Here is a 72,089-nt window from a genome sequence, read left to right as displayed (position 1 = left end):
ATAGCCCATTCATTTATTGCATAAAATTCTACCAACACTGATGATATTATTAAAGAGTACATCAATAACGTGGCAGCTTTCATAACCATATTTCATAACCATATTTCTTGCACAAAGTGCCATGAGGAGACCTTCAAAATTCAATCACTGGACGTCACGTGTAATCACTGAATGAGAAAATTCAACTGGACAAGTGAATATAACACATAGCTTTCTTTACAAAAGTTTATTTCTCTTAGGCAGTGTGACAATCTGGTTTTGAAATCAACACACCTTTAAGCCAAACATTATTTAACCTAAAAGTGATTTTAAACACACTTTCAACATTCTAATTCCCTTTTTTAAAATCACGAACATCAGTAAGGAGATGTTGAAAGACATTTTTTTTGTTCATTGGTGTTTTCCTGAAGGTGGCTATAATTTAAGTTTTATTTCTAGATTGAAAGACACATGGAAATATTATTCCATATTATTTCTCCACATATATTTCGAATTTAAGTTTAAAGACAAGTTTAATTTTATAAACTTGTCTTTACAGTTTGCCAAGAGAAGAAAGAACTGCTAAAGGTTTAGTGGTTAGAGGTTGTTGGAACATAAATTATCTATTAGGAAAATTATTTTTTTGAGAAGTAGGTCATCCAATTGAAATTGTTTTAAAATATAATATTTTATAAGTGGGGTTACACAAACACTTTACTGCCTGAGGCACCAGAAAACCCAGAAATTTTTAAGGGATAATAGATTAATTAATGATACATATTCTGAAGAGCAATTCCCAAAATAAACCGCTGTTAAGATTTACATACTAATATATGGGTCCCCAATTTTTTTAAGAAAAATTACTATTTTCTGTAAAATGATACATACTCATTACCAAAAATTCCTACAGATCACAATTACAGAAAGATGAAAATTTTTTAAATTCCATTTCCAAGTTACAGTAATAATTATCATGAACGTCACTCCAGGAAACTTTTTTTTTTTGAGACGGAGTCTCGCTCTGTCGCCCAGGCTGGAGTGCAGCGGCGCAATCTCGGCTCACTGCAAGCTTGGCCTCCCGGGTTCACGCCATTCTCCTGCCTCAGCTTCCCGAGTAGCTGGGACTACAGGTGCCCGATACCACCCCTGACTAATTTTTTGTAGTTTTAGTAGAGATGGGGTTTCACCGTGTTAGCCAGGATGGTCTCGATCCCCTGACCTCGTGATCCGCTCGCCTAGGCCTCCCAAAGTGCTGGGATTACAGGCGTGAGCCAGAGCGCCTGGCCTCCAGGAAACTTTTTATGCCTTTAATGGGGTGCAGGAAATGCTACCTCAAAATATGGCACCTTGGGAATTGAGAAAACAGCAAAAGCAGGAAGTCCACTCTCATCTTTCCCTTGCCCTTCTTACCGGAAGCAGGCAGTAAAAGATACTACTTTAAAAGATACTACTTTTTCTCCCCATGACTTCAAGAGTTAGATGAAAAGATGGAAAAACAAAGAGTAAAAAAAAAACAAATATATATATATATATTTATATGCGTACACACATACACACACGCACCGACACTTTTAGAAAGGAATTATACAACAGATAATACTTTAATTTTTAAATTTGTTTTGGTTTTAATTGACACATAATAATTGTACACATTTGTGGGATACAATGTGATGTTTCAATACATGTATATGCTCTATAATAATCAAATCAGGGTAATTAGCACATTCACTACCTCAAACGTGTAAAAAATTGAAGTGAAATTGAAGAATTACTGAGTTCAAGAATGTTACAGCCTTTATAGATTACGAAGAAAAGTTATTTCCCAGAAGGTCCCTCTGAAGTAAAAAACAAAACAAAACAAACAATTATAAACAATCAACAATTAAGTCAAATGTTTTTGCTCTTCTGTTTCCCAGTCCCCTTTTCTGCCTTTCCGTTTCCTGATCATGACTCCTAAAATCATTGCCAGGTGGGTGGAGCCGAGCAAGGTGGTCTTTATACGTGTGCGCATGTATATGTGGGAGGGGGAGAGGGACGCATGACTACCCCTCAGGAAGTTAGATCCCAGACAGTGTAAAGCGAAGATTGTAGGGGAAGGAGGAGAGAGTAAGGATGTCAGAACGCCAGTGGGTTGAGCAGGGCATCCTAGTGGGGATTGGACTGGCCCAAAGTCTCAAAGCCTGAGCTAGAGTGAGGAAGACACCTCCGCGTGGGGATAGTTGAACAAAGGTGTCTGAGCTGAAGCGGGAGGACTGCCTAGGAGGGCCAGAGGGCACCTGGCGGGGTGAGGTGGATGTTCACACAGGTCATTCAGCACAGGATGGCGAGAGAGAGCCTGAGTGGGTCAGCATACATGTCTTGCAACATGTATTTAAAATTTCGCACAGTTTACTCTTGTGTATCTTAGAATTCTATTGCCATTGTAAGTATAATATTTATTTTCTACATTTTGCAGAGTATTATATTGCTGATTTTTGTATAATAATAATTTATCCAGAAACACTGTTTAACTTTCCTAATTTTTAAAAACATTTTGTCCATACAGTCCCTTTTATTTTCTGTGTAGATAATTATACTGTCTAAAAACTGAGCTATCCGGTACAGTAGGCACCAGCCACAGTAGGCTATTAAGCACTATCCTATTTGAGATATTCTGGAAGTGTAAAATACACACTAGTTTTTTGATAATTTGAAAAACGAACATAAAATATGTCACTAAGAATTTTATATGGATTATATGTTAAAATGATAATATTCTAGATATGTTTACTTAAATAAAATAAGTTGTTAGAATTAATTTCACTGGTTTGGGCTTTTTTTTTTTTTTTTTTTTTGCCTTCTTGATATAATTACTGGAAAATTTAGACATATGCAACTCACATTTTTGCCTTTCACTATATTTCCCTTGGACAGTTCTGGTCTAGACATAATGATAATTGTAGGTTTTTAAAATTCCCTTCCAGTTCTTTTGGTCATATCGAGCTGGCTAGGAATGCCAATATATTGTTGCATAAAACTGCTATAGTTTTGTTCTTAAACTTAAAGAAAATGCTTCTAATGGCTTACTGTTAAATATAATAGTTGCTACAGGTTTGGGGTAGGCACCCTGCAGAAAATTCCTTTCATTTCTCATTTGTTAAATGTTTTAACACTAAGTGGTTTATTGATTTTACTAGATGATGCTTAAGCATCTCCTTTAAAATGTTGATAAGATTAATTACATTAATAGATTTGCACACTATGTACCTATAAGCACATTGTTTAAAAAAGCAAATTCTTCTATAGGATTGTAATTAAAAATAGCTGTTTCCTGCCCACTTCCGATTCCCACACTAGGCGGCAATTGTATTCAACTCTTTAGATGCTTTTCTATTGAGTTCCATGTTTCTATTTCTATCAAATAGTTTATACTATAACTCCTTGAGCTTTTTCAGTTTCAGATAATTTCTATGAGCGCCACACTAATGAAAACAAGAATAGTCTTCTTTCTCTCTCTCTCTTTCCCATCCCCCGCTAACACTATATAATTATTTATTTAAAAACCAATATTCAACATTTGCATTGATATGAATATGTAAATATTATTCATAGCTGAACTATTTACTATATTCTTATTACATATTTTTAATTACATTTTGCTTTTTATGGAGTTAATATTGACATCTTTTCTTTTTTTGGAAACAGGATCTCACTCTGTCACCAGGCCAGGGTACAGTGGCACAATCATGGCTTCATTGGAGCCTCGATCTCCTGGGCTCAAGCTGTCCTCCCATCTCCGCTTCCCAAGTAGTTGTAGTTAGGACTACAGGTGCACACCACCAAACACAGCTAATTTTTTAAATTTTTGGTAGAGACAGGATCTCACTATGTTGCCCAGGCTGGTCTCAAACTGCTGGCCTCAAGTAATCCTTGGCCGCCCGAAGTGCTGGGATTACAGGCTTGAGCCACCACATTGGACCCATTTTTTAAATATTTATCTTGCTTTCTACATACTGACATAATTCATCTTTTAACTCCCCAGAAATGTATATCACCTCTCAATTCATTCAAATGCATTCCATCTATCCCATAATTTTGTAGGGAAAAAATCTTTCTTGGAAAATTTCCTTCCTTTCTCAATCTGAACCGAGATTGCTCTGGTGGTTTGCTTCACAGTCATTATTTTGTTAAGTGTTATTAAAAAAGAAAATATTTTGTAATTTTAAGGTTATTTCAAATTATGATGCAACAATACACTATAAATGCTATTCACTTATAAGAACAACATATAAAACAATCTCCAAACTATATTGTTAAGTAAAAAATGCAAATGTTTAAGAATATGTAGATTATATTTCTAGTCATATTTAAAATATGGATTATATATCTATATATGTTTAGTATATAACATGTATGTAATTATATATGTTTATTATGTATAGCACATAGTTTATATGTAGTATATATTCTTATATACTTTATATGTAGTACATATAGAAATGTAAATAAGAAACTGACAATCATAGTTACTCTGAAGAGGCATTTCAGTAACTAGAGTTCAGGGTAGAAGATTTATTTATCTTACACTTTTACTAATGTTTTTACAGTTTGCCTTTTTAACATACATATATTACTGTTTCAAAAATGAGAACACTGTTTGAAATTTTCAAGAATTTTAAGTTTCTAGGACTACCATAATGTACTAAAATAATTAGAACCTATTTTTATGAGATTACTGTCTTTGTCTTCAAGAGGTTGTGATGAGGTGCCATGAGAGTTCAGAATAGACTGAAAGAGACTATGGATGTGTATTAGTTCATTTTCTGCTGCTTTTAACAGGATATCTGAGGCTAGAAATTCATAAAGAAAAGAAATTTATTTCTTATAGTGATGGAGGCTGAGAAGTACAAGGTCAAAAAGCTGTGTGTGGTGGGGGCCTTCTTGCCAGTAGGGACTCCCTAAAGAGTCTCAACGTGGTACAGGGATCACACAGTGAGGGTGCTGTGTGTGCTAACATGCTAGCTCAGGTCCCTCTTCCTCTTTCTTTAATGCCACCAGTTTTCTGCCTATGATAACCCATTAATACATCAGCCCATAGAACCCTCATGATCCGATCGCCTCTTAAATGCCCCACCTCTCAGGCAGTGGCGTTCTGAGGCTCCCATGGAAAAAAACCGTAAGAAGTGAGTGGATCCTTCACCGGCAACCAAGGTATCCAGGCTGTCTCATCATAATTGATTAGGAGGCTGGTGTGACCCACAGAGAGAAGAAAGAGCAGTGTGGTGCAGCGCCCACCCGAGAGCCACAGGGAGAAGGGGAACCCCCTCCCACCCCCCAGCCAAGGGAGGCAGTCGGCGAGCACCCTACCCAGCCAGGGAAACTGCTTTTTCCACGGAACTGTGTAACTTACGAATTGGAAGAGCCCACTCACAAACCCAGGCCACCGGGGCCTAACATCCCAACCCGGAACACGCTACTCTGACGCGCTCTCAGCTGGAATGTGCAAGGCCAACGGAACTCCGGGGTGGGTGGGGAGGCGCGGGCAGAGGGCGACCAGCACTGGCTGTGGCTGCCTACTGTCTAAGCCGTTTGAGCTCCTTGAGAGAGAGGCAGCAGCCAGCTCTGGGATTCACAGCTGCCTAACATGCAAAGCTTCCTGGGTGGGGGAAGGGAAGCACCCATTTCCGTAGCTTCAGGCTGTGCTTTTCCCCTGCGGAGCCAGGGAGGCTGGAGAGCTTGGTCCCAAGACTTGTCCCCACAACCCAACACACTGGCTGTGGCAGTCTGCGGCCAGAGTGCCTCCTCAGGCCTAACCTTGACCCATCCTTCCTCAGCGGGCAGGGCTTCCCTGCAGGATCTCCAAAAACCAGCCAAAGGCCCAAATCTGCCCAGCCAGAGGCCCAGGGACAGAATTTGGTTTTCCCTGGCCTGGGCCCCTAGGGGCAGGGATGGTTACAGTCTCTGCGGACCAGCAGACTTAGCCTCTCCTCCTGGCAGTTCTGAGGAATCTGGGCAGCCCAGATGAGTGGATTTCCCCCGAGCAAAACACACCCTCTCCACCAAGGGACAAAGTGCTTCATTAATCAGGTCCTACTCCCTGTGCCACCCAACTGGGTGAGACCCTCCAACAGGGGTTGTCAGACACCCTACACAGGAGTGATCCTACTAGCATCAGGTTGGTGCTCCTAACAGTCAGAGGTCCCAGAAGAAAGGGCAGGCACCCATCTTTGCTGCTTTCCAGCCTCCTTGAGTGATATCTCCAGGCACTGGAGTAAATCAGATGAACAGGGCCTGAAGTGAACCCCCAGCAAACTGCAGCAGCCCTACAGAAGAGAGACCTGACCATTGAAAGAAAAACAAACAGTGACAACAACAGCATCAACAACAACAACAAAAGGGCCCCCACAAAAACCCCATCTAAGGGTCAGCAGCCTCAAAGACTGAAACTAGACACATTCACAAAGATGAAAAAGAATCAATGAAAAAATGACAAAAACCCCAAAGACCAGAGTGCCTCTTCTCCTCCAAATGATCACAGCATCTCTCCATCAAGAGTGCAGAACTGGACAGAGGAGGATCAGATGAATGAATTGATATAAGTTAGCTATAGAAGATGGGTGAAAAAAAACTATGATGAGCTAAAGGAGCATGTTCTAACCCAATGCAAAGAAGCTAAGAACCTTGATAAAAGGTTAGATGAATTGCTAATTAGAATAACAAGTTTAGAGAGGAAGATAAACGACCTGATGGGGCTGAAAAACACAGCATGAAAACTTCGTGAAGCATAAAGTATCAATAGCCAAATTGACCAAGCAGAAGAAAGGATATCAGAGTTAGAAGACCACTTTACTGAAATAAGACATGCAGGCAAGAATAGAGAAAAAAGAATGAAAAGGAATAAACAAATCCTCCAAGAAATACGGGACTTCATAAAAAGACCAAACCTATGATTGACTGGGGTACCAGAAATAGATGGGAAGAATGGAAACAAGTTGAAAAGCACACTTCAGGATATTATCCAGGAGAACTTCCCCAACCTAGCAACACAAGCCAACATGCAAATTCAGAAAATACAAAGAACACCACTAAGATACTCCACAAGAAGATCAACTCCAAGACACATAATCATTGGATTCCCCAAGGTCAAAATGAAGGAAAAACTGTTAAGGGCAGCCAGAGAGAAAGGCCAACTCCAAGACACATAATCATTGGATTCCCCAAGGTCAAAATGAAGGAAAAACTGTTAAGGGCAGCCAGAGAGAAAGGCCAGGTGCCTACAAAAAGAAGCCTATCAGATTAACAGCAGACCTCTCAGCAGAAACTCCACCAGCCAAAGAGATTAGGGGCCAATAGTCAACATTCTTAAATAAAGGAATTTTCAACCTGGAATTTCATATCCAGCCAAACTAAGCTTCATAAGTGAAGGAGAAATAAAATCCTTTCCAGACAAGCAAATGCTGAGGGATTTTGTTACCATCAGGCCTGCGCTGCAAGAGCTTCTGTAAGAAGCACTAAATATGGAAAGTAAAAACTGGTACCAGCCACTGCAAAAACAGACCAAAATATAGAAACCAATGACACCATGAAGAAACTGCATCAACTAAAGTGCAAAATAAGCAAATAGCATCATGATGACGGAATCAAATTCACACATAACAATACTAACCTTAAATGTAAATGGGCTAAATACCCCAATTAAAAGACACAGGCTGGCAAATTGGATAAGGAGTCAAGACCCATTGGTGTGCTGTATTCAGGAGACCCATCTTACATACAAAGACACACACAGGCTCAAAATAAAGGGATGGAGGAAAATTTACTAAGCAAATGGAAAGAAAAAAAAAAAGCAGGAGTTGCAATCTTAGTCTGACAAAACAGACTAAATGTTAAAAAAGACAAAGAATGGTATACATAATGGTAAAGGAAACAATTCAACAAGAGATAACTATTCTAAATGTATATGCACCCAATACAGAAGCACCCAGATTCATAAAGCAAGTCCTTAGAGACCTACAAAGAGACTTAGACTCCCACACAATAATAATGGGAGATTTTAACACCCCACTGTCAGTATTAAACAGATCAATGAGACAGAAAATTAACAAGGATATTCAGGACATGAATTCAGCTCTGGATCAAGTGGACCTAGTAGATGTCTACAGAACTCTCTACCCCAAATCAACAGAATATATATTCTTCTCAGTGTCCCATGGCACTTATTCTAAAATTGACCACATAATTGGAAGTAAAACACTTCTCAGCAAATGCAAAATAACTGAAATCATAATAAACAGTCTCTCAGACCACACTGCAATCAAATTAGAACTCAACATTAAGAAACTAACTCAAAAACACACACTTTCATGAAAACTGAACAACCTACTCCTGAACGGCACCTGAGTAAATAACGAAATTAAGGCAGAAATCAAGAAGTTATTTGAAACCAATGAGAACAAAGAGACAATGTACCAGAATCTCTGGGACACAGCTAAAGCAGTATTAAAAGGGAAACTTATATCACTAAATGCCCACATCAGAAAGTTGGAAAGAGCTCAAATTGACACTCTAACATCACAATTAAAAGAACTATAGAAGCAAGAGGAAAGTTATCCAAAAGCTAGCAGAAGACAAGAAATAACTAAGATCAGAGAAGAACTGAAGGAGAATAGAGACATGAAAAACCCTCCAAAAAATCAACGAATCCTGGAGCTGGTTTTTTGAAAAAATTACCAAAGTTGGTAGATGACTGGCTAGACTAATAAAGAAGAGAGAGAAGAATCAAATAGACACAGTAAAAAATGATAAAGATGATATCACCACTGACCCCACAGAAATACAAATCCCCATCAGAGAATACTATAAATACCTCTAAGCAAATAAACTAGAAAATCTACAAGAAATGGATAAATTCCTGGATGCATACACCCTACCAGGACTAAACCAGGAAGAAATTGAATCCCTGAATAGACAATAACAAGCTCTGAAATAGAGGCAGCAATTAATAGACTACCACACACTCAAAAAAAAGCCAAGGACCAGACAGACTCGCAGCTGAATTCTACCAGAAATACAAAGAAGAGCTGGTACCATTCCTTCTGAAACTATTCCAAACAATTGAAAAGGAGGGACTCCTCGCTAACTCATTTTATGAAGCCAGCGTCATCCTGATACTAAAACTGGGAAGAGACACAACCAAAAAAGAAAACTTCAGGCCAGTATCCCTGATGAACATTGATGTGAAAATCCTCAATAAAATACTGGCAAACTGAATCCAGCAGCACATCAAAAACTTGTCCACCACAATCAAGTTGGCTTCATCCCTGGGATGCAAGGCTCATTCAACATATGCAAATCAATAAACATAATCCATCACATAAACAGAACCAAAGACAAAAACCACATGATTATCTCAATAGATGCAGAAAAGGTCTTTGACGAAATTCAACATCCCTTCATGTTAAAAACTCTCAATAAACTAGGTATTGCTGTAATGTATCTCAAATAATAAGAGCTATTTATAATGAATGCACAGCCAATATCATATTGAATGGGCAAAAGCTGGAAGCATTTTCTTTGAAAATCGGTACAAGACAAGGATGCCTTCTCTCACCACTCCTATTCAACATAGTACTGAAAGTTCTCTTCTCAGGGCAATCAGGCAAGAGAAAGAAATAAAGGGTATTCGAATAGGAAGAGAGGAGGTCACATTGTCTCTGTTTGCAGACAACATTATTTTATATTTAGAAAACCCCATCATCTCAGCCCAGAAACTTCTTGAACTGATAAGCAACTTCACCAAAGTCTCAGGATACAAAATCAAGGTGCAAAAGTTGCAAGCATTCCTTTACACCAACAATAGGCAAGCAGAGAGCCAAATTATAAATGAACTCCCGTTCACCATTGCTACAATGAGAATAGAATACCTAGGAACACAGCTAACAAGGGATGTAAAGGACCTCTTCAAGGAAAACTACTAACCACTGCTCAAAGAAATAAGACAGGACACAAATGAAAAAAACATTCCATCTTCATGGATAGGAAGAATGAATATTGTGAAAATGGTCATACTGCCCAAAGTAATTTATAGATTCAATGCTATTCCCATCAAACTACTGTTGACATTCTTCAGAGAATTAGAAAAAACTATTTTAAATTTCATCTGGAATCAAAGAAGACCCTGTATAGCCAAGACAATCCTAAGCAAAAAGAACAAAGCTGGGGGCATCATGCTACCTGACTTCAAACTATACTATAAGGCTACATAACCAAGACAGTGTGGTACTTGTCCCAAAACAGACATATAGACCAATGGAGCAGAACAGAGACTTCAGCAATAATGCCATACATCTACAACCATCTGATCTTCAACAAGTCTGGCAAAAACAAGCAATGGGGAAAGGATCTCCTATTCAGTAAATGGTTCTGGGAAAACCGGCTAGCCATATGCAGAAAACTGAAACTGGGCTCCTTCCTTACACCTTATACAAAAATTAACTCAAGATGGATTAAAGACTTAAATGTAAAACTCAAAACCATCAAAACCTAGAAGAAAACATAGGTAATACCATTCAGGACACAGGCATGGGCAAAAACTTCATAACTTATTGACAACTGAATCTCGACCTATATATAGTTCTCCACAAATTAAAAATGGATAATATTGACTATACAAAGCCCACTAGCGTTTGCATAAAGTTACTTCAACAAGTTTCATAGGTTTCATGCTACATGATTTAATGAATATGGGAAACACAATCAAATTTATTTAGCACCATTTCAGCTAAAAGTATCAGCTTTTAACACAGCTACACACACACATCACCACCAGCACCACCACCACCACACATAATCAAACACCGGTATTTCAAACCCAAAAAGGCAATAGCTAATTTACAAAATAAATCCTGTTTTTGAAGGTAGTAGTAGGAAAGTTAGGTTAAAAAGCCATTGCTTGGAATTTTTCAGCTTAGATCTGAGAAAAATTAGCAAATTGAGAATTTTAAGAAAGACCACCATATTTTATTAAAGTTGGATGTGACTGCCCTTTGAAATTAACTCTATATGCACCAGGAAAAGCATAATTTCTAGTTGTCAAAACAATGACTTCCTTGCTAGTTCAAGCTATAGTTATACAGCTCTAAAGAAACATTAACAATTTATATAAATGGGTTGAAAATGTGATTATTTTCTATTCAAATTAAAAATGCAAACACGAATACAATGTTACTTCAAATAATTAAGAAATTTTGCCGGGCGCGGTGGCTCAAGCCTGTAATCCCAGCACTTTGGGAGGCTGAGACGGGTGGATTACGAGGTCAGGAGATCGAGACCATCCTGGCTAACATGGTGAAACCCCGTCTCTACTAAAAAATACAAAAAACTAGCCGGGCGAGGTGGCGGGCGCCTGTAGTCCCAGCTACTCGGGAGGCTGAGGCAGGAGAATGGCGTAAACCCGGGAGGCGGAGCTTGCAGTGAGCTGAGATCCAGCCACTGCACTCCAGCCTGGGCGACAGAGCGAGACTCCATCTCAAAAAAAAAAAGAAATTTTATCATCATTAGCTAAGTAATGAGGCCAAATCATCCTCAGTAACTTCCTGTGATACCAAAGGGAATGTATTTTATCTCTAAAGAAGCACAGTTGGGTCTGTCGTGAACTAGCAATGTGAAGGTGAGCCCTTTGGCTTCTGGGGGATTTTATTTCCTCTGCTATAGAATTGAAGGACTTTGTTCAAGTGTCTTATAAAGACTTCTTGCTTTGCAAAGACATGTTGGGTAGAGTAAGAAGTAAATTTTTTAAAGGCATTTGGACTTTTTTTCTATCTGTATAATAGCATAATTCAAAACTATTCCACACTGTTGTTCTGGAAAAACTTTCCTCATGGGACGTAAATGTAACGACTGACATTAAAAAGTCTGAAAATGAAGCATCAAACAATAAAAATGTGGTTTAAAATATTTAAAGTGCTTGTAATATTTGGGTGAAAAATGATGCACCACTACCAGTTAGAATATCCCACCTTTGAATTTTAAGAGCTAAGAATCTGAGCAGGAGAAAAATGACAAAAGAGATGCACTATTCGTGCCATTCTTCTAAACATGCATTCAGTGTGCACCAATTGAAAAGTAAACATCTTGAAATACTACAAAGAAAGATTATTCCTTCCCTCAAACACCATACAAAAAACACATTACACACACACACACACACACGTCTCAAATGAATCAAACAAAATAAAAAAGACCATCATGACTAAAAACGCTCTATGGGCCGGGCGCGGTGGCTCAAGCCTGTAATCCCAGCACTTTGGGAGGCCGAGACGGGCGGATCACGAGGTCAGGAGATCGAGACCATCCTGGCTAACACGGTGAAACCCCGTCTCTACTAAAAAAAAGTTCAAAAAACTAGCCGGGCGAGGTGGCGGGCGCCTGTAGTCCCAGCTACTCAGGAGGCTGAGGCAGGAGAATGGCGGGAACCCGGGAGGCGGAGCTTGCAGTGAGCTGAGATCCGGCCACTGCACTCCAGCCTGGGCGGCAGAGCGAGACTCCGTCTCAAAAAAAACAAAAACAAAAACAAAAAACAAAAAACGCTCTATGACCCAGTATGTTTTCTGTGTTCCAATGACGCATGTACCTTCTACCCTATTCTAATTGGTTCTTCTTTTCTCTTTCCATCACAAGAACCACTTTGTGGGTTTCTAGTTCAATGTTGTTCCAGGTATTTTACAAATCTTGCTCGCTTCAAAGTTACAGGGAACATCATTCCATGCCCATTTATCTTGGTTATAAACAAGAACAACACAGTTTTCTCCCTGATAGTTGTTGGGTTCGTTGTCATGCCAGAATCTGAAAGAAAAACAACATAGATAGAGATTTATATGTATATATAGATAATATAGATTATAGGTGTAGATTAGATAATAGATATATTAGGAGACAATTCAGAGAAATGTCCCTAGTGAACAGTTTAGAACTGCACTAATACTATACTCACTAGACACATGTAGCTGCTGAGCACTTGAAATGTGGCTTCTCTGAATTGAAATGTGCTTTCAGTCTTAAGTGCTGTATTTTTAACACTTATTACCAATAAAGAATGTCAAAGATCTCAGTAATAATTTTATAATGATCACATGTTGACATGATAAGATTTGGATATATTGGGTTAAATACATTATTAAAATACATCTCACTTGTTTCTTTTTAGTTTCTTAATATAGCTAACCAAAAATTTTACATTGCATATTTGGCTCTGCATTATATTTTTATTAAACGATATTGGCTTCAAGAAAGAAAATGACAAGGTTTTAATTCTCTTTCAAAGACAATTTTTATCACTTATAAATGTTAAACCTAAAACAATTTTTATATCATCTCCATGTTATTCATTCTTTCATTATTGACACTGTACAAATAAGAATACTGAATATTTCATGGAAATTATAGGACCATTCTGGAACTGGAACATAGCATATAGCGATGACTCAACCTACTGTGGTCTCTCCTAACATTTTTATATCAATGTACTCCACTTCAAAATGAATGCTTCTTGCTACCATCTTCTAACCTTTGCTTATAAATCCCCTTAGCCCACTCAATATACTCACACTGTGCGTGGGTTAAATGGCGTCTGGTCCACCCAGCGCCACTGACCTTTGGCGTTCTCATCTCTCAGTCCAAGGAAATAGGAAAAGCGTCTATCCAGAAATTGAATAATAAAGTTCTGCATAAAAATATAAATTTTAATACATTTGCATGAATCAGATGATGGCTATGACATTGGAAAAAGAGGAAAGATGTCAACTAGATTACTGGTTAAGCACAAAAGCTCTGGCATCAGATAGATCTGTTTTCAAATCCTTCCTGTAATGTTAGTAAGTGCCTCAATCTTACCAAACCTCCAGTGCTCTTGTCTTCAGAACGGACAACTTCACTACTTTATAGAGTTACGGTGAAGGTTAAGTGAGGTCAGACTTGCAACCCTTTTAGCACAATGCTTAATAGGATTAGATTTTTTAGGAGGTTTTGTTTTTAATATCACCTTCTTTAATTGTGTGCATATTTCATTAAATTCCATTTTATTCAGAATCACCAAACCTATAGATTGTAAAGCTATGGAGACAAAATCCTTGAGGAAACTATTAACCAAGAAAAAGTTAGAATCTGAGTCATGGTACATAAATGGAATCATATTACATGAGGAAATAAGTTTTAGCCTGTAAAGAATTTACCCGAAGATTTCTTTACTTATCATTACATCCATACATCTGAATTATTTTTCCTATACTTTATCTTGAGAAGCTAGTTCAGTCCTGATTAATCATTCATTTATTCATCTACTAACCAAACATTTATCAAGACCTATTCAGTGTGCCTCACATTGAATAGGACATTGGAAACGCAAAGGTGAGTAGAGCATGGTTCCAGCTCTCCACGTAGTAAGAGTCACTGGAAGAGATGGAGCGGTGAACAGACAGTTATAGTGGAGTGGAGTAAATGCTATGATCTCATTGTGCACAGAGTCCCACAGAAGTACCTCCCACTTAGCATCGGGAGGGTTAGAATGAGGAAGGTGGTTAGGGTAGCTTTCTGGAGGAAATAACATATGAATCAAATATAGAAAGACCAAAAGAAGTTGGCCATATAACAAAAAGTTGAAGGGGAAGAAAGGGCTTTCCAGGCAGATGGAGCAGATGAAAACAGACAGAGGCATAACAGGACAGAGAAATTCCTCTTTTTCTGGAAAGAGATTCAAACGAGCAGAGAAACTGATGTGATCCTCCCAACACACCTGCTCAGCTTCCGTGCTGATGGTCGTCAGATGGGCCCCCATCCCTGAACAGTTCCTTTCACTCTCAGCCCATGTCTTGTTGTCAGTAAGAGGAAAATAGCAGTTGGACTGCCAGGTTCTCCAGCCAACAGGACAACAGTTCCAGGTGCTCCCTCAAGTGAAAATTAAAATGGAAATTGGTAACAAAAGAGTATTTCATCTGTAACAGATTGCATAACTATTCCACTACCTATATCCAATTAATATTTGTGAGAATAATATCAAGATCACCAAAATTATTCTGTTCTCCTGCCAAAAGATCCTGAAAATTACATTCCGAAATATCTTCTAAACATAAGTACTAGACACCACATAATGACTACAAGAAAATGACAAAATATTATCTTAGAAGGCATGACTATTATTCAATGTTCCTACATCTGTTGACTTTCATATTTAAAGTGTTTCCATTATGAAGCTTTTGCAGAATATTTTACCTAAAGGGGGTAAAGAACCTACTAAAACTCAAGCACTCCCCCATTCTCCCAAATGAGATGACAAATTCCACAATAATAAAAGAAATAAATAGCTTTGCTGAAAGCTATATATTCTAGGAGGAAACTGTCTTTATGATATGTCTGAATCAAGGAAAAGTTGAATTTGATTAATGTTACGTTTTGAATGTCAAAAATAACCCATCCATCTGTTAAGCCATATTCTCTAGTGATTAACTGATTACAGTAATGAGAAATAATTCTATCTTAAGGTATTGTTATTTACTCCCATGCCAGATTCTCATCTTATGCTATTTTAATCTTTCCTGGTTCACTACTGACATTCCTTAAGTCGAATTATGAATTTGAACGAAAATGGAAATTAAAAAAGAAATTATCTTATGCTCTATACCTTCAGCACTTTTCAGTTCTGAGTTCTCTTTGATGCATTTGAGTTTTTCATGGTGCCCTAACTTGTGCCCTCCTGTGCCTCTCTTACAGCAGGAAAAGTTGTGATGAGTCACTGTCAAGGATAAAAGCAAGTTAGGTTTCTTTTGCTATATAACCACTAATTAGGGAAATAGGGGCTGACCTCCCTAACCTTTCTCTGATCCTGATAATTAAGGCCCTCATATTCTCTTTTCTTTCTATGCAGCTCGTTTGCTCCAGCTCCAGGTGAATTAGTGGAAAGCAACTGTTGAAAATTAATATTTTTATTATATTGTTCAATTTGTTCTTTATAGGAGAAGTTTTGCAAACTTTTATGTGCACATGCTTGCAAGCATGTTTTTCTGTCAAAATTTGTGTTAGAATAGGGGTTTTGGTGTGCACTAGGTTGTATGAACCTTACGCATTTCTAATATACTTTCACCTTGAAATATACAAACAAATGTAAAAAAGTGGAAAACCATTTAGCAAATTATTGTAAGGTGAACACTCCAGTTAACAACTACTTAGCTCAAGAAACAGAATATTGCCAAAACCTCAGAGAGCCTTCACATCTCAAACGCAACTCACTCCCTCTCCTTTAAAGGTAACCACTCTTGGCTTTTAAAGTAACCACTGTGCTTTGCTTTACAATTTTATCACTTACTAACATGTCCCCTGTTTTGCCTGTTTTTGAACGGCAAAACAGGGGACATGTTAGTAAGTGATAAATCAGATTTGCCTGTTTTTGAATGACAATCATACAGTATGAATTCTGATTCTGTCTTTTGTTGAGAATTGTTTCTGAAATTTATCTATTTTGTTACGTGCCCTCTATAATTAATGCATTTTCACTGCTGTAAAGTGAACTATTGTCTTCATGAAATAAAATATACTTATCTATTCTACTTCTATTAGATGTGTGCATTGTTTCCAGTGTTTGGCTACTGTGAACTCTGCTCTTCTGAGCATTTTCAACCATGCATTGTGGAGCACATAAGCATGTGTTTCTGTAGGGCACATACGTAGGAGTGGAACTGCAGGCAATAGGGTGTGAATATTGTAAACTATGATAGTGGTCAACTTTTCCAGAGTGATTGTAATGCTTAAACTCCACCAGAGGCAATTCATTAGAGGTCCATTTGCTCCATGGCATCATCAATCTTTGGTAGTGCCAGACTTTTAATTGTTGCCATCCTGTTATGTTGGCAAAGGTGTCTCACTATGAGTTGCATTTGCATTTCCCTGATAATTAATGAGGCTGGCAATTTTGTGTGTTTAGATTTCATTTTTCTCTTTTGTTTTTTTATTACCTATTTAAGACTTTGCCGACTTTTTTATTGTAAGTATTTTTCCTACTGGTTTGAAAAAATTTTTAGATAATCTACACGTGAATTATTTATTAATTATATGCATTACAAGTATCTTCTGTGGCTTTTTATTTTCACTGTTACAGGTATGTTCTGTTGTACCGTAACTCATTTTAATGTAGTGTAATTTGTCAATGTTTATTTTCTAGTGCATTTTGTGACTTGTTTAAGAATCGTTCTCTACCTCAAAGTCATGAGGATATTCTCCCCTGTAGTCCCAGCTACTGGGGAGGCTGAGGCAGGAGAATGGCGTAAACCCGGGAGGCAGAGCTTGCAGTGAGCTGATATCCGGCCACTGCACTCCAGCCCGGGTGCCAGAGTGAGACTCCATCTCAAAAACAAACAAAAAAAAAAAAACTTTATTGATTTACTTTTCACATTTTGGACAATAATCCACTCTAGATTTGTTTTTGTGTACAGTATGATGCAGGAGACCAATTTCATCTTTTAAATAATCAATGGACTCTGCAACATTAATTGAACAAAACTGTCCTTTTCCGATATCTCTGAGATATCTTCTTTTGTTTTATACAAAGAGTCTTATATACATGCGGGATCTGTAACCGAACTCTCCTTCATTTTCCTCTAGTCTATTTGTCTTGCACCTATATCATATCACTTTAATTATAATTATTTTAGGTTTGATATCAGAAAGAATTTTTTAATGGTGGTGATGGTTTCAAGGGTGTATCTTATCCCCCAAATTCAGATGTATACATTAAATATGTACAGGTTATTATATGTCAATTGTACATCAATAAAGAGGTTGAAAGAAAGGGGGAAGTAAGAAAGAAAGAGAGGGAAAGAGAGAGAGAGAGACAGAGAACAATTCTTCCAACCTTTTGCCCATCTATCTGAAAGTTATTTTTCTGCTGCTTACTCTTTACTCATAAAATGTATCCCTTTGTAATCCCAGTCCAAAATGGGGGGAAATTTACTATAGTAACCAACTTTTACATGTACAGAAAATGGTCTAAATTCCATCATTCAATCCCTATCACAAGGTAGCACCATCGAAAGACAGAAAGTCAAGAACGTAGCTCTGAATATTCAGCGCAAGACCCTGAAGATACTATTGATAAGTTATGCTAGGAAAAATCAAGATACCAAAAGGCTTAGAGCAACCTCAGAAAAGTTGTTTGGAAAAAATAATTCAAGAAGAGTTCTACTTTGGCTAATAACTTACCCAAGCAACTTGCAATAAAACAGACACTGAGAAGTGAGATGAAAACTGTAGCAATAACCCAAGGGATCCGCTGGGAATGCACACCTCCTTCCACTAGAACCAAAAGAAAAACAGAGATTAACCTCCTCTTAGCGATCCACTGGGAATGCACACCTCCTTCCACTAGAACCAAAAGAAAAACGGAGATTAACCTCCTCTTAGCGATCCACTGGGAATGCACGCCTCCTTCCACTAGAACCAAAAGAAAAATAGAGATTAACCTTCTCTCAGTTACAAGCCAGGAAAGCTAATTCTACCAAGGAGCAATCTAAAAATGAGAGCAAACAAAATATTTTAGATCTAGAGAAAAGCATAAGTATTTTCTCCAAATAAATCAATTTTAGAGCTTATTGATGAATAAATAAGAAAGAAAAATGTAAAATTTCTTGGTAATTTTGAAATAAAAAGAATTTTATAAGTAAGATACAAAACCCAAAAGCCATTAGAATTGATAATTTGAGTACATAAATATTAAAACTTCTATATAACACAAGCAATGTTAGAGTCAAGGAACATACACAAGGAAAGTCTTGTCATAATAATATCCAGACTGTATAAAGTATTTCAAAATCAACTAGAAAACTGAGCAAAACTCTGAGCAGGAAATTTGCTGAAATTTTAATTTGCTGAAGTTATAAATAGCCCCTAATCAAACAAAAATATGCCCAATCAGGGAACTGTAAACTACAAGACTGTGGTATAACTTTTCACACATCAGATTTTTTAAGTCAATTAAATACATGCAGTGTTGGCAAGGCTGAGGGGAAATAAGCGCTCTTGGTAAGAAAATAAATCCTGCTGCCTCGACTGTAAAATTAGGAATGCCTTTTAGAAGGATCAATTTAGTAACATTTATCCATTTTTAAATGCATTACATTTGCCACAATAATTTCAATTATAGGTATCTATTCTGTAGAAATAATTGAGCTTGTTTATGTTAAAAGATATTCATTGTGGTACTTTTCAAAATAGAAAAAACATACTGTAATCTAATATTCACATGTGTATTATCAATAGTGGAAATTCTAAATTATGGTCACTCCACACAATTATATGCTATATAGTAATTAAATAAGCATGTAATCAGTATATACTGATGCAAAAAATCTCCAAGAAATAATGTTACCTGAAAAGGTAATAATATTTTTAGGTAATTCAATAGGATCACGCTGTGATTACAGTTTGCCATGGTAGGGTGATGAGATAAAATAAAACTTTAATTTTAATTTATACATTTCCACATTTGTTCTATATGTCTATCAAAAATATTATTTAATATTATCACAATACAAATCCACTGGTGTCACTTAAGTCAAACATAAAAATGGGACAATTAGAGCCTCTGATACAGCATAAGCCTAAGTGCGTTTTCTACATCTTCTTTTTTTTTTCTTTAAAAGAATTTTCTCATATTACTCTCTTTCTTTTCATCTTATTTCTCTTTTATATATTTTATCTCCCCTCTTGGTCCAATCGACATTTTATGAAGAAGTTTCTGTTATCCAACTTATTTGACTCTACGTCCTTTCTCTTCATCAATGTCATTTTTATTTCCTTCCACTTCCTCCTCCCCATCACCATCAACAATCTTTAAAATTACCGTCAATCCATATCTTTTAAATTAGTTATAAATCCTTCTGCTTCTTTGAAATTGAAAGGAGAGAAAGTACTCACGTTTACTTTGAGGTTTTTCTAGCCCCATTGTCTAATTGGTCTCTTGTTCAATGGTCAGGAGGGCAAGAACTTGTTCTATTTTTCTCCCCTAGAGTATATTTCTGTGGATAGAGGAATATATTCAGAAATACGTGAGATCGAACACCAATGTTACGTATTCTAGTGAGATTAGAAAGTTCCCAATATAAGAAAGTTAACTCAAAAGAAGTCTTTTTCAGAGACTGGGGTTTCCTTTGATTCATTCCGGGAGATGAGGCAAAAAAAAAAAAAAAAGGAAATTGAGAAAGCAATACCCAAAACAGTACAACAGTTAGTAGAAACCCACAAGTATGTTGAGATCACTAGATCAGTGTGTCATGCGGAATTTCTCAATTTGTTTTTTTTTCATTAAGACAAAAAATTCAGCAACGCCCTAAAAGAAATAATTGTTATGCCCAATAAAAATTTAGTAAATATCCCCTCTTTTGTTATTCTTTTTGTGAATATTGTATTTTCAAAGGCAGTTATATTCTCGAGGTGAGCTCTATACTAAAAAGTTCTCTGGACTGAATAAAAAGTTGAGTCTGAGAGCAAAAGATAATGTGAACAATGAACAAAAACTTTTAAAGTACACATTGTGTGTCCATTGTATGTGAAGACACAGCAACCTTTGTTTTAGACTTGAGGAAGAGATGATAGAGCTGTTAATTAAATCCCAAGAACTTTCTACCTGAGCAAAAATAGTTGTGTTAAGGCAAAGACAAAGAAAATGTAAGATTCTGTGCTAAAGACACCATCAGAGTCCCTGACTTCATTTATAGCACTGTTAGGGAGTAAACATTTGTATCTCCTCAAAATTCATTTGTGGAAGCCCTACCCTCCAACATAATGGCATTTGGAGGCCAAAAGTTTGGGAGGTAATTAGGTTTATTATGAGGTCATGAGAATGGGGTCCTCGTGATGGAATTATAAGAAGAGACCAGGCTAACGAGCTGTTAACTTCCTGCGGGTGTGCAGGCTGTGGCCGTCTTCCTTGCTGTTGCTCTTCTCATCGGAGAAGATAGCCCTGGAGACGGTGCTGAGGGACCTGCAGCATCTGTGGCCCTGCTTGCTGTATTCACTGGTCAAGGTACTATAGATCAGTTTGAATATGATGGTTGTGACTATTGTGATGCATATCTACAGATGAAGGGTAACTGAGAGATGGTATATGACTGCACCAGCTCCTCCTTTGATAGAATCATTGTGATGATGAGTCCAGAGGACAGCTGGGTCTCCAAGTGACAGCGAGTCAATAACTTTAAGCCAGGTGTATATGTGGTATCAGTCACTGGTCACTTGCCCCAAAGAACCGTGCAGGAGCTGAAAAGTCGAGGAGTGGCCTACAAATCCAGAGACACAGCTATAAAGACATAGCAAGACGCAGGGCTGCCAGCATCTTTGCTGTCCACCTCCTGCCTCTGCTTGTTTTTTGTGTGCTTGGGCCTTGGCTGACTGCTGGGTCTTAGTCTGCCTTGTTTGTGCTCCTGTAGGAGGTAGGTCCTTTTCTCCTCCGGCCCAGTAGGGGGCCTTGGGTAACATCCCATTTTTCGGCCAAGGTGAGTTATTTGTTTTAAGATAAAAAAATTTACTACAAATTCTCATTTACTTAAGTTTCCACAGAAATCCTGTTAGTGTCCCCATTCTGATTTCCCTAAGTTCCTTGTTCTCCCTCTGTAAAAAGAGAATGATTACACCCTGCCTGTTGACCTCAGGAATGTTGTGATTGTAGAAATGAAGCTACGTGAAAATTATATAAATATTAGAAAGAGAGAAACAGAAAAAAAAAGAAGAGAACAAAGAGTTCTCAAGAAGGCAGCCATCTGCAGGGCTACAAGAAACCCCTCACTGGTAAAGTGGTTAATTTGACAGGACTCCAAGAACAAATTTACATAATTTGAAAGAGGACACTGGGATTCATCACGGAAGCAACATGACCCGCAGAGAGTAAAGAAAGGTGAGAAAGGACAGCTGCCCACCCAGGATTGACATGGAGCCAAAGGAGGCTCCCCACAACGGGAAAATGATGAGTGAGTGACAGTCCCTGGAGACCCACACTTCTGCCATGCTGGCACTCTGACCTTAGACTTTCAGCTATTAGAACTACGAGAAATAAATGTCTGTCTTTCATACCAACCAGTCTATGGGGTTCTGTGATAGTGGCCCAAGCTCACTCAGATAAGTACATAACAGCTTAGAGATACTTTAAGAAAGATTTCGGCCGGGCGCGGTGGCTCAAGCCTGTAATCCCAGCACTTTGGGAGGCCGAGACGGGCGGATCACGAGGTCAGGAGATCGAGACCATCCTGGCTAATACGGCGAAACCCCGTCTCTACTAAAAAATACAAAAAACTAGCCGGGCGACGAGGCGGGCGCCTGTAGTCCCAGCTACTCGGGAGGCTGAGACAGGAGAATGGCGTGAACCCGGGAGGCGGAGCTTGCAGTGAGCTGAGAGCCGGCCACTGCACTCCAGCCTGGGCGGAAGAGCAAGACTCCGTCTCAAAAAAAAAAAAAAAAAAGAAAGATTTCTACAATCCAGAATATAGGCCTTTCCCTGAATTCTTCCCTAAACTACATATTACTTTAATTATATGTGTGTATATGTATTCTGTGATCTTGAGTGAACTGCTACTTTACTATGTTAAATTGGGGATGGGAGGAGGTAAAATTATAAATTTGGCAATCCATATATTTTCCGGCACTGTTCAGTCACTACAAGAAGTACTCCAATAGCAACAATAGCACTAATGACAAACTCTGATATGCAACCCTGGAAACTAGATTTTTGGCTAAAGTAATATTTATTTCTATCAAAAGGACCTGGGACTCCTAGAGGATACACAAATTTTGCTTAGAACAGGAGAAAAATAGAATAGGTCTGGTACATTCTGTTGTTCTCAGAAAGTGACTATAATTTCAAAAATATGAGGGAAACTCTACTCTAGAAAGTTCTCTGAGCTGAATGAAAAGCTGTGTCCAAGACAGTTAAGATTACAAAAAGACAATATGAACAATGAGCAAAACCTCCATTAACCTTTGTTTTTGAGTTGAAGAAGACATGACAGAGTTGTTAATTAAAAACTAAGATCTTCCTAGATAATAGAAATCAGGCTTGTTAAAGCAAAAAAAAAAAAAAGAAAAAAGAGAGCGATTCTGTAGTAGACACAATCTTTATCACAGGTAAAAGGTAAAGTGGTTAATTTGACAGGACTGCAAGAACAAGTTTACAAAATTTGAAGGAGGACACTTTGGGATTCATCACGGAAGTAACATGAGCCACAGAGAGCAAAGAAGAGCAACACAGGACAGCTGCGCACCTGGGATTGGCATGGAGCCAAGGAAGGCTTCCCACAATGGGAAAATGATGAGTGAGTGACAGTCCCTAGGGACCCACACTTCTGCCATGAACCTGTACAATCCTGGGCACAGGAGATCCCCTTGACACTCCCCCAAGCCCTGCCCTCCACCAGGCCTGCACTTACATGGAGAGCTGCATGGAGTCGAATTCACGGTGCTGAGGAGCAGACAGACTGCAGGCCTCCGCTAAACCTTGCCAGGCAAAGCCCACTAGCCTGTGCCCCCAGGACAGCCACTCCGTCCCCGCCTGAGGACTTGGGCTGGTGGCAGCTCTGCATTTCTATGGGATGGAGCTCCCAGAGGTAACACAGTGGGAGCACCATTATTTTGCCACTCCCATAGCTCCTGCCCCTACTGCCTTCAGGCTGGGAAGAGGGTGAAGAGCCTGAGGATTATTACAGGCCTCCAGCATAGATCAACTGCCTTACAGAAAAGTGGCCACACTGTTTTCCATGCAAGTTCATGTGCCTGCTACTCCTCACTAGGCAGCGCCTCCCCACCTGAGCTCCCAGCACAGCTGCCCTGCCCCGACCTAGGCACTTCAGCTGGCGGCAGCTCTTTATTTCTCTGGGGAGGAAATCCCAGAGACAAACCACAGGTTCTCTACATTGACATGGCAGCATACTAGTCTTGCTGCTCTAGGGCTGGGGAAGGAATAAAGAGACTGATTGCTTTCCTGGCACCTCCAGCATGCTACGGCCACCGTATGAGGAGAAGCCGAGTCTTTCTTCCCTGTGAATCCCTTGCCCTCTACTTTTTACCAGGCAGGGCCCCCCTCTTGGGCCCGCAGCATGGCATCCCCACCCCAGCTGAGTATTCCCACTGGCAGTGGCTCTGTATCTCTCTGGGGTGGAGTTCCCAGAGGCCACTGACAGCCACTTTGCCACTGTCACTGCAGTGGTATCGTCCTTGCTGCCCTGGGGCTAGGGAATGAACACAGACTCCGATTGCTTTGCTGGCACCTCCAACATACGCAACCACCACACAGAGGTGAGCCAGTCTCTCCTCTCTGTGAGCCCCTGACCCCTGCTCTTCACTAGGCAGGGCCCTGGGCTTGGGCCCATAGCGTAGCCACCCCATCTCCAGCTGAACATTCCCACTGGCAGCAGCCCTGTGTCTCTCTGGGTGGAGTTCCCAAAAGCAACTGACAGCCCCTCTGCCACTACCTGTAGTGGTATCTACCCATGCTGCCACTAGGCTGGGGAAGGAACAAAGAGTCTGAATGCTTACACCTTCAGAATGCCATAGTCATACTACAGAGAAGAGACCGGACTGTCTTCCCCATGAGCCTCATGCCCCTGCTGCTCTTCACCAGGCAGGACCCCCTGGCTTGGGTTCACAATACAGCCACCTCACCCCATGCTGATCATTCTGATTGGCAGCAGCTATGCTTTTCTCTGAGTGGAGCCCATGGAGACAAGTGACAGGCCCTCTGCCATTGCCACTGCCAAGGTTTCTGGCCTTGCTGCCCCCAAGCAGGGGCAGGAACAAAATGCCTGAGTTCACCCCAGAGCTGTGGTGAGCAGCCTGGAAATGCCAAGCCAAGATCTGTGGCCACTCATCTCAAGTATTAGAGAAGCCCACAATATCAGAGCACTGAGACAGAGCACAGCTACAAATGTGATGAAATACAGGGGAACCACATGGATGATCAACAGCCTGCCTGCCAGTCATTACGCTTAGGCACCATCTATTACATCCCAGCCAAAACTTCAACAAAAAAAATACTTTGCTAACATACCTCCCTGTGAAAACAAGAATAAGAATTCAGTCACAAATAAAGATCCCATACAAAGCCTCAGTCCTCTGAAAACATCCAGAAATGAAGCCAACTGACTATACTCAAATGACACCACAGTTAAAGGAACATTGGCCTACACAGATGAGAAAAAAACTGGCGCAAGAAGTCCGGCAACTCTAAAAGCCAGAGTGTCTCCTTACCTCCAAACAACCGCACTAGCTCTCCAGCAATGGCTCTTAATCGGAAGGAATGACAGGCATAAAAATCAGAATCTCGGTGACAATGAAGATCGTTGAGACTCAGAAGAAAGTTGAAACCCATTCCAAGAAATCTAAGAAATCCAGTAAAACAATTCAAGAGATGAAAGACAAATTAGCTATTTTAAGAAGGAACCAAGTTGAGCTGATATGGATGAAAAACTCAATTCAAGAATTTCGTAACACAATTAGAACTATTAACAGCAGACTAGATCAAGTTGAGGAAAGAATTCTGGAGCACGAAGACCAATTCTTTGAATTAATTCAGTCAGACAAAAATAAAGAAAAAAGAATTTACAAAATGAACAAAACCTCTGGGAAATATGGGATTATGTAAAGATACCAAATCTATAACTCATTGGTGTCTCAGAAAGAGAAGGAAAGAGAGCATGCAACTGGGAAAAAATATTTGAGAATATTGTCCTTGAAAATTCTAACTAGAGAGGTTGACATTCAAATCCAGGAAATTCAGAGAACCCCTGCAAGATACTATACAAGACAACTATCCCCAAGACACATAGTCATCAGATTCCCCCAGGTCAACATAAAAGAAAAAAATATTAAAGGCGGCTAGAGAGAAGGTGCAAGTAACATACAAAGGGAATTGCATCATGCTAAAAGTGAACCTTTCAGCAGAAACCCTGTAAGCCAGAAGAGATTGGGGGCCTATATTCAACATTCTTAAAGTAGAGAATTTTTTAACCAAGAATTTCATATTCAGCCAAATGAAACTTCATAAGTGAAGGAAAAAAATAGAATCCTTTTCAGACATGCAAATGCTAAGGGAATTTGTTACCATCAGCCCTGCCCTATCAGAGATCCTTAAGGGAATGCTAAACATGGAAAGAAAAGACCATTACGGGTTACCACAAAAACACATTCAAGAACATAGACCATTGGCACTCTTAAGCAAATACACAGTGAAGTCTGCATAACAACCAGCTAACAACATGATAAGAGAATCAAATCTGCACATATCAACATTAACCTTGAATGTAAACAGGCTGAACACCCTATCAAAAGGCACAGAGTGGCAAGTTGGATAAAGAAGCAAGAACCAACTGGCTGCTGTCTTCTCACATGCAATGACACCAATAGGCTCAAAGTAAAGAAACAGAGAAAAACCTACCAAACAAACAGAAAACAAAAAGAAGCAGAGGTTGTTATTCTTATTTCAGACAAAACAGACTTTAAACAAACAATGATCAAAAAGAACAAAGAAAGGCATTACATAAAGCCCTAAAGGATTCAACTCAATGAGAAAACTTAACTATCCTAAATATATATATGGCCAACACTGGAACACCCAGATTCATAAAATAAATTGCTAGAGACTTAAGAAGAGACTTAGATAATGACACAATAGTAGTGGGAGAAAACAGCACCCCACCGACACTACTGGACAAGTCGTCGAGGCAGAAAACTAACAAAGATATTCAGGATGTGAACTCAACATTTGACCAAATGGACCTAACAGGCATCTACAGAGCTCTTCATCCAAAAACAATAGAATATACATTCTTCTCATAGCCACATGGCACATACTGTAAAATCAACCACACACTAAGCCATTCTCTACAAATTCAAAAATACTGAAATTATACTATCCACACTCTCAGTCCACAGTGCAATAAAAATAGAAATAAATACTAAGAAGATTGCTCAAAACTATATAATTACATGGAAATTAAACAATTGGCTCCTGAATAACTTTTGGGTAAACAATGAAATTAAGGCAGAAGTCAAGAAATATTTTGAAACTAATGAAAACAAAGATACAACATACCAGAATCACTGAGACAGCTAAAACAGTGTTAAGAGGAAAGCTTATGCCACTAAATGCTCACATCAAAACGTTAGAAAGAACTCAATTTAATAAGTTAATATCATGACTAAAAGAACTAGAGAAACAAGAGCAAACCAACCCTAAAGCTAGCAAAAGAAATACAGTAAGCAAAATCAGAGCTGAAATGAATAAAATGGAGATAAGAAAAAAACATACAAAAGGTTAATGAAAAAAAAGGTTGGTTTTTTTGAAAGAATGAGTAAGATTGGTATACCATCAGCTAGAATAACAAAGAAAAAAAAGAGAAGATCCAAATAAATGCAATCAGAAATGACAAAGGGGGTATTACCACTGTTACATAGTAGTTTTAAGTTCTTTGAGAAATCTACAACCTGCTTTCCACAGAGGCAACACTATTTACATTTTCACCAGTAGAATGTTTCCTTTCCTCCACAGCCTCATCGACGTCAGTTATTTTTTGTCTTTTTAGTAACAACCATTCTGACTGGCATGAGATGGTATCTCACTGTGGTTTTGATTTGCATTTCTCTAATGATTAGTGATGATGTGCATTTTTTCATATATTTTTTGGCCACATGCATATCTTCTTTTCAGAAGTGTCTGTTCATGTTCTTTGCCCATTTTAGTAGGATTGTTTTTTGCTTATTGAATTGTGTAAGTTCCTTATAGATTACGTACATTAGACCTTTGTAAGATGCATAGTTGGCAAATGTTTTCTCCCATTCTGTAGGCTGTCTGCTTAGTCTTTTCTTTGGGGTTAGTTACTACAGAATTATTGTGTTTCTTTAGTGGTATCATGTTTTCTTGCTTTTTCATGTTTCTTGTGTCCCTGCTTTGACGTCTCTTTGTCTGGTGGATCATTCACCACCTCTGAATATTACAGAGTGGCTTTAATGGGAAAGGCTTTCACTTGAAGATGGGTCTTAGTGTACCCATTGGGAAGGGTGTGGTGACTTCCCGATAGATGCAGCGGCATAGCCTCTGTGCAGCTTCTTTGGCTGCAGTCAACATCAGTGATGACTATGTGTGCCTCAGCCAAAATACCAATTCCCCAAGAGGCAATATATTGCTTCAATATTGGCCCAGGGGTCATGGCTGCTCTGAGTGGCCAAGGCACTAATTCCCTAGAAGACAGAGTGCCATTTCAGAACAGACTCAGGAGCATGATTCCTCTGGGCAGCCAAGATACCACTTCCCCAGGAGACACGCTGTCATTTCAGCTCAGGCACAGGGGGTTGCAAGTGCTTTGGGTGGCCAACGCACTATTTCCCTGGGAGGTAGTGTGCTGCTTCAGCTCATGCCCCTAGGAGCAGGGCACAGCCGCAACTGGGAGGGGCAGATGATGCAGCTCTGCCACAGGTTAGTTCCACAGTTTAGAGCATAGCAGCAACTCAGCTCAGGGATGGTATTCCACCAAACAGGGGTGGTTCAGTGGCAACAAAGTCTCAGAGACAGAAGTGTGCCATAGCCTCTCACATGTAGAGCAGGACACCCTCCAGCAGTGGTTCCAGGTCCAAGATGCTGCAGTACAGCAGCCCCATCAGCCATGATGAATGGGGCACAGTGTCAACTCCTTTGGGAGGAGCACAGTCATGTGAACTCCAAGAAGCTCCCTCAGGTGGGCTTTGCATCTGTGACAACTGCAGGAGTTTCCAGTGGTGAGGACTATAGGTGTCCAATGTGGTGATAGAGGCTGCTGAGGGCCTCTTGCTTACCTTTTCTCTGCAGTGAGAAATCCTTCCTGGTTCACCTGATCACAACTGGGGGATGAGGTGGCAGAGCTAAGGTGTTTCCTTCCATTCTCTGAGACCACCCTGGGTTTCTGTACTCTACAGGGTTTCTGCTTCTCCTTTGCTGTACTCTGGTGCCCTCTTTCAGCTATTCTCATCAAGATGTAGTTTTTTAGTCATACTTTTTTCCTTGTGTGCGGATGAGCACTAAAGGCTTCTAGTGTAGGTTAGCTTGCTAATATTACTCCAGTATGAACATTTTAACATTAATTATTTCAACACACAAACATAGGATATCTTTTCATTGCTATGTGTCTTAAATTTCCTTCATCAGTGTTTTATAATTTTCAGTGTACTGATTTTTCACCTCTTTGGTTAAATTTATTCCTAAGTAGTTTGTTCTTTTTGACAGTTTTGGAACTTTTTTAAAATAATAATTATTTTAAATAATTATGTAATAATGTTATTTCTTAATAATTAAAAATAGTTAACTACTTTAAGTGATTATTTAGTAATAATTTTAAAAATAAACTCCCAGGTATATGGTCAACTAATATTTGACAAGGGTGCCAAGATGAAAACAAAATAAGAAAGGACAGTTTCCTCAGTAAATGGTATTGGAAAAACTGGATATCCACATGCAAAAGAATGAAATTGAAACCTTATCTTCCACCACTCATGAAAATTAATTTAAAATGTATCAAAGACTTAAATGTAAGGCCTAACACCATAAAATTCATAGAAAGAAAAATAGGAAAAAAGCCACTTGCCATTTTTCTGGAGAATTATTTTTTTAATAGATATAAGAAGAAAAGCTCCTGTGAACATGGCACGGAGAGTGGCGTGGAGTTTGCAGGCAGTGGTATGTAGCCTGCTTGCACCCTCAGCACCTGCTGGGCCTTGCCTGCAGAGGCTCTGGTGGCTGAGGGTGGGTGCCTTCTAGACACGTTCTGCTCTCACTGCATAAATTCACAGAGAAACATGAATGCATAATAACAGAAAATGGTATTGGAACAGTGAGAATCAGCAATTTGCACAGGAATCTTTGGGAGCCGTTGTTTACTGTAGTCGGCCTGAAGTTGGGACAAAATTGAACAAACAAAATGAGTTTGGTGCTTTGGAAAGTATGAAAGCTATTAATGAACTCTTTTCTCCTTTATCAGAATCCCTTGAAGAAAATCCAGAGTTGTCAACAAATCTATTGGGGGAACCAGCTCCTAGTATTTCAACGTAGGTTCTTTTCTATTTTCCCTAAGTGTTGGCCAGTCTGAGAAATAAAGAGAAAGAGTACAAAGAGAGAAATTTTACAGCTGGGCCTCCAGGGGTAACATCATATATTGGTAGGACCGTGATGCCCCTGAGTCGCAAAACCAGCAAGTTTTTATTAGGGATTTTAAAAGGGGAGGGGATGTATGTGCAGGGAGTAGGTCACAGAGATCACATGCTTCAAAGGGCAATAAAGATCACAAGGCAAGAGCAAAATTAGAATTACTGATGAGGGTCTGTGCCCCACTGTGCTGATGAGGGTCTATGTCCCACTGTGCATATATTGTCTGGATAAACATCTTAACAGGAAACAGCATTAGAGAGCAGAGAACCAGTCTGACTAGAATTTACCAGGCTGGAATTTCCTAATCCTAGTAAGCCTGAGGGTACTGCAGGAGACCAGGGCCTATTTCAGTCCTTATCTCAAGTACATAAGACAGACACTCCCAGAGTGGCCATTTATAGACCTCCCCCAAGGAATGCATTCCTTCCCCAGGGTATTAATTCTTAATATTCCTTGCTGGGAAAAGAATCCAGCTATATCTCTCCTACTCACACATCTGTTTATAGGCTCCCTGCAAGAAGAAAAATATGACTCTATTCTGCCCGACCCCGCAGGGAGTCAGACCTTATAGTTATCTTCCCTTGGTCCCTGAAAATCGCTGTTATTCTGTTCTTTTTCAAGGTGCACTGATTTCATATTGTTCAAACACGTTTTACAATCAATTTGTACAATAGTGGTCCTGAGGTGATGTACATTCTCAGCTTACGAAGATAACGTGATTAAGAGATTAAAGACAGACATAAAAAATTATAAAAGTATTAATTTGGAGAACTGATAAATGTCCATGAAATCTTCACAATTTATGTTCAGAGATTGCAGTAAAGGCAGGTGTAAGAAATTATAAAAGTATTAATTCTGGGAACTGATAAATGTCCACGAAATCTTCACAGTTTATGTTCTTCTGCCTCGGCTCCAGCCGGTCCCCTGACTTCCCACAACACAAATCTTATTATGAAGATGATTGGATGATCACGATGACACTCAGTAACCCTTCAGAACTAGATGAACTACAGCTCACACTTGTAATCCCAGCACTTTGGGAGGCCGAGGCAGGCAGATCACCTGAGGGCAGGAGTTTGAGACCAGCCTGGCAAATATGCTGAAACCCTATCTCTACTACAAATACAAAAATTAGCCAGGTATATTGGCACATGCCTGTAATCCCAGCTACTCAGGAGTCTGAGGCAGGAGAATCACTTGAAACCAGCGGGCAGAGGTTGCAGTGAGCCGAGATCATGCCACTGCACTCCAGCCTGGGTGACAGACAGAGCAAGACTCCATCTCATAAAACAAAAAACAAACAAAAAAAATTTCTAATGATTGCGGATAAATACAATATGCTGCTTTTTCACAATACCCTATGATTTTTAGACTAGGCTCTAATATTCAGAATTCATAAAATTATCTATGACAAAACCTAGTTATCAATATTATGTAATTCAAAGATACCATTGTTGTCTTAAACCTAATATAATACTGTAGCTTGCTTATATCAATATCTGGATTTGGGCCAAAATACTAACTCATCTTTCCATTGGAAATAATAGGGAGTAGAGAACTTTTTGTCAGTGGATGTACAGTGTCAGATGAAGAACAACACTATCTTAATTTTTCAAGATAGTACATTTGCTGGTGCTATTTTTATACAGTGAAACAACAGCTTTGCAGCAAAATAAGAAATAAAATATTCAATTTCATTAAAAAAAAGAAAACCAGGAAACAAAAGCAGAAATAGACAAATAGGATTGCATCAAAATAAAAAGCTTCTACACAGCAGTGGAAACAATCAAAAAATGAAAGAGCAGACTACAGACTGGGAGGAAATATTTGCAAACTATATATCTGACAAGGGGTTAATATTCAAAATATGTAAGACAGGGGTGTCTGATCTTTTAGCTTCTGTGGGCCACATTGGAAGAAGAATTGTCTTGGGCCACACATAAAGTACACTAACATTAACAACAGCTAATGAGCTAAAAAAATCTCATAATGTTTTAAGAAAGTTTACAAATTTGTGTTGGACTGCATTCAAAGCCATCCTGGGCTACCTGTGACCTGCAGGCTACAGGTTGGACAAGCTTGATGTAAGAAATTTGTACAACAGCAATAAAAAAACAAATAATTCAATTTACAAATAGGCAAAGAACCTGAATAGACATTTTTCCAAAGAAAACATACAAATGACCAACAGGTACATGAAAATGTGTTCAACATGACTAATCATTAGGGAAATTCAAATCAAAACTGCAATGAGATACCACCCACACACCTGTTAGAATAGCTATTATTAAAAAAGACAAAAGCTAACAAGTATTGGTAAGGATGTAGATAAAAGGAAAATTTTGTGCTCTGTTGGTGGGGATATAAATTAGTGCAGCTATTATGGAAAACAGTATGGAAGTTCCTCAAAAGATTAAAAATAAAACTATCTGGCAGGGCATGGTGGCTCACACCTATAATCCCAGCACTTTGGGAGGCAGAGGCAGGTGGATCACAAGGTCAAGAGATCGAGACCGTCCTGGCCAACATGCCGAAACCCCATCTCTACTAAAAATACAAAAATTAGCTGGGCATGGTGGTGTGCACCTGTAGTCCCAGCTACTTGAGAGGCTGAGGCAGGAGAATCACTTGAATCTGGGAGGCAGAGGTTGCAGTGAGCTGAGATCACGCCATTGCACTCCAGCCTGCTGACAGAATGAGACTCCATCTCTAAATAAATAAATTAACAAATAAATAAAAATAAAACTATCATTTTTATTTTTATAGGATCCAGCAATCCTACTTCTGGGTATATACCAAAAGAAAATGAAATCACTATCTGGAACAGATATCTGCACTTCCATACTTATTGGACCATTATTCACAATAGTGAAAACATGGAAACAAGTATTGACCAATGGATGAAGGATGAAGAAAATGTACTATGTATATACGATGGAGTACTATTCAGCCATAAAAAATGAAATCCTGTCATTTGCACAACATGGATGAATCCAGAGGGCATTATACTAAGTGAAATATAATAAGTCCTACAGAGAATTACAAGTATTGTACAGTTCTACTTATATAGAGAATCATAAAAAGTCAATCCATAGAAACAGAGGGTAAAATGATGGTTGCCAGGGGATGGAGGGCAGTGGAGAAAATCAGGCAATGTTGGTCAAAGGATACAATTTTTCAGTTCTAAGATGACAAAGTTCTAGAGATCTAATGTGCTGCATGGTGACTATAGTTAATAATGATGCCTTGTACACTTGAAATTTGTTGGGGAGTAGATCTTTCTTTGTGTTTGTTGATACCAATGGCCAGAAGGGAGTAGATCTTAAACGTTCTCACTACACACAAGATTGTTAACTATTTTAAGATAATGGGTGTGGATTAACTAACTTGATTATGGTAATCATTTTATAATATATGTATGTCAAATCACCACAGTGTACACCTTAAATATATACAATTTTATTTGTCAATTATACATCAGTATAGTAGGGATGAAGAGAAAACCAGACAGGAGGAGAAACCACATCATACAATTTTATTGGTAAATAATTCTTCAGCAACCAGACAAAAATTAAGAGAGACTCATGTTCTCTCCATGTGTGCACAATGGGGGTCTTCGGTACAGGCTTTGGCATATGAATAAATGCTTACTTTATGAAAAAGTGAATCAATCAATGTACAGACCAATTCTTTCATAAGTAGAATAGTTGACAGACCACCTAAATTATATGGACCTCCCTTACACATAAATAAGAAGAGCTTATTATCTATCCCTACAATGACAGATGCCAATGCAACCACTTGTTAATGGAGAATGTTCAATTCATAAGTGGATCTTCATCATCTCACAAACTGACCTTTGACGAACAACACAATAAACATCATTCCAGCCCCAACCCCATCTTTTGGATGTTTTACGAAAATTTAGCACAACACAGCGCTCATCGGGATCACTGGGCTCCTGTGGATGCCAGAATCTGAAAGGGACAAAAAAGATGAGGGCATTTCTTCAGAGCTTTGAAAAGAGTTAGAGGTTGAGTGAGGAGCTAGGGATGAATTTCATGGAACATAGGGTCAGATATGCCCAAATCCACCTTTCAGCCACTCATCATGCAGCTTCTCCTCCATCTGCATTTCCGGCATTTCCTTTGAAAACTCTGCCTACGTCACTCAATGTTCTCTATCTTACTGCTTTGAATATCCTCACCACAGATTTTCTAGAGGTTCTCTTCTCTTTGTCCATCCTTATGTCCTGTCCCTATGGGCCCGTCAACCTATAGGGTGTCCTTGTATGATGAAAAGATTTCACCCTGTTCCCACTTATCAATAGAGTTTTTCCTTTTTTTAATGCATTGTTTTTAAAGTCTAGAGAACTAGTAAAATCTTTTGGATCTTCTACTTATCCCTGTTATTGGATAAGCAATTGAACTTCCTTGATTCTCAATTTTTCTATCTAAAAAATGAGGACTAGAGTAATATCACTATTTATTTCATACAGTGGATATGAAGATCAAAGGTGGTAATCCAGTAAAGTATGTATTTTATGTAATTTATGTAATATATGTAAAGTATGTAATGTATGTAATTAATTACATAAATATGAGATGTAAGATTATCAGAATTTAGCATTTTTGCTTCATAAGAAGTATTAAATCTTCAGCCTGACTGGGTGTGGTGGCACACACTTGTCGTCCTAGCAACTCAGAAGACTTAGGTGGGAGTATCCCTTGAGCCCAGGAATTCAAGGTTGCAGTGAGCCATGATTGCACCACTGCACTCCAGCCTGGTTGACAGAGTAAGACCCTGTCTCAAAAAAGAAAAAAAGAATTATCAAATCTTAATAATTGGTTATGATCTTAATCAACATAGATTTTCACTATGTAGAGACAGGTAAATATACTGGTTAAAAGCACAGTAAGATCCACCCCATTTGAGAACTATTGTTAGCCAGGCATGGTGGCTCACGCCTGTAATCCCAGCACTTTGGGAGGCCGAGGCGGGTGGATCACGAGGTCAGGAGATCAAGACCATCCTGGCTAACAAGGTGAAACCCCATCTCTACTAAAAATACAAAAATTAGCCAGGCGTGTTGGCGGGTGCCTGTAGTCCTGGTTACTTGAGAGGCTGAGGCAGGACAATAGTGTCAACCTGGGAGGCGGAGCCTGCAGTGAGCCGAGATTGCGCCACTGCACTCCAGCCTGGGCAACAGAGCGAGACCCCATCTCAAAAAAAAAAAAAAAGAGAGAGAGAGAACTATTGTTGACACCATTGGGTGACCTTAGCTGAATTATCTACACTCTCCAAGCTCAATTTCCTCATATCTACAGTGGGAAAAATAACGATGTGTGCCTCATAGGGTTCTTGTGCACATTAAATGAGATAATGAAATTATTTAACCTAGTGCCCAAGAGCTAAAAGAATAATGAGCTATTCTACTTTTATAGCTGATAGCTAGAATACCCTAAGCTCTCTGCATGATCCAGGACCCAAGATTCTTTCATCTCATTCTATACTCACGTGGAACTTTCATTATATGGTGTCTGATCTACCCATTGCCAATGTCGCTGACCTTCTGGATCTGAGAGCCCCACAAAATAAGCAGATTCTTCTTGCAGATTCTGGAAGATGAAATCCTGAGGGGGGAAAAGAAAGAGTCACAGCCTTTACAGTATTTTTCACAGCTCGAACTGAATTCTTAATACCTTAGAGAAACGAGAAGAAAAGGAGAGGATCCAGCAACAGCCGCATTGGAGCTCTAGGTAGGAATGGAGGTCTCTGGCTGAGCAGGGCAGAATCAAAGAATCACTTGTGAGCATGATGTTCAGTACATATAGAAGGAATTTTTTTTTTTTTTTTTTTGAGACGGGGTCTCACCTTCTATCCCAGGCTGGAGTGCAGTGGTGCAATCTTGGCTCACTGCACCTCTGCCTCCCAGGCTTAAGCAATTCTCACACCCCAGCCTCCCCGGTAGCTGGGACTACAGGCGTGTGCCACCATGCCTGGCTAATTTTTGTATTTTTAGTAGAGGCAGGGTTTCAACACTTTGGCCAAGCTGGTCTTGAACTCCCAGCCTCAAGTGATCTGCCCGCCTTGACCTCCCAGAGTGCTGGGATTACAGGCATGAGCCACCATGCCCGGCCAGTATGGAAGCAATTTCTATGATCAGAATGAATTCTCATCTTAGGTTTACTTCCCCTCTTTTCTTCACTAAGAGATTACGTTCTTCAAAGTTGTACACGAGAAACTTTTGGCAGATTCAGTCATTTTCCTTTCATAACTTTAGGGATTATTTTCACTCCTGAGTGTTGATTGTGATTCATCATGAGCTAACTTTCTTTTCTCTATTCAACCTAATACCACTTATCTGCTAAATAGTTAATCATGTATAAAACATTTACATATTGAAATAACAAATTGATATTTCAGACTGAAACATTTTCATCCTTCCATTCAACCCTCATATATCTTTAATGCCACAATTTCTTTCGGGGAGGTTAGTTTTACTGAAGCAGGAAGGAGGTATGGAATATAAAGGCGTAGGAACTCTTTCTATTTATTTTATTTAAAGCCTTCTGCCACAGCACAAATATCCCAAAGTAGCAAAAACCTCCTTCGCAGCCAAGAGAGATATACAAAGATCAGGCAGGGCTCACAGTTCTATTACCTATTAGAAAGTACCTGCTCTTCTTGAGTGTTTATCACCAGCAGGTGAGCCTCCATTCTAGCGCAGTCCTTCTCACTATTTTGCCAAGATGCTGACTCAGTAGAAATAAAGTAGCAGTTGGAACTAAACGGCTTCCAATTCTTTGGGCAACAGCTCCAGGCTGTCTCTATATTGGGAAGAGGTGCACATACTTGCAGTATAAATAATCACTTTTAAAAGTGTGTATAGTATTAAAATTAAGAGCCAAAGGAGAACACATGGAAGCTGGAACTCCCATCCCCACTCAGATGTAACCAGGAGCCCCTGCCACTCAGGTGTCAAGGAAGCCAAGTCTACCTCAATCAGGCAGTAATGCGGCAGGGCCCCTTTTCTCTTGCTGAAGTGCTATCTGAAAAGGACAGCTCTTAATGAAACATGTTTAAATAAGATCCAGACTCTCAGAATATAATGCAAAAATGTCCAGAGTTCAATAGAAAATAACTCATTATGCTAAGAACCAGTAAGTTTTCAAATTTAATAAAAAATAATAATCAATAGATGCCTACAATCAAGACAACAAAAATGGGACCGGGTATGGTGGCTCACGCCTGTAATCCCAGCTCTTTGGAGGCTGAGGCAGGAGAATCGCTTGAGCCCAGAAGTTCAAGACCAGCCTGGGCAACACAGTGAGACCCTGTCTCAAAAAAAAAAAGACAACAAAAATGTTAGAATTATCTGACAATGATTTTAAAGCAGCCATGATAAAAAAAAAAATGCTTCAACAAGAAGATACAAACATGCTTGAAACAAATGAAAAACTAGAAAGTTTCAGCAAAGAAATAAAAGATATAAAGAAAAACCAAATGGAAATTTTATAATTAAAAAATATAATAACCAAAATAAAAAGCTCAGTGGATGGACTCAATAGCAGAATGTAGGGGATAGAGAGATTAGTGAATTGGAAGACAAAACAATCTGTCAACTGAACAACAGAAACAAACTAGACAGAAAAGGCTAGACACAGTGGCTCATGCCTGTAATCCCAGCACTTTCTGAGGCCGAGGCAGGCGGATCACCTGTGGTCAGGAGTTCGAGACCAGCCTGGCCAATATGGCAAAACCTTGTCTCTAAAAAAAAACCCTGTACTAAAAATACCCAAAACAAGGCTGGGTGTGGTGGCTCACACCTGTAATCCCAGAACTTTGGGAGGCCAAGGTGGACGGATCACCTGAGATAAGGAGTTTGAGACCAGCCTGGCCAACATGGTGAAACCCCATATCCACTAAAAATACAAAAATTAGCCAGGCGTAGTGGCGCATACCTGTAACCCCAGCTCCTCAGGAGGCTGCGGCAAAAGAATCGCTTGAACCCAGGAGGCAGAGGTTGCAGTGAGCTGAGATTGTACCACTGCACTCCAGTCTGGGCGACAGAGTGAGACTCTGTCTCGAAATAAATAAATAAATAAAAATAAACAGAACCTTGTAAAGTGACCCCAAATGTGTACATACCAAACAAAGCTGCAAAATCTATAAAGCAAAACTGATATAATTGAAGGGAGGAACTGAAAAATATACAATTACAGGTGGATACATCAACACCTCTCTCTCAACAATTGACAGAACCACACAGAAAATCAGCAAGAACATAGAACTTAAAAACATCGTCAACTACAAGGCTCTAATCCACATTTATAGAACACTCCACCCAACAACAGAATACCCATTCTTTTCCAGTGCCCCTGGAACATAGGCTGAAACAAACCTTATCTTGGGACATTAAATAACCTCAACAAATTTAAAATTGCTGAAATCATATATCCAGCCACAGTGAAAACAAGCCAGAAATTAATAAAAGAAAGAACACAGGGAAATCTCCATACACTTGAAACTAAATAGCACACTTCTAAATAATCCATGAATCAAAGGAGATGTCTAAAGGGAAATTTTTAAAAATACATTGAACTGAATGAAAATGACATTACAGATTATCAAAATTCATAAGATACTCTTCTTCAGTCAAAGGAACTAGGGCTCCTCAAAGAAATATCTGATTCTAGGATAGGGACATGAAATGTACAATGTGAGTCTCCAGCATTTTCAGTCCCAGGAAGTGAGGAAGTGCTGAACCAAAACAAAAGAGAAAACACATTCTGGTGATACGTTGAAGGGTCACAGGAGTCCAGTGAAAGAGTTCCCAATGTCCAAAGCTGGAGCCACAGAATAAAGTAGTATTGGATTATAAACCAAAATTTAAAATAAATATCCATGAGTGGGACACACGGTGGGGAATAACACACACTGGGACCTGTGGTGGAGGGAGCAAGCTGGGGGAGGGAGGGCATCAGGAAGAACAGCTAATGGATACTGGGCTTAATACCTGGGTGATGGGTTGATCCGTGTAGCAAACCACCATGGCACACATTTACCCATGAAACAAACCTGCACATACTGCACATGTACCCCTGAACTTGAAAGTTGAAGAAATATATATATATATATATATATCTCCATGAGTACATGCAGATATAAATAAATGACTGGATAAATAAATGGAATAAAAGAGGCAAATATCACCTGGACAAAATTTCAAATATATAGATACATGTGATGGCTAATTTTATGTGTCAACTTATCTGGGCCACAGTACCCAGATATTTGGTCAAACATTCTGGATGTTTCTGTGAAAATGTTTTTGGATGAGATTTACATTTAAATTTGCTGGACCTAGAGTAAAGCAGATTGCCCTCAATAATGTAAGTAGACTTCATCTAATCAATTGAAGATCTGAATGGAACAAAAAGAGGACCTCCTCTGAGCAAGAGGAAACTCGGTGGACCATCTTTGCACTTCATCTGCAGCACTGGCTCTTCAAGGTTCTGCAGCAGATGATCTTTGGACTCAAACTGCAACTCTTACTCCTGAGTCTCCAGCCCGCTGACCACGACTGATACCATACTCCACCTCATGAAAGGAGAGCGTAACTCCCCAATCCTTAAGTATGGACTGAACCTTCCAAAGAGTGTAGTATGGAAAGGGGCAGGGAGGGAAAGAGTAACTTTACACTGGAGAAACTTGACAAACACTACTTTAGCCAAGTGACCAAGGTCAACATCAATAGACAAGAATCCTTTTGATAATATATGCCCTTGATAAAACCAAGAGGTACTGAGAACATGAGACATGAGACATGAGAACTCAATGTAATGTGGTGTTCTGGATGGGGATCCTATTGCAGAAAAGAAACACGAGGTGAACACTAAAGAAACCTGAAAATTGTGAATTTTAATTAATAATAATATACCAATATTAGGTAATTAGTTGTAAGAAATATACCATATTCGTGTAAGATGTTAACAACAGGGGACAGCATGTATGCAGAACAGGGGTAAAATGAGATCTCTTTGCATTATCTGCTCAATTTTTCTGTGAATATAAAACTGTTCTTAAAAATAACCTATTAGCTGGGCACGGTAGCTCACTCCTGTAATCTCAGCACTGGGAGGCTGAGGTGGGAGGATTGCTTGAAGCCAGGAATTCAAGACCAGCCTGGGCAACATGGCAAGACCCTCTCTCTACAAAAATTCAAAAAATAAAAATAAAATCAGTCAAGCATGATAGCGGGCACCTTTGATCGCAGCTACTGGGAGGCTGAGGTAGAGGATTACTTGGAATCCAGGAGATCAAGGCTACTGTGAGCTGTGGTCACACTACTGCATTCCAGCCTGGAAAACAGAGTGAGATCCTGTCTCAAAAAATAATAATAATAATAATAATCTATTAATATAAAGAATTTAAATAATTCACATCCATAAAAAATCATCATCACATTTTCATCACATGGTTTTAACTGATATGTGAGAAAAAGAGCAAATGTGTATAGAAAGTTCAGAAAGAAGCAAAGGTTGAAGACGTCTGAAAGCAATGTAACCTTTTTCACAATTAAGCTTCTATTTTTTACCTTAGACAAACTAAAGATATATGAGTACATAAAAAGAATTTTAGGACCAGGCACCGTGGCTCACGCCTATAATCCCAGCCCTTCAGGAGGCTGAGACAGACAGATCACTTAAGCCTAGGAGTTCAAGATTAGCCTGGGCAACAGGGTGAAACCCCATCTCTACAAAAAATACAAAAACTAACTGAGTGTGGTGGCATGTGCTTGTAGTCTCAGCTACTCAGGAAGCTGAAATAGGAGGATCACTTGAGCCTGGGAGGTTGAGGCTGTAGTGAGCTGTGTTTGCACTACTGCACTCCAGCCTGGGCAACAAAGTCAGACCCTGTCTCAAAAAAACAACAACAAAAGAATGTTATGTCCTATATATTTGCTTTTGTTTTTTGGTTTTGGGTGTTTTTTGTTTGTTTGTTTGTTTGTTTTTGTTTTTGAGACGGAATCTTGCTCCGTCACCAGGCGGAGTGCAGTGGTGCGACCTCGGTTCACTGCAACCTCTGCCTCCCAGGTTCAAGCGATTCTCCTGCCTCAGCCTCCCGAGTAGCTGGGATAACAGGTGCACTCCACCACGCCCAGCTAATTTTTGTGCTTTTAGTAGAGACGGAGTTTCACCATGTTGGCTAGGATGGTCTCGATCTGTTGACCTCGTGATCCACCCGCCTCGGCCTCCCAAACTGCTGGGATTACAGGCGTGAGCCACCATGCCTGGCATGTCCTATATGTTTGTATATTTGTAGCTTAAATTATTGTGAGACTCAACTTCTCAGTATGATCTACCTGGGAATCTTACTGGAAATACTGATTTGGGATCCCTACATAGTATAGTCAGCAACTGAATTCTAGGCACATTAACTTTTACCTTCCATGGTCGTATTTTTTTTCACACACTCCAATGTTGTATGAACCAGGTCTTTTGTAGTCATTTTTTCAAGAAGCTGAGAATATTTTTGAAAGAAAACTGGAAAAGAGAATAAAGACCATTTATTTTCCTGGTAGCATTATGACTTTGCTCTTTATCGTTACTTTCTTGCATTGTTTATTGAAACAAAACTTACAAGTGCCGTATTACTTGAGTAGAGGGAAAAGATTTCCCATTTTGAAACTGTAGATATCTCTAGGAATATCTAAAAGATCAGTAGTTGGAAGAGGACACAACAGTTCCATCATAATGGATCTAAAGTCCCCCCACATTCTCCTTCAATACTTAATATAAGATGCATGCAAAGGCTAACTCTTGGGGGTCGGGGGATAGAGGGCAATAAACATTTGTATTTCGGGATGTGCACACCTTGGGACTTTGGAGTGGAGGGGAGAAGGGCAAATTAATTCTGAGGAGTTCTGGGTTACCTTGGACAATGGAGAATTTTAAAAAGAACCCCACATGGATCAAGAGGGCATGATTTTCTTCCTCTTCTCTCCATTACTCTCTCCATCCCAACTGGCTCTTACTCCTCAGCACACCAACGCTCCCATGTTTCTCCCAATTTAAAACTAACCCACCTCTCCCTCTAGAAACTGAACTTTTGGGCAGGCACGGTGGCTTATGCCTGTTATCCCAGCATTTTGGGAGGTCAAGGAGGGTCAGGAGTTCGAGACTAGCCTGGCCAAGATGGTGAAACTTCGTCTCTACTAAAAATACAAAAATTAGCTTGGCGCAGTAGCAGGTGCCTATAATCCTAGCAACTTGGGAGGCTGAGGCAGGAGAATTGCTTGAACCTGGGAGGCGGAGGTTGCAGTGAGCCGAGATCGCACCGCCGCACCCCAGCCTGGGTGAGGGAGCAAGACTCCATCTCAAAAAAAAAAAAAAGAAACTGAACTTTTTCCCTTCCCTCCCTACCTTTCATTTGCTCCTTGACGCATCATATTCTGGGTTTTACTTCACTATTTCACTAAAACCATCCCTAAAATGGATCCTCAGTAATACCCTAGGGTTACTTAGTCCTTTTCCCATTTGACTTCCTTAAAGGCTTGACCCCAGTTACCTTTCCCCTTAGCTCTTGGGACACTACTCTCTGTTGTTTTTGTCTTACCTTTCTTGCTGCTGCTTCTTACTCTCTTCTGTAAGCCCCTTTTCCTCCATCCACCTCATTTAAAATGTAACATATCCCAGAGTTCCATCCTTATCCCTCTTTCTCATACTGTTATCTCCCTGAGTGATATCATATATTCTCATGGCATCACCTGCTACCTCTATGTGAAGGACTTCCAAAGCTCAGATCTCTCCCCCTAAATCCAGACAAATGGACCAGCAGACATGTCCATTTGAGGTTCTCACAGTCATGTAAAACTCAACATGCCCAAAACTTAAGTCACCATCTTCCAACCCAAACCTGCTACTGATCCTATATTGTCTACCTCTTTGAAAAACTTAATGATTTCTGAGTTTACAAAGTCAGAATATTGGAGCCACACTTTACTTCTCTAGGTCCCTTATTTCCCAGAACTGAATATTCATCAAGCCTCTACCTCCTTTATCATTCAAAACTACTTCATCTTCTCTTTTTGTGCTAACACTAGCCATAGACCAGTCTGACAATATTTCTCAATTGAATTAGTGAATTATCCTTCTAACCTCTCTTTCCCTCCAAATTTGTCCTCATATATTCATTTTCCACACCTCTGTCAACATTCTATTTCTTTTTTTTTTTGCTTTTAAAAACATTTTATTTTGTTACTTATTATTTTATTATTTGTTGATATTTTTAGCTATTGCATATTTATGTGTTTTCATTTCTTTCGATTGATTTTCTTTGAATCTTTATACATCATTACTACTTTTGGTGTAATTTATTCCACTTTGGGCACTTCTTCATAAGTCTAATCCAATTATATCAATTCCCTGCTTAAAATTCTTCCATTTTAAAAATTGCAAAAATGGCCACAACTTTCAACATTCCCTGTATCTACACTGTTTTGCAATGTGATTTTGCAGTTTCTTCATTTAAGAGACGTGGTCTATTTCTCCACTGCCTGGATCTGGGCTGCCTGTAAGACTTCTTTCGGCCAAGGTGAGTTCTGCGCTAGTTCCAAGTTGAGACCTCAAAAGGCGTTGCTTACTTCGGCTTTCAGTCTTAAAAGCCTGCCAGTTGCCATGTGAACAAACCCAGGCTAGCCTGATGAACGATAAGAGAAATGTGGCCAAATCTCTCCTGCCATTCCAGCTAATATCTCTTCCTCAGAAGCTAAGTTGCCTATGGCCAATCCCCAACCACATATACATAAGTGAGTTCAGCCAGGACTCAGGGAATCTCCCAACTGGTGCCAGTCTCAATTACCAAGCCCCAGATGTATGAGCTAAATAAATAGTTGCTGTTTTAATCTACTACGTTTTAGATTGGCTTATTAACCAGCAAAAGATAATTGATAAAATAACCTTTAGGAGGGAAAAAAATCCAAACTCTTTATCATGATATACAGCACTCTTCATGGTCTGAGTCCTGTTTATTTCTGCCACCTACAACTTCATTTCTTAGTTCTTTACTTAGCGCCATATGTTCCAGTCATGCATACTTACGTTTCCCCAAATTCCACACTCTCTCATCTCTAGGTCATTCTTGGTATACACAGCTCTAGATGTCACCTCCTCCAGGAAGCCTACCTCAGCCTCTTGCACTTGTTATCCTTCTTAACTGCACAACACTTACCATACAATGTTATAACCGCTGGTTCATTTTACCATTCTCTAAATTTCTTGAGACCAGGCGCTGTGGCTCTGTCTTGACTCTCTGTCTGGCACAGTGCCTGACATACAGTAGATGGACAATACTTATGAAATGACCAAAGAAATTAATAGAGAATCTACCTAAATGTACACTGGTTTTGATGCCTTTTAAAAATTTGATGCCTTTTAAAAATTTGCCTCAGCCTCCTAATGTGCCTCAGCACATTAGGAGGCTGAGGCAGGCAAATTGCTTGAGCCCAGGAGTTCAGGACAAGGCCAGGAAACATGAGAAAACCCTGTCTCTACTAAAAACACACAAAAAAATTAGCTGAATGTGGTGAGGCACACCTATAATCCCAGCTACTTGGGAGGCTGGGGTGGGAGAATCGCTTGAACCTGGGAGATGGAGGTTGCAGTGAGCCAACACTGCACCACTGTGCCCCAGCCTGGCTAACAGAGCAGGGGGGAAGAGTCCAACAAATGCTGAAAGCCAAAGATATGCAGCAATCCACCTAATCTGCTAAATTGGCTTTTAGATCCCACACAGTCTTGAGCAGGACAGGAATAATCAGAGTAAAAGTCAGTGGAGAACTCCTCCTGAAATATGTCTTCCCATCTCCTTGTTGTCTACCTGCTCATCCCAAAAGATAAGTGTCTGTGCATTCAAATAAGACTGGCCTGATAAATGCTACCAAGGAAATATAGATTTGTCCTCACTTACATAGTGTCTAGTATAGAGATGATGCCCCATAGATTTCATTCTACAATACAAATACATATACCCACATTTACGCTTCAGTTTCGCTAAATGAGAATAGATTCCATTATTTTTACAGGACAGTAACTAAATCCAAATAAAGAGTAAAATTCACAGTGGATTCCCATGAATTATGTCTCCCCAGAGAAAATTTCACTTCGGATTTCTGGATAAACTCATTTTCAAAAGTCGATTTTTAAAAGATACCCTCTCTTCATGTACAGCAGATATTGCTTATTGGTTCGGTTGGCATACTTACTGAAAAAAGCAATAAAGAATGAGATTGCCAATAGCAGGAAAAGTATCATCAACGAGGCACAAAGCAGCTTGGAAAACCCGGTATTACCCTCGTGAGGAGCAGTCCTCTCCTTGGAAGCTGAAGAAGAAGCCAAATTAGTTTTATCAGTAATAAGTTCTGTCTTTTTTTTTTTTTTTTTTGAGACGGAGTCTCGCTCTGTCGCCCGGGCTGGAGTGCAGTGGCCGGATCTCAGCTCACTGCAAGCTCCGCCTCCTGGGTTTACGCCATTCTCCTGCCTCAGCCTCCCAAGTAGCTGGGACTACAGGCGCCAGCCACCTCGCCCGGCTAGCTTTTTTTGTATTTTTTAGTAGAGACAGGGTTTCACCGTGTTAGCCAGGATGGTCTCGATCTCCTGACCTCGTGATCCGCCCGTCTCGGCCTCCCAAAGTGCTGGGATTACAGCCTTGAGCCACCGCGCCCCGCCAATAAGTTCTGTCTTTACTTCCTCTTCTTCCTCCTCCTCCTTCCCTTTTCTTGGATGACACACAATTACTAACGGTATGACATTTGAAATCACATGAGAACAGGAATAGAAAGGCTATAATAATATTCACTTTAGAAACTTTAGAAAATATATAAAAATACAAATTCCTACAATTGAGGATAACTGTTATGCCATATAAGTTATAATACACCATAATATTTTGATATATATCTTTCCAGCAATTTTTTGAATGTATATATACATATATGCAAATTTCCCACATGATTGACATACCATAAATACTGATATCCGACCTATTATTTTCCTTACACTGTATCATGAACATTTTTCATACCATTATATTTTCTTCTTTAACACTCCTTATTATGGTTGCATAGTATTTCATCATGTACTTAAATAATAGATTGTTTCCAACTTTAAATAATGCTATAGCAAATAAATTTTTATAATCATCCATGGTTGCCATCTCATGGTTAGGAATTGCTTTCTTAAAGTTGTGATATTTTGTCAAATGATGGGGGAGAAATCTTCAGTATTATGTAATATGATTACATTTTTAGTAAAATACATATGCACATGATATGTATTTGTATGTGGAAGGATATTCACTAAATTGCAAATTATGATTGTCTCTAGATGATAAGAGTAATTATAATTCAAATATCTGTGTACCTCTGGCTAATTTATTCTATAATGAACATGAATACTTGTGTAATAAAGAAATTATGGCCGGGCGCGGTGGCTCAAGCCTGTAATCCCAGCACTTTGGGAGGCCGAGACGGGCGGATCACGAGGTCAGGAGATCGAGACCATCCTGGCTAACACGGTGAAACCCCGTCTCTACTAAAAAATACAAAAAAAGCTAGCCGGGCGAGGTGGCTGGCGCCTGTAGTCCCAGCTACTCGGGAGGCTGAGGCAGGCGAATGGCGTAAACCCAGGAGGCGGAGCTTGCAGTGAGCTGAGATCCGGCCACTGCACTCCAGCCCGGGCGACAGAGCGAGACTCCGTCTCAAAAAAAAAAAAAAGAAATTATACAAAGTTTTTAAGGGGAAAACATTTCCCTAAGTGCTCTCCACACCTTCATAGAGATATTTTAGAAAGCATAACTATAGTCCTGACCCCTTCCCCCATAGTTTCTTGTACTCTATACACATTCTTCTCTCTCTTTTGCTCTATACTTGGGATATCACACATGACACCCAAATTACCTTGCATCTACTCCCAAACGTAACAGAGTCTGTCTCAGAGATGCAACATGCAATAGGTTCTCTGATTTCAGAAAAAGTTTCCTGGAGATTTAAGAGACTTTCTTTGTAGACTTTCTAGTCTTTCATTTGCAATGGCCTTTTGTTACATTTCCATCCGTTACCAACAAATACACCCTCACCACTGTCCACCCAAACTCTTTCCCTCTAACTGATCAAAAAGCAAATCTCACAAATTCATCAGGACTCCCTGCATCTGAGTTGATGATTTCAGAAGCTGTATTCAACCTCTTAACCCCAGCCCCACTCACCCTTAGAAAACACAGGGGCATTGGCCGGGCGCGGTGGCTCAAGCCTGTAATCCTAGCACTTTGGGAGGCCGAGACGGGCGGATCAGGAGGTCAGGAGATCGAGACCATCCCGGCTAACATGGTGAAACCCCGTTTCTACTAAAAAATACAAAAAAAAAAAAAACTAGCCGGGCGAGGTCGCGGGCGCCTGTAGCCCCAGCTACTCGGGAGGCTGAGGCAGGAGAATGGCGTAAACCCGGGAGGCAGAGCTTGCAGTGAGCTGAGATCCGGCCACTGCACTCCAGCCCGGCTGACAGAGCGAGACTCCGTCTCAAAAAAAAAAAAAAGAAAGAAAACACAGGGGCATCAGAGCACTCGCCTTAGCTCAGAACTGGCATTGATTTCTCTCACCTCTATTTCAGTAAACAGAGTGGAGGCTGAAGAGAGTGGCACAAAATCTTTTGTTCTCCACAATACAAATGTACACTCCGTAATGTGTATCTGCAGGCTACTCAATCTTCTGGGACTCTTGTGTTTCCCAGACATACTCAATCAGAGAACCAGCAACTCACAACACCTAGGCTTTATTCATAAACCCTCTCCTCATCCTTCATCTCATCATTCACTCTGACCCCCAGAAAATGATCTTTACCTGCAGAAGAGGCTGAGTCCATGCCTGAGAACTTGGATTCATTTTGGAACCTCACTTCAGCATAAGTGATTTCCGAAGTCATCATGGGAAGAGACCGTCTGCTTTCTTCAAAAAATTTGTTTCAAATCTTTCTTAAAACATCTTATGAACGAGAACCAAACATGGTAGTAAATCACCTCCTTCCTTTCAGTCACCTAGAGGACAGCAGAGGCACCAGATAGGCACATATCTTCAAGAGGGGTCTCTTGAGAACTAAGGATCACAATAAAAACCAAAAACCTCAGTTCACAGAGGCCCTTTCCTCAGGACCAGTAAAGTGGGAATCACAGCCTTGAAACAAATGCAAGCAAATGTAATCAAAGCAGGAAACTAAAGGGTTGTGGAAACAGGAAGAAAAAACAAAGAGGAACCAAGCAATTAGAGAAGTATTTCTTGAAAACCGTGTTCTTCACCAGTAAAAAATACAATTTGTGTGCTTCCACACGCAAATGTAATTACTTTTGACCAAACAACCTGAACAAAGACTTAGGTTGCATTCATCTTATCATTTTTGACTGACAGGCAACTTGTTAGTACCATATTCTAAGAGTATACACACAAAACTCACGTATCAGCCTCCCTACCTTCAAGAATCCGTTTCCTCTAGCATGGTGGGGAAGGCAAAGCTTAAAGCCCATGCCTTCTGAAGCTGCTTCTCCATGCTCTCTGTGTTTCCTTGTTGGTAACTGGCTCTATCAAGAGTCTGCATTCATCTTGCTGGAATCTCCAGAAAGCAGCTCCCTTTACTGGATGCTGGAGGAGCGGGAAGGCCCGCCTTTAGTCCACACTTCCCTAGCCTTTTAATCCCCACACCACCTCCAATATATATGACTATTTTTTAAGTTAGGATAATTAAATAGAATCACAATATGGAAGGGGATAAACTTAAAGTACAAAATATAACTTTTTCCAAAGGCCTAGAAGAAAACACTCCAAATATTAAATCCTTCCTGTGGAATCTCTCCATAGACGTGCTCCTAGCTCACACCTGGATTCTCTGCCCTCAACTCTCCGCAAATGACCCTCCTTTTAATCTCCCCAAGCGGATTCCTTCTCCTACATAACATGCATGCATACATGCATGCACACACACACACACCCACCTCTATATTTCTATATTATTTCTGTATCTAAATATATTGAATTGAGTTCACACAAATTCCTCTAATTCCAATCTAACACCACAGGATTCATTCTAGTTTTCTCCCTTCCCACATTCCTAACTCCTTTCTGTGACAGTAAGAAACCTGCTTTCATTGTCTTTCACTTACTCCTTATTTGATCAATCTCCTGGATGTCTTCAATCTCCCACCTGCTAAGATGTCCCTCTCTTCCTAGTTGGGCTCTAACTCCTCAGTCCAAGCCACCATCCCCTGTGCTGATGCCCTCCCTCCTCACTCTGAGGGTGCCGGCAAAGGGCCAGCCCACTCCCCAACCCCACGAACATCCCCCCACAAACATCCTCCTCACCCTGCCGAGGTTCTGACTCCCTGTGCTAGGCCACTCCTCTGCAGGAAAGCCCTCCTCACTCTGCTTGCACTCTGATTCCTGATGCTGCTCCCCTAGTCACCACTTAGACCCCCTTAGGTTCTAATGCTCCACACAAGGTCACCCCATGGGTGGGAACCCTCCTCACCCTGGAGGGGTTTGACTTCCTTAGTGGGCTATCCTACCACATGGACCACTTCCTTATCCTGCTATGTTTCTGAAACCCACACCAAGTCTACCCTCTGCATAGAAGCTTTCTTCATCCTGCTTGGGCTCTGACACTCCATGCAGGTCCTCCATCCCCCAGCAACAATGCCCACCTTACCCTGCTTGGGATCTGAGTTCCCTCACTGGGCTACCCCACCACATAGACACCCTCCTTATCATGCTTGGTCTCTGAAAACCACACCAGGTCTACCCTCTGCAAGGATGCTCTCTCTCCTCATCCTGCTTAACTGCTGAGTCCCAACCCCAACTGGGCCAACACTAGGCATGGGTGTCCTCCTCACCTCTCCCACATGCTGACTGACATACCAGGCTGGCCCCAGAGTACTCTGCTTGTGACTCTGACTCCCTACAGAAGGTGACCTCATACACGGATGCCCTCCTCACCCTGCTTGCATTCCAACTCACTACACCTGACTCTCCCACCACCTCTCAGGCTCTGACCTCTCACATCAGGCTACCCCTCCTATGGACACCCTCGTCGATCTTATCCTCTGACACCCTGCACTGGGCCGTTGTCAGGAGTGGACATCTCCTCGCTCTGGTTCTCCGTGCCAGAATGCTTTCCCACCCCCACGGGGTGTTCTTCTCACTCTGCTTGGGCTCCAGCACCACTGTCAAGCCAATACCCTGCATAGTCACCCTTTTCACCCTGCTAAAGCTCTCACCCTGTGCCAGCCAGGCCACTCCTGCTCTCCCAGCCACCTCAACACAGACACCTCTCCTGCTACTGCTTTGTTTAGAATCAAATTATTTAGTAAGAAAAGGGAAAGGGGAATGACAAAGCATAAGGGAAGGATAAGAGAATTTTAAGTTCTCCACAATTAATTATTGGACCTAACCAGCATGTGCATATAGACAGGTATACATGCACACATACTCCTTGAAATAATGATCATTGATTCTCAGAGGCTATACAATCTAAGCTCATAATTAGAAAGCAAACCATATTCCTAAAATGATAACTCTTTCCCTGGAATAAGTCACATTATAACTGGATTACACTGTATCACCAACAACCCCAAAATCCAAGTGGCTTACAACACAAACATGTATTTCTCACTCACATTACACATGTGCTTAGGGTCACCGTGGAGCTGACTGCAACTCTGCTTGGTTCCTTTCCAAGTGTTTTCTCATTCTGGAAGCTGAGATCACAGAATAGCTCCTTGTAAGCTGAACCATGTAGTAGCATCCTTTGTTCAGATAAGGTGTACATTATATTTGCTCTGATTCTGTTGGCCAATGCAAGTTATCTGTCAGCGAGACAGGGAAATATACTTTGTCTACAGAAAGATATGTCAAGGGTATCAAAGTTTAATCCTTTCACAAAGGAGAACATAAACATTTGGAAACAATAATAGAATCTACCCCCCCCATCCCTTTAAATTATTTATCCAAGAGATCTCTTGGACAGTGATCTCCAAAATAGGGTGCAAGTACTTTAGGCAGTATAAAAGAGGATCTGCTAAGGCACAGAGATAAAACACTAAACATCTATTTATACTGATTTAAAGCTTTAAGGAAGATAAGCTTTACTAGTATTGATTGCATGTCATGTGTGGTACGGCACCTATTATGAGGGAAGACTGGAAGTTCCACAACTCTGAGAGGTTGACCGTGTGCCTTCACTTGTTTGTTTACTCTCTGAATATTGTATCCTGCTGCAGTTAACCTGGGTAGTAAAGAATTTGCTTGGATTTTACCCCACTTCCTGGGAGGCAGCCTTTAAATCCTTGGAATTTTCCAAGTAATAGGATTGTCTTTGTTATTCATGGTGGGCCCGATGAGGTCTCTCATGATGGGCTCCAAGATGGTTTATGCTAAGAAGGTGACTCAGGATGGGGCTGGCCATGCTGGAAAGACCAGCCATGTGATTGGAGCACTGGGGCCTTGAGCCATGTTATTTCAGCGGAGGTGGGGAAGGGAAGCTAGAGACTGAGTTCAACTCGTGACCCATGGTTCAATCAATCATGCCTACATAATGGACCCCAATAAAACCTCTGGACATTGACGCTCCCCTGGTTGGCAATACTCTGTGTATTATCACACATTAAAGTTCTAAGAAAGTGACATACTGATGGGGTCAATGGAAATTTCCATTTAGGACTCTCTCGGGCCTTACCCCATGCATCTCTCCCTCTGGCTGGTTCTGATTTGTATCCTTTTGCTATAATAACTGCAATCATAAGCATGGCACTATCCTGAGTTCAGTGAGTCATTCTAGTAAATCATAAAACCTGAAGTGATCATGGGAATCCCCAAATTTGTAGTCAGTTGATCAGGAGTGAGGACACCCCTGGGAACCCCTGAACTTGTGGCTGGTATCTGAAGTAATGGCAGTCTTATGAAGGCCATGCCCTCAACCTGTGAAATTTGGCCTAAGTCCAGGCAGTTGATATCAGAAGTCAATTTAATAGCTCAGTATTGTTAATTTTATGAAAACAAGATATTTGTTAGACTATTTATATTGATATGATGGCAAGTGACCATTTTGTTTGCTGTGATAGTAATCTCAGTATTTAGAAGTAAGGATGGAGTAAATAGGGCACTTTTTTTTTTTACTTTAAAGTTTTTTTACTGTTTGATATTTTATGAGCATGTATTTCTTTCATAATAAAAAGATACAGGCTAGGCATGGTGGCTCACGCCTGTAATCCCAGCACTTTGGGAGGCCGAGGTGGGTGGATCACCTAAGGTCAGGAGTTCGAGACCAGTCTGACCAACATGGTGAAACCCCATCACTACTAAAAATACAAAATTAACCGGGCGTGGTGGTGCATGCCTGTAATCCCAGCTACTAGGGAGGCTGAGGCAGGAGAATCACTTGAACCTAGGAGGCAGAGGTTGCAGTGAGCCGAGATCGCACCATTGCACTCCAGCCTGGGCAACAGGAGTGAAGCTCTGTCTCAGAAAACAAAAGCAAACAAACAAATAAATCTATCTTATTTTCACCAAAGATGAGACTAAGACCATTTTTGCAGCAAGGCTGGTTAATTCAGCTGGTATAGTATTTTGTTCAGAGGAACTGCTTAAGAAAACAGATCTTTTGTGTCTGGATTGTTTCATTTAGCGTAGTGTTTTTGAGGTTCATCCATGTTATAGCTCAAATCAGTTTCTCAGTCCATTAGTGTTGTAACAACAAAATACCTGAGACTGGGTAATTTATAAGGAAGAGAAATTTATTTTCTCAGTTCTGGGGGCTGGGAAGCCCAAGATCAAGGCACCAGCATGTTCAGTTACCTGGTGATGATTGTATCTTCTAAGGGGAGGAACTCCATGTCTTCACATGGCAGAAGGCAGATGGGCAAGCGATAGACCAGCAATGCATGATACCTGTTTTATAGGAGCCTTAATTCCATCCGCAGAGCCCTCATGGCCTAAGCACCTCTAAAAGGGCCCATCTCTTAATATCATCACACTGGCAATACCTGAGTTTTGGAGGATGATGTGGTTTGGATCTGTGTCCCCACCAAATCTCCCATCAAATTGTAATCCTTGGTGTTGGAGGTGGGCCTGGTAGGAGGTGACTGAATCATGGGGGTACATTTCCCCCTTGGTAGTGTCCTCGCCATAGTGAGTTCTCATGAGATCTGGTTGCTTAAAACTTTGTGGCACCTCACCCCTCTCTCTCTTCCTCCTGCTCCGGTCGTGTGAAGTGCCTTGCTCCCACTTTGCCTTCCACCATAGTTGGAAGCTTCCTGAGGCCTCCTCAGTAAGCAGAAGCTGCTGTGCTTCCTGTATAGCCTGCAGAACTGTAAGCCAATGAAACCTCTTTTCTTTATGAATTACCTAGTCTCTGGTTTTCTTTATAGCAGTGCAAGAATAGACTAACACAGAGGGGGACACATTTAAACCACAGCAATCAGTAATTCATTCTTTTTTACGGACAAATAATATTCCACTGTATGTTGAATCTCACCCTGACAATGTAAATTATTAGCTTATCTTCACAGGTAGAAGGCAAGAATAAGACTAGAAATCATCCCTCTGTCTACTCCCAGATGAACGCGTAAATGACTTTTGTTTTACTCCTACTTTTCACATGTAGATTCACTGAGTGCTAATCAGAGCCTCACAAGAAAGTAACCACCTGCCTCCTTGTCTACTCTGCCTTGTCTTTTTTCCCCCTTACCTCCTATCCCTCCTGCTTGCTCTTTTCCCTTAAAATACTGAAGTCCTCAAAACCCTCTTCGGAAAAAGCACCGATCGCAGACGCTTCTGTGATTTGTGTTTCGTTCCTGGGCACGTCCTCAACCTTGGCAAAATAAACCTGTAAATCAGTTGAGACCTGCCTCAGTCACTTTTTGGTTTACACAAAGAATGGTTGTCATTCTTTTTGGCATCTAACTCTCCTTCTGTTTGAAGAATATTCCCACTTTATGAAACAGAGTTCTTCATATTCTATAACAGCTGCAAATCCAGGCATTTGCTTTCAGAAACTGTACCATAAATACTTGAAAGCTATAGACCTTCAGTGAAATAGAGGAAATTTGAGATTTATTATCCAATCTGGCTGAAGCTGAGAAAAGAGGAAGTACTACTAGTATTAACAAATGGGACTTGGTAGTCCTTGTCATACAATGACAAGACAGGCAAATTGAAACACATTATCACCTAAAACAAAGTTCCCATTGGAGATAAGCCTTTAAGAGCACAAGCAGGCCAGGCGCATTGGCTCACACCTATAATCCCAGCACCTTGGGAGGCTAAGGCAGGTGGATCGCCTGAGGTCAGGAGTTCAAGACCAGCATGGCCAACATGGTGAAACCCCATCTCTACTAAAAATTTATATTGTCTAAATTATAAAAATTTATATTGAATAACAAAGACAATTCTATTACTTGGAAAATTCCAAGGATTTAAAGGCTACCTCCCAGGAAGTGGGGTAAAATCCAAGCAAATTCTTTACTACCCAGGTTAACTGCAGCAGGATACAATATTTAGAGAGTAAACAAACAAGTGAAGGCACACGGTCAACCTCTCAGAGTTGTGGAACTTCCAGTCTTCCCTCATAATAGGTGCCGTACCTATTATATTTTTATATAATTTTTATAAAAATTTATATTTTATATAATCACCAGGTTGGTCAGACTGGTCTCGAACTCCTGACCTTAGGTGATCCACCCGCCTCGGCCTCCCAAAGTGCTGGGATTACAGGCGTGAGCCACCATGCCTAGCCTGTGTCTTTTTATTATGAAAGAAATACATGCTCATAAAATATCAAACAGTAAAAAAACTTTAAAGTAAAAAAAAAAAGTGCCCTATTTACTCCATCCTTACTTCTAAATTCTGAGATTACTATCACAGCGAACAAAATGGTCACTTGCCATCATATCAATATAAATAGTCTACTAAAAATTAGCCAGGTGTGCTGGTGAGCACCTGTAATCCCAGCTACTCAGGAGACTGAAGCAGGAGAATCGCTTGAACCTAGGAGGCAGAAGTTGCAGTGAGCCAAGATAGTGCCACTGCACTCCAGCCTGTGTGACGCAGTGAGACTCCACTTCAAAAAAAAAAAAAAAACAAAAAAAAAACAGAGCCCAAGCAACCCCAAGGGAAAGAATTTAAGAACTGTAGAGTAGAATAGTTGCTTCTTATGGCACTGGATAACCCAAAAGAAGAGAGTAACAAACCCAATAGATCCTAAATTCTTGGCCCAAGGTAAAAACTGAAAACTAGAATTTCTATAACTATATTAAAAGAATTCTTTATTGCTTGTAGCTGCAGGCTGAAGAGGCCAAAAACCAAAGTTTTAGTTGGACTCTATGGTTAAATATTGCAAATCCAGTTGAATTCAAGCTTTGCTATGTCTCTTAAGTGAAAACGAGAGGCTTGATTGCGATAAAATATGATCTCAAGAACTGATAAAGGAATATATGGAGGATACTCGTGTATCGTCCAAAGCATCACAAACACTCCAAGTCCACGAAGTTTCCTATCCCCACAAAAGCAGCAGGTATAGTGAGAGCCTGAAGTCACCCTCTGGTTATCTCCCAAATTCCTGTTGTCCAGAATCCCCACACTATCTCCCTGACCTGTGAAGCAAGGTCCGTTATGATGGAAAACCAAATTGAAGTTCTGAACCTCCCCTTCCTTGTAAAATAAAATCAAAAGCAGTAAAGCATCTATAATGAAATCACAAAGATTAGTACCACTAGCAAAGGATTCAAAACTGAAGCATAAGCAATTCCTATTATAGTCTTGATTTAAGTCACTCATCTTGCCCATACAGATGGTTCATAAAGAATGGGAGTAGATGACCATCCATTTAATTAGGCGGTGACTCCAATTGTAGCTGCTTTCCAAATGCGAGGTCTAGAGCAAGTCAATACAGTACTTGGCGCTTAATATAAACCTATTAATGGCCAGGTACGGTGACTCACGCCTGAAATCCTCACACTTTGGGAAGCCGAGACAGAAGGATCGCTTGAGTCCAGATCTTTGAGACCAGCCTGGGCAACATAGTAAGACCCCACCTCTACAAAAATAAAAAATAAAAATTAGGCCGGGTGCGGTGGCTCACACCTGTAATCCTAGCACTCTGGGAGGCCAAGGCAGGTGGGTCATTTGAGTTCAGGAGTTCAAGACCAGCCTGGCCAACATGGTGAAATCCTGTTTCTACTAAAAATACAAAAATTAGCCAGGCAGTAGTGGCGTGTGCCTGTAATCCCAGCTACTCAGGAGGCTGAGGCAGGAGAATCACTTGAGCCTGGGAGGCAGAGGTTGCAGTGAGCCAAGATCACACCACTGCACTCCAGTCTGGGTGACAGAGTGAGATCCTGTCTCAAAAAGTATATATATATATGTTAAAAATTAGCCAGGCGTGGTGGTACACACCTATAGTCCCAGCTTCTTAGAAGGCTGAGGTGGGAGGATCACTTGAGCCCAGGAGGTTGAGGCTGCAGTGAGTTGTGATCGTGTCACTGCACTCCAGCCTGGATAACAGAGCAAGACTGTCTAGAAAAAATTAAATATGTATCTATATGACATATATGTATACTATCTGGTGGGTATTATTTCTTCTAGTTAATAAATAAGCAAAAAATCATAATCAAATTGCTTTTCTCCTGGCAGAAACAACATACCTTCATCATCTTCAGGCCTATATAACTCTTCAGATAACTATATATATAACTCTTTCAATCTGGCCTACCATTTATCCTGCAGAAAACTTAAACATCTCACCATTTTACAGGATATCCTGCTGGTTCACTCCATTGATGATATCCTACAGATGCTACAAGGAAAGCAGGACAATATGGTACCCCAGATGCCTTGGTAAGCCTCATGCCATTGAAGTCTTGGTCTATCAGGCAGTGGTTCTCAGTGTGGTCCTAAACCAACAGTATCACCTGGGAACTTGTTAGAAATGCATATTCTTAGGCTCCCACCTTAGATGTACTGAATCCATAATTTTGAGGATGGGGCCCAAAAATTGGTGTTTTAACCAGTCCTTTAGTTGATTCTGATTGATGTCTGGAGCACTTAAATATCGCCTCCAAAATATCAAATAATTTGCTATTTTAAAAGGCAGGATTCATAGGCCTCTCTGAATTTTTAAGGCACTATATTTCACATTTGGATGTTCAAACAGATTTGCTAGAAAACTGAAAACCCTCCAGGATTTGGTGACACACTGAAAAGGCTGTTCAGGTGGTCCAGGCCATAGGTAGACAGTCTGCACTTAGCGCTAACAAATTAGTGGTACTTGAACCCTCTTTGGCAAATCCATGTAGATTGGAGCCTAAAGCAAACCAACCTGGAGATTGGTAGGAGAATTCAAAGGAGGCCAGTAGGATATTTTAGAGCAAGTCATTCCCTTTCAGCAAGTAATCGGTCTATTCTTGAAAAATGCTATTGGGTCCTCGCTGAATCAGAATATATCAACATGGGACAACAGGTAAAGATGCAACCTGAGGTAACCTTCACGAGCTGAGAGTCATCTAATTGGAGTAGAAAATCATTAGCTCTAGTAATGGCTAAGGGTTTGGATTTAAATACACACAAAGATGAGGGAACAAGGCCTTGGACAAGCACTAAGCAAGGAGTTGAAATTGAGACTTCTATATAATTCATAATTTTTGCAAAACTATAAATTAAGTGAAAGGGAAACTAGAAAGTAATACCTCTCCCTGGGCTTTAGGTGAAAAAGGAAAAATTCGTAGGAAAGTACAAGGTGAGTCTACAATATTTTGTTCCATCAGAAATAAAGGAATTGCTCAAACATGAATGCAAGTATGTCAAAAAGCAACAAATTAGCTTGAAGGGTACTAGGCAATGTTAGGGCAATGTGGGCACTGTATGGACGCCTCTTTTGTAGGTATCACATCTTCACCTTTTACTTCAGCTCTTGCTACAGAAACCAACCTCGGGCAAGTGCAACCTGATAACACCTTGCCTCAGCCAACCATGAATCTCTTGTTTTCTGTCCCAGGGCTCCTCTGACACTACAAGTACGGATGTGCCCTGTACAGAACAAACCTGAAACTGTGCGGGTGCCAACACCCCATGAGGAAATCCTGATCCAATGATGGAAGGAAGCTAGTGGATAAACTGTCCCCTCTTTTATCACTTGGGGACACAATTTTAAGGTGCATTCTACACAGCTCCTCAGAGCTCCAGAAGAATGGAGTCCCAATTGCCCAAAGCAGTAACCAACTTAATAATGCACCCTTGTATTAGCTTTCCCTCTTCCCCATTTAACTCTTCTAGTCTCTCATTCCTGTTAGGCAATAAGAACCTGGGTAGGGGGTGAGAGGGCAATAAGATTCAAGAAGAGAGAAATCTGAAAGGTGAGCAGATTGCTACAACTGCTTTATTCTGAGGTTTGCTAATTCTGAGCGCAGGCAGGAGGCTGAGAATCTGGGTTTTGTGCCCACAGATGGCTGCTGCTAGGGGACCAAAAAGCCATCAGAGCCTTTGGTAGAGCTTTCAGGAGACTTCAAATACATTGCTAATTTCTCCCTAGAACATTTTCTGAATTTAAAGACTGTACAACTCAACACTAAAACAAAAACAAATCACCTAAGCAGAAAGTCAAATTTGTCAAAATGTCAACAATTGTTAAATATGGATGACGGATATATGGGTATTATTTGTATTATTCATTCAACTTCTGTTTGAAAATATTCATGATAAAAAGTGGAAGGGAAAATTCCAGGCCTCTGTATGTAAGTTTGGAGTACCAACTTATATTATCTATAATATATGTAATTTTGGAGTATAAACTTACATGACTGATGATATAAAGGAGCCTCTGAGCCAGGAATTTAACTTAAAATTAGGTCTCAATCTGATAATAGCCCTAAGGACTTAGAAAAGACAAATGCAAAACCACTCCAAAGAAATACTCCCACAACTGTGGTAGAACAGGATTGCCCATAAGAAAAACACACTAAAGACAAACTCACAACTAAAACTTGAACACCTGACAACACATGAAAAAAAGATAATAAAGAAATATATGAAAAGAGCACAATCTCACTATAGTAAGAGAAATGAATATATTTTTCACCCAATATATTAAATATTTTTAAAATAATGTGTTGACAAAATAGAGAAACAAACAACCTCAGAATTTATATTAAGTATATGAATTAGGCAGAAGATAATATAGAAATAAATCTATAAAAATTTTAAATGTTGTGGGAGGAAGGAAGGGAGGCAAGGGTTGAAACACTATTGGATACTATGCTCACTACCTGAGTGACGGGATCAGTCACATCCCAAACTTCAGTATCACGCTATATTATCCACGTAGGCCAGACGCGGTGGCTCATGCCTATAATCCTAGCACTTTGGGAGGCCGAGGTGGGCGGATCACCTGAGGTCAAGAGTTTGAGACCAGCCTGACCCACATGGAGAAACCCCATCTCTACCAAAAATACAAAATTAGACAGGCGTGGTGGTACATGCCTGTAATCCCAGCTACTCGGGAGGATGAGGCAGGAGAATTGCTTGAATCCGGGAGGTGGAGGCTGCGGTGAGCAGAGATTGCCCCATTGCACTCCAGCCTGGGCAACAAGGGCAAAGCTCTGTCTCAAAAAAAAAACAATATGTATATATGTGTGTGTGTGTGTGTGTGTATATGTATATACACACATATATGTACATATATGTATGTGTATATATGTGTGCATATACACACACATATATACGTGTGTGTATATACATATATATACACACTCACATAACAAACTTGCACATGGACCCCCTGAACCTAAAAAAACAGTTGAGGCCGGGCGCGGTGGCTCAAGCCTGTAATCCCAGCACTTTGGGAGGCCGAGACGGGCGGATCACGAGGTCAGGAGATCGAGACCATCCTGGCTAACATGGTGAAACCCCGTCTCTACTAAAAAATACAAAAAACTAGCCGGGCAAGGTGGCGGGCGCCTGTAGTCCCAGCTACTCAGGAGGCTGAGGCAGGAGAATGGCGTGAACCCGGGAGGTGGAGCTTGCAATGAGCTGAGATCCGGCCACTGCACTCCAGCCTGGGCGACAGAGCAAGACTCCGTCTCAAAAAAAAAAAAGTTGAAATTTTTTTTTTAAAATTAATCACATTTCACCCACCAAGTCCATTTTTGGGGAATCTATCCTTTAAATTTTCATTTAAGTATATTTATATGTAAAAGATGTTCAGTGTAAAATTTAGTGTCAAAAATGTGAGAAATGTTACTATCAATGAGGACAGTCGTTAAATATATTATACATTAGAGAACCTGAATAGTTCTAAACATAAACTAAACATAAGTAAACACAAATGCATGGGCAAAGAAAGAACTTCACAACATTATTAATTTTTAAAATAATAATATAAATAATTTACATGTCATTTTTATTTTATTTATTAAAGGATCTTTGCATAGGCAGATACACACAGAGAGAGAATGCTTTAAAAAATGTCTAGAAGGCCAGGTGTGGTGGCTCACACCTGTAATCCCAGCACTTTGGGAGGCCGAGGCAGGTGGACCATCTGAGGTCAGGAGTTCAAGGCCAGCTTGGCCAACATGGTGAAACCCCGTGTCCACTAAAATACAAAAATTAGCCAGAGGTGGTGATGCACGCCTCTAATCCCAGCTATTTGGGAGGCTGAGGCAGGAGAATCGCTTGAACCACACTGTTCTATATACTTTATCATGTCTTTATCACGATGTCTTTATCATGTGACAAACACTATATTAGGAGTTAAGGGATGGGGGAAGGAAGGGACATGATTCCTAATTTAAAAACTTGATGTCTAATAGAGAAGCATGTAAATAAATAATTTCAATACAATGGGAGAAGCATGAGACCTAGTTATACAAGGTGCAGTGGTGGCACAAAGGAGAAAGAAGAAGTGGTTTCTGCTTGAGCTTATGAGGAAAGGTTCTGTAGTGGATGAACAGGAACTTGGGAAAAGAAGTATTTGAGGCAGAAAGACCAGAGAGTGTAAAGGCACTGTAGTATGAAATAGTGCAGCATATAATTAGATCAGTCTGGCTGGAATATTAATATGAATATGGCGGTTTCCTTTTGAGAAAATGAAGGTACAGAGGTAGGCCACAATCAATTCATTAATTATTATCTTTGACACTAGCATGTTGTCACTTTAGGTACAAATGAGTAAAGTTTTTTTAACCTCTCTGTGTCTCTGTTTCCTCATCTGTGAAATACGGATAACCCTACTACCCACCCCAGAGGGTAAGAATTAAGAAATCCCAGAAGTAAGAATCTCAGGGGTTTGTGTGAAGATTGAATGAGACGATCTTTATAAAGCACTTAGCTAGTCCCTAGCAAATGATCAGTGCTCAAAAAATACAGGATAAGAAGACAGTTGGTTTGGGGTTTCTTACTTATGTGAAAAGGTATATAGTATAAAAGCTAAAAAGGGGGTTGAGCAGGATTACAAAGACAGAATAAGAATTTAAACCCTTACTATGGAATCCGTCTGAAACATGTCTCAGAAGCGTGTCTCCCTATCATCCCTTATTCCTGATTTCTCCTCTATTAGATGACTCTTCCTACTTCCTGCCCCAATCTTGGGCATCTACCTCACTTCTAAGACAATGAAAAAAAAAAAAAAAAAAAAACTCCTGTGATTTTGCCCTTACACCATCTCATTACACACCTGGACAGCCAGAACTAGAAGCAGTACTAGTACCAGCAACAAATATTTAAACGGAGCTTACCATATTCCAGGCCCTGTTCTAGGCACTTTAATTACTTTATATATTTATTTTTTAGAAACAGCATCTCACTCTGTCACCCCAAGCTGGAGTGCAGTGACACCATCATAGCTCACTGTAACCTCAAAATCCTGGGCTTAAGCGATTCTCCCACCGTAGGCTCCTAAAGCACTGGGATTACAGAAGTGAGCCACCATGCCCAGCTAAGCAATTTAATTTTTAAATTTATTTTACGGTCACAATATTCCATAGATACTATTTTCATTTTGCATATGAGGAAACTGAGGCAAACAAAGTTTAACCAATTTTTCCAAGGTCAAAAAGCCAGTAAGTGGCAGAGACAAATTTTGTAGCAAAGTAGTCTGTCTTCTCCCAAATCCATGTTCCTGACCACAGCTCTTTACTGCCCGTTAATCCTCTATTATGAGTGGAGCTAGGAGGAGGAGGGTGTCATTAAAATTAAGTATATTCCCCATTCAAATATTTATTAAAGTATTAAAGGATGAAGAATGGATCGTTTGGTACTTCATTTTCTGCCTGCCCAAACAGCTATTTTTTTTTTTTTTTTTTTTTTTTTTTGAGGCGGAGTCTCGCTCTGTCGCCCGGACTGGAGTGCAGTGGCCAGATCTCAGCTCACTGCAAGCTCCGCCTCCCGGGTTCCCGCCATTCTCCTGCCTCAGCCTCCCGAGTAGCTGGGACTACAGGCGCCCGCCACCTCGCCCGGCTAGTTTTTGTATTTTTAGTAGAGACGGGGTTTCACCTTGTTAGCCAGGATGGTCTCGATCTCCTGACCTCGTGATTCGCCCGTCTCGGCCTCCCAAAGTGCTGGGATTACAGGCTTGAGCCACCGCGCCCGGCCCCAAACAGCTATTTTTCTACATTCTCAACAAACTTTGGATCAGTTACAGGCTTAGACTCCATAGACTAAATGTCCCGTCCAATCTTCATTTCTTTCTTTTTAAATTCTTCCCCTGTTCTCGTCCCATCTTAGATTGTTGAAAAAGAAAATAAAAAATGAAAAACAAATGCTTCCCCTGCCACCAGGAGTCTGAGCAAACGCCTGCAACTATTTCAGTTGCTAAGGAGGAGCATGCCCTCTAGTGGTCCCGTGTTAATATGCAGCCAGATGCAGCACTGACACTAAGTACTTCAATGACTTTTTTTCCCAATAATAGGTACGTTGGCAGAATACACATAATAGGAAGAAAGAAAATGTCGACAAGCAAGCCAAAAAATCCATAGTGGGTCTTAATGTATTATTTTGTTTAATTGAGGAGATGATGTTATCCTTAGATTGATGAGGCAGAACATGAAGTCACAATGGACAATTATTTCACTACCGGCTCAGATGCAGGTAATTTAAGTATACCAGAGCTTTTTTGAAAATATACCACCCTGTACTGTATGTCTTTGAAAAGGAAACTGGAGATGACAGTTCTAGCAAAATTTTGAAATAAATGCAAACCATAAAAATGCTGTGAAAACCATCTATATAAACCCAGGCTAAGGAACCACAAGTAAATAAAATTCTCCCTCTTTCCTTCCTTCAAATATGTGACTGATGGAGAATATATGATTGATGGAGAACTCCTGAACATTAGTCCTATAGTCACATATGTATTTCCTTCATGTACAATTGAGAAGCAATTTTAAAAATGGTTTTTGAAAAGGCTAAAAAAGAACTAAAACTTGAGCAAAGTGCAATGCAATTTTAGCCACGTATAATTAAAATGAGACAGTAAACTACCAAATGTATCAGCAACTCTACTACACGATACCTGGTGTTCCTTCCCCAGGTCAAAAAGTCTATGTACCAAAGCAAAATCTGTCTTCATTACTACTTACTTGGCTCTCTCATATTGACTGGCTCTCAAGCACAAAAATAAGATTTTCTTCACTCAAAACCATACAATTGCACAGAAATTAAACAACCTGCTCCTGAGTGACTTTTGGGTAAACAATAAAATTAAGGTAGAAATCAAGAAATTCTTTGAAATTAATGAGAAATATATAATATACCATAATCTCTGGGACATAGCTAAAGCAGTTGTTAAAAGGGAAATTTATAGTGCTAAATGCCCACATCAAAAAGTTAGAAAGATCTCAAGTGAACAACCTAACACCACTCTTAGAAGAACTAGAGAAACAAGAACAAACCAACCCCAAAGCTAACAGAAATCAAGAAATAACCAAAACCAGAGCTGAACTGAAGAAACTGAGAAGCAAAGAGCCATACACAAGATCAAGAAATCCCACAATTTGTTTTTTAAAAGAACAAATAAGATTAATAGACCACTAGCTATACTAATAAAGAGGGGGGAAAAAAGCAGAAGATCCATGTAAATACAATCAGAATGACAAAAGGGGCATTACCATTGGCCCCACAGAAATACAAAAAAACCCTCAGAGACTGTTATGAACACCTCTATGCAGACAAACTAGAAAACCTAGAAAAACTAGAAATGGATAAATTATTGGAAACATGCAGCCTCCCAAGATTGACCCAGGAAGAAATGGAATCCCTCAACAGATCAATAACAAGTTCTGAAACTGAATCAGTAATAAAAAGTCTACCAACCAGAAAAGGCCCAGGACCAGGTGGATTCACAGACAAATTCTACCAGATGTATAAAGAAGAGGTTCCTACTGAAACTGTTCCAAAAAGTTGAGGAGGAAGGACTCATTGCTAATTCATTCTATGAAGACAGTATCATCCTGATTCCAAAACCTGGCAGAGACAGAATAAAAAAAAAGGAAACTGGGTCAATATCCTTGACGAGCATAGATGCAAAAATCATCAACAAAATACAATCAAACCAAATCCAGTAGTATATCAAAAAGTTAATCCACCATTATCAAGTAGGCTTTGTCTCTGGGATGCAAGGTTGGTTCAACATACACAAATCCATAAATGTAATTCACCATATAAAGAAAACTAAAAACAAAAGTCACACAATCATCTAAATAGATGCAAAAAACACTTTTGATAAAATTCAACATTTCTTCGTGTTAAAAACCCTCAACACACTAGACATTGAAGGAATATACCACAAAATAATAAGAGCCATCTATGACAGACCCACAGCCAACATTATACTGAATGGGCAAAAGCTGGAAGCATTCTCCCGGAGAACTGGAACAAGACACGGATACCTACTCTCACCATTTCTATGCAACATAGTACTGGAAGTCCTAGGCAGGACAATCAGGCAAGAAAAAGAAATAAAAGGTATCCAAATAGTAAGAGAGGAAATCAAATCATCTGTTTGCAGAAGAGATGATTCTATACCTAGAAAACCCATAGTCTCTGCCCAAAAACTCCTAGATCTGATAAACAACTTCAGCAAAGTTTCAAGATAGAAAATCAGTGTACACAAATCCAACGTCCAAGCTGAGAGACAAATCCAAAATGTAATTCCATTCAAAATAGCCACAAAAAATAATAATAATAAAATAAAATACCTAAGAATATAGCTAACCAGGGAGGTAAAAGATCTCTACAACAAGTATTACAAAACACTCTTCAGAGAAACCAGAGATGACACAAGCAAATGGAAAAATATTCCACGTTCATGGATAGGAAGAATCAATATTGTTAAAATGGCCATACTGCCCAAAGCAATTTACAGATTTGATGCTATTCCTATCAAACTACCAATGACATTCTTCACAGAATTTTTAAAAAACTATTCTAAAATTCATATGAAGCCAAAAAAGAGTTCAAATAGCCAGGGCAATCCTAAGCAAAAAGAACAAAGCTGGGGGCATTGTGTTGCCTGACTTCAAACCATACAACAAGGCTACAGTAACCAAAACAGCATGGTACTGGTACAAAAACAGATGCAAAGACCAGTGTAACAGAATAGAGAGTCCAGAAATAAAGCTGCACACCTACAACCATCTTATCTTTGACAAAGTTGACAAAAAACAAGCAACGGGGAAAGGATTCCCTTTTCAATAAATGGTGCTGGGATAATTGGCTAGCCATATATAGAAGATTGAAACTGGACCCCTTCCTTACACCGCATACAAAAATCAACTCAAGAGGGATTAAAGACTTAAATGTAAAACATAAAACTATAAAAACCCTGAAAGATAACCTAGGAAATATCATTCTGTACATAGGAACGGGCAAAGATTTCATAAAGAATATGCCAAAACCAATTACAACAAAAACAAAAATTGACAAATGAAACCAAATTAAACTAAAGAGCTTCTGCACAGCAAAATGAACTATTCAAGAGTAAACAGACAACCAACAGAATGGGAGAATATATTTGTAAACTATGCATCTGACAAAGATCTAATATCCAGAATCTATAAGAACTTAAGCAAATTAACAAGCAAAAAACAAACAACCCCATTAAAAAGTTGGCAACAGACAAGAACAGACACTTTTCAAAAGAAGACATGTGGCCAACAAGCATGTGAAAAATTGCTCAATGTCACTAATCATTAGAGAAACACAAATCAAAACCACAATAAGATACCATCTCACACCAGTCAGAATGGCTATTATGAAAAACTCAAAATAACAGCTGTTGATGAGGCTGTGGGAAAAAGGGAACACTTATACACTGCTGGTGGGAACATGAATTAGTTCAGCCATTGTAGAAAGTAGTGTGGTGATTTCTCAAAGAACTTAGAACTACCATTCAACCCAGTAATCCCATTGTTGGATATATACCCAAAGGAATATAAATCATTCTACCATAAAGACACATGCATGCCACATACATACGTTCACTGCAGCACTATTCACAATAGCAAAGTCATGAAATCAACCTAAATGCCCATCAATGGTAGACTGGATAAAGAAAATGTGGTATATAATCACTATGGAATACTATGCTCCCATGAAAAAAGAAAAAGAACATGTCCTTGGCAGCAACATAGATAGAGCTGGAGGCCATAAACCTAAATGAACTAATGCAGGAATAGGAAACCAAATACCACATGTTCTCACTTATGAATGAGATCTAAACACTGAGTACATATGGACACAAAGAAGGGAACGACAGACATTGGGTCCCTGAGTGGGGAGGGAGGAGGAGGGAGAGGATTGGAAAACTACCTATCAAGTACTATGCTTATTACCTAGGTAACAAAATGATCTGTATATCCAACTCCCATGACATGCAATTTACCTATATAATAAACCTGCATATGTACCTCTGAATCTAAAATAGAAGTTTTTTAAAAAAGAAAGAAAAGGCGCAGGAAAACATCAAAGATATGGTGGAGAAGGCAGGGATGGTTTGATTGTTTCTTGAAGAGAATCAACTGGCCTATATTAGGATTCATGGAGAAGCTGTAGGCTTTGATATGCACAGCAGCACCCAATTGGCTTGATTTGTAACGATGACCACAGAAACCAATTTATTTGCAAGGCATAAAGTAGCTGTTTGCCATCCTCAATACAGAGGAAAAATGGGGAAAATGCACTGGAATGAAAAAAGGAAAATAGAATTTAATTTATTCTGAGGTGACTTGCAATTCAATGTAAGACCAAGCATTTGTCACAACTGGTGTATCTCATCTAGAAAACATTGAAGGTAATGAACTGACCTTACTAAAATGTACTAACCCTCCCAGGTTCAAGTGATTCTCCCACCTCAGTCTCCCGAGTAGCTGGGACTACAGGTACACGCCACCACACCCAGCTAATTTTTGTATTTTTAGTAAAGACAGGGTTTCACTATGTTGGCCAGATTTGTCTCGAACTCTTGACCTCGTGACCCACCTGCCTCGGCTTCCCAAAGTGCTGGGCTTACAGGCGTGAGTCACTGTGCCTGGCCTGTTACTTCTTTATTTCTGCTAACTGTGGGCTTTTTCTAGTTCCTGTAGGTGTAACATTAGGTTGTTTGAGATCTTCCTTTTTTCTTAATGTAGGTATTCAGCACTACAAACTTCCCTTTTAGAACCACTTTTGCTGCATCCCATAAATTTTGATATGCTGTGTGTTTCCACTTTAATTTGTCTCAAGATATTTTTTTTTCTGATTCTTTGACCCATTGGTTGTTCAGGAAACTTTTTAATTTCCACATATTTGTGAATGTTCTGGTTTTCATCCTGTCATTGATTTGTAATTTCATACTATTATAGTCAAAAGATACTCAACACGATTTCAATCTTAAATTTGTTAAGACTTGTTTTGTGACCAAACATATTTATACTGGAGAACATTCCATGTGTACTTGAGAAGCATGTGTATTCTGCTACTGTTGAATAAATGTTATGTACATGTCTCTTAGGCCCATATTGTCTAAAGTGCAGCTCAAGTTCAATGTTTCCTCTTTGATTTTCTGTCTGACCTATCCATTGTTGAAAGTGGGGTATTCTATTGCCTTCTATTTCCCTCTTCAAGTCTGTTAAGACGGCCGTTCTGCCATTCTTTCGTTCCTTTACTTTGTTAATAAACTTGCTTTCTCTTTTTTTAAAAATCTGTTATTTGCTTTATATATTTTGATGCTCCAATCTTAAATGCACATATAATTGTTATATCATCTTGATGAATTTACCTCTTTGGGCCAGGTGCAATGGCTCACACCTGTAATCCCAGTACTTTGGGAGGCCGAGGTGGATCACTTGAGGTCAGGAGTTCAAGACCAGCCTGGTCAACATGGCAAAAACCCATCTCTACTAAAAATACAAAAATTAGCCGGGCATGGTAGTACGTGGCTGTAGTCCCAGCTTCAGGAGGCTGAGGCAGGAGAATCACTTGAACCCAGGAGGCAGAGGTTGCAGTGAACTGAGATCATACCACTGCACTCCAGCCTGGGTGACAGAGGGCAATTCTGTCTCAAAAAAAAAAAAATTTACCTCTTCTACATTTATGTAATGACCCTGTCTCTTGCACTTGTTATAGCTTTTGACTTAAAAATCTATTTTGTCTGAAATACATCCAGTATTTCCCCCTTATCCTCAGGGAATACATTCCAAGATCCCCCATGGATGACTGAAACCACAGATAGTACTGAGCCCCATATACATTATGTTTCTCCTATATATACACACCTATGATAAAGTTTAGTTTATAAATTAGGCACAGCAAGAGATTAATAATAAGTAATAATAAAACAGAATAAATATAACAATATGCCAGAGTCACTACTCTTGTGCTTTGGGGCCACTATTAAGTAAAACAAGGGTTAACTGAACTTGTACAAGCATTCCATTACTACAACAATCAGATAACCGAGAGGACTACTAAGCGTCATATAGGTAGGTAATGTATCCAGCATGGACACATTGGACAAAAGGATGGTTCATATCCAGGGCAGGGCAAAGTAGGATGGTGTGAGATTTCATCACACTACACAGAACAGTGGGCCACTTTTAAACTTATGAATAATTTTGGAAATTTTCCACTTACAGTATTTTCAGAGCATGGTTGACTACAGGTAACTGAAAGCACAGAAAACAAAACCTCAGATAAGGAGGGACTATATCTACCCCTGTTCTCTTCTGGTGTCCATTTGCATGAAATATCTTTCTCCATGCCTCACTTTCATCTGTATGTTTCCTTCAAGGTGAAGTGAGGCTCCTGTAGGCAGAATACAGTTGAGTCTTGTTTATTTAATTCATTTAGCCACTCTGTCTTTTGATTGGAGAATGTAATCCATTTTGCATTCCAAATAATCATGAATAGGTGAGGACTCACTACTGCCATTTTTAAGATTGTTTTTGGTTTTGTGGGTCCTTTGTTCCTTTCTTCCTCTCTTGCTCTCTTCCTTTGTTATTTGATGATTTTCTACAGTCCTTTGTTCTCTTTATCTTTGGTGTATCTACTGTACGTTTTCGCTTTGTGATTCCCATAAGGTTTACATAACACTTTTTAATGGTCTATTTTAAGCTGATAATTTAAATCACATACAAAAACTCTGCACTTTAAATTTCCATCCCATCTATAATTTTTGTTTTTTCTTAGAGACAGGGTCTTACTATGTTGGCCAGGTTGGTCTTGAACTCCTGGTCTCCAGCAATACTCCCGTCTCAGCCTCCCAAAGTGCTAGGATTACAGGCATGAGCCATCACACCCAGCCGCATTTTGTTTTGGATACCAATTTTCATCTTTTTATACCACGTATCCACTAACAAATTATTGTAGCTATAGTTTTACAGTTTTCAAGGGAGGGTTTTTTGGTTTTTTTGTTGTTGTTTCTTTGAGATGGAGTCTCACTGTCACCCAGGCTGGAGTGCAGTGGTGCAATCTCAGCCCACTGCAACCCTCTGCCTCCCAGGTTCAAGTGACTCTCCTGCCTCAGCCTCTAGAGTAGCTGGGATTACAGGCACCCAGCACTACGCCCAGCTGATTTTTGTATTTGTAGTAGAGACAGGGTTTCAACCATGTTGGCCAGGCTAGTCTCAAACTCCTGACCTCCGGTGATCCACCCGCCTCAGCCTCCCAAAGTGTGGGATTATAGGTATGAGCCACTATGCCCAGCCTTGATTCATGGTTTTTTGTTTTTTGGTTTTTTTTGAGAAAGTTCATTTTATCACCGAGGCTAGAGTACCGTGGTACAATCACAGCTCACTGCAGCCTCGTCCTCCCAGGCTCGTGATCCTCCCACCTCAACCTCCCAAGTGGCTAGCACTACAGGCACATGCTGCCATGCCCAGCTAATTTTTATATTTTTTTGTAGTGACGAGATCTCGCTATATTGCCCAGGCTGGTCTTGAACTGGCTTCAATCAATCTTCCCACCTTGGCCTCTCAAAGTGCTGGAATTACAGAAGTAAACCACCACATCTAGCTAATCAATCTCCTGTGACAATCACTGAACAAGAACTCCCAGGATCTTTTCTGGTTTCCAAAGTCTGTGGCTCTGACCTTCGTTCTTTCTCTTATACTGATCCCTGTCATTTCTGCTGATTACAGTTAAGATATAAGAAGTGGCACCATCCTGGCTAACACGGTGAAACCCTGTCTCTACTAAAAATAGAAAAAACTAGCCGGGCGAGGTGGCGGGCGCCTGTAGTCCCAGCTACTCCGGAGGCTGAGGCAGGAGAATGGCGTAAACCTGGGAGGCGGAGCTTGCAGTGAGCTGAGATCCAGCCACTGCACTCCAGCCCGGGCGACAGAGCAAGACTCCGTCTCAAAAAAAAAAAAAAAAAAAAAGAAGTGGCCTAGATCATGAAGGTAATTGGAAGCAAATTAACTGCACCAGAAAATAAATAATGAATATTCATTGATGACACAGAGTACTCTGTCATTTTAGGACCATGAGCACAAAGCTCTAGTCTCAACTTCTTAAAAGCCTTATTTCTTAATAAAGAGTGATATAAATATCCTTTATTACCTACTGGTCCATTTATGTTTGGCCGATTAAATTTAAAAAGTAATCAAATAAGCAAATTAAAAGATAAAAGAGACACTTTTTCCATATTTTTAATTACCATTATTGCACCAATACAGCATATGCTTTATATACATATATCTTAAACATTTTCCATTTTTCAGGAATTCAAATACATAATATATTATCATCTTGAGAATACAAAGAACACAACATGGAGGAAGATTGAGAAAATAGGTTCCCAGTATTTAGTCACTAGTGATTCTACAGACTTTCCTTTTAGTGTTTTCTATTGGAATTTTAATATGTCCTGCCATGGCTCTGCAAGAATAGAGCTGCCTGGAAAAGGAGGCAATGAAAACAAAATGGACCCAAGTCAGAAAAAGTTAAGAAGGGAATCCAGGAAGGTAATATATTTTGAAACTAAACCTAAGGACTCCCTTCTGCCAGAATGTACATACCCAAATCGGTGCAAAAGGGAAGCAATTATAGCTTCCCATTTCATCCTCAAAATTGCTCATTTAGAAACAAAATAGAAAGTACCCACTCACCTAAGAAGCAGAACTTTTTTCACAGCATTGTAAAAGGAATGGCAGGGCAGAGGGAAAGGAAAGTAGTGGGAGAACAACTTGCTTTTAAGATACCCTGGGTGACAGGTATCAAAGCCTTGGGCAAAATCTGTCACAGTAAAGCTGTGACTCTTCAACTTCCTTCACAAATGACAATATACATAATAGCAGCTTTCTATTAAAGAACTACACGAACTGAAAAGAAATGTTTATGGAAAGGAGCCAGATACCCAGGCAGCAAGGCAATGAG

The 72,089-nt window shown here is 39.9% G+C and overlaps 3 protein-coding genes and 2 pseudogenes across 6 annotated transcripts in view; 2 read left to right on the top strand and 3 right to left on the bottom strand.

The window, feature by feature from the left end:
- Positions 1 to 12,535: 12,535 nt before the first annotated feature.
- On the bottom strand, positions 12,536 to 20,187 carry CLEC4D (C-type lectin domain family 4 member D). Its single transcript, XM_033222870.1, has 6 exons — positions 19,915 to 20,187; positions 18,202 to 18,294; positions 15,632 to 15,742; positions 14,747 to 14,898; positions 13,563 to 13,678; positions 12,536 to 12,801 (listed from the first exon to the last, which is right to left on the bottom strand). Exons 1-6 carry the CDS (start codon positions 19,940 to 19,942, stop codon positions 12,654 to 12,656), a joined length of 648 nt encoding a protein of 215 aa, XP_033078761.1. The 5' UTR covers positions 19,943 to 20,187; the 3' UTR covers positions 12,536 to 12,653.
- On the top strand, positions 20,165 to 21,331 carry LOC117090910 (annotated as a pseudogene).
- Positions 21,332 to 29,650: 8,319 nt separating this feature from the next.
- LOC117090909 lies at positions 29,651 to 31,806 on the top strand (annotated as a pseudogene).
- Positions 31,807 to 33,668: 1,862 nt separating this feature from the next.
- CLEC4A (C-type lectin domain family 4 member A) lies at positions 33,669 to 48,484 on the bottom strand. 4 transcript variants are annotated; one of them, XM_033222867.1, is made up of 8 exons: positions 48,248 to 48,484; positions 48,054 to 48,158; positions 45,902 to 45,953; positions 45,423 to 45,586; positions 41,605 to 41,703; positions 36,833 to 36,984; positions 35,672 to 35,787; positions 33,675 to 34,131 (listed from the first exon to the last, which is right to left on the bottom strand). In XM_033222867.1, the coding sequence occupies exons 2-8, from the start codon at positions 48,136 to 48,138 to the stop codon at positions 33,978 to 33,980; spliced, it is 822 nt and encodes a 273-aa protein (XP_033078758.1). In that variant the 5' UTR covers positions 48,139 to 48,158; positions 48,248 to 48,484; the 3' UTR covers positions 33,675 to 33,977. The 4 variants fall into 4 exon arrangements, with proteins under 4 accessions (XP_033078757.1, XP_033078760.1, XP_033078758.1 ...); XM_033222866.1 differs by having other exon boundaries at positions 33,669 to 34,131; positions 48,054 to 48,480; XM_033222868.1 differs by lacking the exon at positions 45,902 to 45,953 and having other exon boundaries at positions 45,423 to 45,539; positions 48,248 to 48,419.
- A 22,860-nt stretch (positions 48,485 to 71,344) lies between these two features.
- Positions 71,345 to 72,089, bottom strand: part of NECAP1 (NECAP endocytosis associated 1) — a 17,240-nt gene continuing 16,495 nt past the window's right edge. The window contains exon 8 of the mRNA XM_033222865.1: positions 71,345 to 72,089. This exon is cut by the window's right edge and continues 986 nt beyond it. The gene's annotated coding sequence lies outside the window, so the exon portion shown is untranslated.

This window comes from Trachypithecus francoisi, unplaced genomic scaffold (genome assembly GCF_009764315.1).
Source record: "Trachypithecus francoisi isolate TF-2019V2 unplaced genomic scaffold, Tfra_2.0 Lachesis_group11, whole genome shotgun sequence".
Classification (NCBI taxonomy): Eukaryota; Metazoa; Chordata; class Mammalia; order Primates; family Cercopithecidae; genus Trachypithecus; species Trachypithecus francoisi.
This window is presented reverse-complemented; position numbering and strand designations above follow the sequence as displayed.

Bases quoted from the DNA above. Each gene is read 5' to 3' on its own strand.
- CLEC4D (XM_033222870.1), bottom strand. From the start codon at position 19,942: ATGGGGCTAGAAAAACCTCAAAGTAAAC. The intron at 18,295-19,914 runs GTGAGTACTTTC...TTTTGGTTCTAG, and splicing joins AGAAAAACCTCAAAGTAAAC to TGGAAGGAGGTGTGCATTCC. The intron at 12,802-13,562 runs GTGAGTATATTG...TTTTTCTTTCAG, and splicing joins CCATTTAACCCACGCACAGT to ATTCTGGCATGACAACGAAC.
- CLEC4A (XM_033222867.1), bottom strand. From the start codon at position 48,138: ATGATGACTTCGGAAATCACTTATGCTGAAGTGAGGTTCCAAAATGAA. The intron at 45,954-48,053 runs GTAAAGATCATT...TCATACCGTTAG, and splicing joins GGACTCAGCCTCTTCTGCAG to TAATTGTGTGTCATCCAAGA. The intron at 41,704-45,422 runs GTAAGTATGCCA...TCTCTTTTCCAG, and splicing joins ATTCTTTATTGCTTTTTTCA to TTTTCTTTCAAAAATATTCT.